This window comes from Seriola lalandi, unplaced genomic scaffold (assembly GCF_002814215.2).
Source record: "Seriola lalandi dorsalis isolate HSWRI2012SDOR001 ecotype SW California unplaced genomic scaffold, Sedor1 jcf7180002049685, whole genome shotgun sequence".
Classification (NCBI taxonomy): domain Eukaryota; kingdom Metazoa; phylum Chordata; class Actinopteri; order Carangiformes; family Carangidae; genus Seriola; species Seriola lalandi.
In genome coordinates, this window is record NW_019520238.1 from 1 (window position 1) to 54,387 (window position 54,387).

General features: G+C 38.7%; 3 protein-coding genes across 3 annotated transcripts in view; 1 reads left to right on the forward strand and 2 right to left on the reverse strand.

Annotated features, from left to right (window-relative positions):
- Positions 1-3,299: 3,299 nt before the first annotated feature.
- Positions 3,300-30,676, reverse strand: pde11a (phosphodiesterase 11a). Its single transcript, XM_023398661.2, has 14 exons — positions 29,558-30,676; positions 28,692-28,850; positions 19,464-19,553; positions 18,673-18,813; positions 18,458-18,522; positions 16,831-16,963; positions 15,673-15,748; positions 11,756-11,823; positions 11,563-11,655; positions 10,509-10,559; positions 7,814-7,960; positions 7,528-7,635; positions 5,463-5,572; positions 3,300-3,432 (listed from the first exon to the last, which is right to left on the reverse strand). Exons 1-14 carry the CDS (start codon positions 30,344-30,346, stop codon positions 3,300-3,302), a joined length of 2,163 nt encoding a protein of 720 aa, XP_023254429.1. The 5' UTR covers positions 30,347-30,676.
- A 992-nt stretch (positions 30,677-31,668) lies between these two features.
- On the reverse strand, positions 31,669-33,861 carry LOC111648908 (cytochrome c-like). Its single transcript, XM_023398662.2, has 3 exons — positions 33,733-33,861; positions 32,893-33,082; positions 31,669-32,790 (listed from the first exon to the last, which is right to left on the reverse strand). The coding sequence occupies exons 2-3, from the start codon at positions 33,062-33,064 to the stop codon at positions 32,645-32,647; spliced, it is 318 nt and encodes a 105-aa protein (XP_023254430.1). The 5' UTR covers positions 33,065-33,082; positions 33,733-33,861; the 3' UTR covers positions 31,669-32,644.
- A 3,363-nt stretch (positions 33,862-37,224) lies between these two features.
- The window catches only part of osbpl6 (oxysterol binding protein-like 6), a 38,389-nt gene continuing 21,226 nt past the window's right edge, over positions 37,225-54,387 (forward strand). The window contains exons 1-3 of the mRNA XM_087171531.1: positions 37,225-37,483; positions 45,728-45,977; positions 47,344-47,489. Of these exons, the coding sequence (XP_087027657.1) occupies positions 45,831-45,977; positions 47,344-47,489 (293 nt within the window). The 5' untranslated portion in view covers positions 37,225-37,483; positions 45,728-45,830. The remainder of the gene's footprint in view (positions 37,484-45,727; positions 45,978-47,343; positions 47,490-54,387) is intronic.

Here is a 54,387-nt window from a genome sequence, read left to right on the forward strand (position 1 = left end):
GTAAGGCATAAAGTGTCATATTATATTAAGGCATATAAACGTGAAAAAAATGTCATAATATAGAAAGGCATAAAAATGTCCAAAAACGTCATAGTATAGTAAGTCATAAAGTGTCATATTATAGTAAGGCATAAAAATGTCAAACAAAACGTCAAAGTATTGTACGGCATGAAAATGTAAAAAAAAAGTCATAGTATAGTAAGGCATAAAAAAGTGATAAAAATCTCATAGTATATTAAGGCATAAAAACGTCCAAAAAAAGTCATAGTGTAGTAATGCATAAAAACTTTTTAAAAATGTCATAATATAGTAAGACGTAAAAATGTTGAAAAACATCATAGTATAGTAAGCCATTAAAACATGAAAAACATCATGTTATGATAAGGCATACAAAGTCATAATGTAGCAAGGCATTAAAAAACATCACAGCATGGCAAAGCCAAAGAAGTCAAAGTATAGTAAGGCATAAAAACTTCAAAAAACAACAAAGTATTGTATGCAAAAAAAAGTCATAGTATAGAAAGGCATAAAAACATGAAAAACGTCATGTTATAATAAGGCATAAAAATGTCAAAAAAAAAGTCATAGTATAGTAAGGTATAAAAATGTCAAGAAACAACATATTATAGTAAGGCATAAAGTGTCATATTATAGTAAGGCATAAAAAAGTGATAAAAATGTAATAGTATATTAAGGCATAAAAACGTGAAAAAAATTCATAGTATAGTAAGGCAAAAAAAAGTGAAAAAATGTCATAGTATATGAAGGCATAAAAATGTCACAAAACGTCGTAGTATAGTAAGGCATAAAGTGTCATATTATAGTAAGGCATAAAAACGTGAAAAAAACATAAAAGTAAAGTAAAGCATAAAAATGTCAAAAAAGCGTCATAGTATAGTAAGGCATAAAGTGTCATATTATAGTACGGCATAAAAACATGAAAAAACATAAAAGTAAATTCAGGCATAAAAATGTCAAAAAACGCCATAGTATAGTAAGGCATAAAAATGTCAAAAAATGTCATAGTATAGTAAGGTATAAAAATGTCAAGAAACGACATAGTGTAGTAAGGCATAAAGTGTCATACCATAGTAAGGCATAAAAATGTCAAAAAATGTCATAGTATAGTAAGGCATAAAAAAGTGAAAAAAATCTCATGGTATATTAAGGCATAAAAACGTCCAAAAAAAGTCATAGTGTAGTAATGCATAAAAACTTTTTAAAAATGTCATAGTATAGTAAGACGTAAAAATGTTGAAAAACATCATAGTATAGCAAGCCATTAAAACATGAAAAACATCATGTTATAATAAGGCATACAAACTTCAAAATACATCATACTATAGTAAGGCATGACCATGTGATAAAACATATATAATATATAAAAAGGTCCAAAAACATCACAGTATAGTGAGGCATAAAAAATGAAAAAATGTCATCATATATTAAGGCTTAAAAATGTCCAAATATGTCATGGTACAATAACGTATAAGAATTTCATAGTATACCAATGCATAAAAACATCTAAGAGCGTCATAGTATAGTGAGGCATAAAATGTCATATTGTCCATATCGCAGGGTGAACATGTAAACTCCACACAGACAGGCCCCAAGCTGGGATTCAAACCAGAAACCTTCTTAGTGTAAAGCTACATTTCTAACCATTTTACTACATTGCCAACAGATTGTTAATGTGCTACCCTATCACAAAGTCATAATGTAGCAAGGCATTAAAAAACATCACAGCATGGCAAAGCCAAAGAAGTCAAAGTATAGTAAGGCATAAAAACTTCAAAAAACATCAAAGTATTGTATGCAAAAAAAAGTCATAGTAAAGAAAGGCATAAAAACATGAAAAACGTCATGTTATAATAAGGCATAAAAACTTCAAAATACATCATACTATAGCAAGGCATGAACAAGTGAAAAAAAGGTCAAAAAATGTCATGTAAGGCATAAAAACTTGAAAAAACCATCAAAGTATATTAGGAAAAAAATGCCCTAGTATAGTAAGTCATAAAAACGTCATGGTATGGTAAGGCATAAAAATGTCAAAAAAACATCCTAGTATAATATGGCATAATTGTCATAGAGTAGTACAGCATAAAAATGTCATAAAAACATTATAATATAGTAAGCCATAAAAACTTCACAGCATACTAAGGAGTAAAAAGTTGAAAAATGTCATAGTATAATAAGGCATTAAAAGCTCAAAAACATCATATTATAGTGAAGCATAAAAACATCATAAAACATCATATTATAGTAAGGCACAAATTGTCTCAGTATAGTAAGGCACAAAGTAAGGCATCGTGGTAACGCTAAAGAAGTCATAGTATAGTATATAACTGTATATAGAATATATAGTATACAGAAATCATAGGCATAAAAACCTCAAAAAACGTCATAGTATAGTGAGGCATAAAAACCTTATGTTATAGTAATAGTCATAGTATAATAATACATAAAAAGGTCATAGTATAGTAAGGCATTAGAGTTGCCAATAATGTTTTTGGACTGCAGGAGTACTCGGAGAGGGCCCACACAGGCACAGGGAGAACATGCAAACTCCGCACAGAAAGGCCACATGACTTCACTCCAAACATAGTGCAAAGAAATTCACCAAGTTATTGGTAGGGACAATTCTGTCCTCCCAAAATATTGGTAGGGATATGTTCCTACCATCTATATGCAAACCTAGGCCCTTGATTCAACATGTTGTTCAACATACTTAGCTCACTGTTTCCCCTGTTTCCAGTCTTTGTGCTAAGCTATGCTAACCTAACCATCTGACATCAGAGTGGTATCAATATACTTATCTAACTCTTGGCAAGAAAGCAAAGTAGTATATTTTCCAAACTGTCACACTATCCTTTTAACTGCAAAACTTTAATTTCGTTCCACTTGCAGAGTAACAGGTGTTTCTCCCACCAGACATGTTGACTAGTAATAGCAGGAAAAGAACAGCAGTTAGTAATAACATTAAATATTACTGCATTTCATTTAAGTGAGCTAGTTCCAGGATCCTGGTACTGAGCATGCTGTCAAGAACACATCTGATGGACCTGAGCCATTATTCACACAATTTGTTTCACTGCTGTTTTTTTCTTTTTAATTGACTTGTTGCAATCATTATTAAAGGAAGTCTGTCAAAAAACTAATTTAAGAACAAACCACAGCAGAGTAAACAACTTCCTCAAGTGGAAGGGTTAAGAACTCGTTTGTAAATGGTATTTGAAATCATAATATGAAATGTATTGCACAAATACAACATGCGGTGGTTGGCATAAGCAGAACCTTCATGGTAACTGCATTGCAGCAGATATTGGAACATAGTGCACCTCGCTCTGCAGGATCATAACAGCATGGTTGAAGTGGTGGTGCTCCAGCGTAGCAGAGGTCCCATAAAGCAGAGCGAGGGCTGAGCCCGTCCTGACACACACACACACACACACACACACACACACACACACACACACACACACACAAGGATGAAGAAGAGGGATAACATAATCAGCATTAAGCACATACTGAGAAACAAAGTCAGCTGTTGAGTGTGTTGTAATTCCCTCACCAATTCACTCTGCATACTGTCGCCAACTTATGGCTCAATAATAAAAGAAGCTGGAGAGTCATAACCTAAACTGCAGAAGAAATTCAGCTGTTCAACATTGAGTATGATCGTCATTCAACGTGGAGAAAAAATACTCACGAGAGCCGCGGCTTGTGTTCTGAGGGTAAGGGATGTGGGCCAGCGTTTTAAAGTTTGGGATATTCCATTAGCTTTTGTAATATTTTAGCGCTGCCTTCAGTTTTTATTTTGGTTACTTGTAAGTGTAGTTAATTTTATTTTTATTTGTCATTTCCACAGTAAACATACAGTTATAATGAACATATGTGGTAGTCCTAGCCTAGTGTGCTAATTTGTTTTTCAAATGTTCAGTTTTTTATCTAGTTTCTGTTCTAGTTTAAGTATTAAAGTGACCATGATCATGCAGCATTAGGACAGTAATATGTTTTTCATTGTGTTAGCTCTGTATGCCAACAAAAATGAAAAAATGACAATTAGATAAAAGTGCTGGCTTTTAGTTTAAATTGTGTTCACATCACATCTTGGGTGAACCCTGTAGGACTCGTTGTCCTTTTAATAAATACATACATTTTTTTGTAGAATGAATCTTAAACAAACAAATTTCTTTTTTGGGGGGCCAAACAGTGAAATATTCTTCATTGTCCAACTCAGTCAGCTGACTTCAGTTCAACTTGCTGAAGACCAAAAAAAAGGCAAATAACCCCTGAAAACATCAAGAAGTAAAGATGGCTGCAGTACAGGTCTGACAGAATATTAGCAGGGAACAAACATTGCAAATAATATGACCACAAATATCAAATATGATTTAATCTAAGCTTATGTTAACTTGTCCAATTATTTTCTTGTACCTAAAACTGGGGGACATGTACAAGAAAAGGATGTAATTCCTATAATTTTCATATGCAATGGGGGTAAACTGCATTTAAATCTCATGGTCATTGAAATTTCTATTTGAAGTCTAATATGCTGGAGTACAGAACCAAATCAAAACATTTTTATTTTTCCCAATACATCCTCAATTACAGTTACAGTACACCCACTGATGAAGACGATATACATCTCTATAGACAATAAACTAAAGGCTCTGAAATTCTGTTTCAGAGAAGATGTGTTCATTGTGAAAATCTGCCTTATTGGCTACATATAGCAATTTTACCTGCTGATCTAAATGTGCTCAGAGTCAGCAGTGTTTACAGTCTCTTCGTTAAGCAGACCCTTATATAAGCCTTATACAACTTGCCACTTGACTTGCTGATCTGGGCTGCTACTGCAGACAGCTGCGGTTGGGAAAACACACTATAAACAGTGTGTAGGAGGGAGCATGTTTGTGTCAGGGAGGGAGAGAGAAAGAGAGCGGGAATTGCTTATCTAGCCCCAGTGTAAAAGTGAGGGATTAGTTCCTAATAAAGTTAGGTGAAAATAATTCAGTAAATCAATTAAACTAAAAGTAATTTAGTTAAAATGGTTAACTGAGAGATTAAGATAATTTAGTCATAAATAAGGTAGGATGTAAATAGTTGAATGAGTAAATTCAGATTTTTAATATTTTTTAGGTCTATAATAGATTTGCTAATTTTGGTAATGTTCATTTTGTTGAATATTATTTTGAAAGTTTTTATATATCATTTTCAAGGGGTTTTGTTTCATTTTAACTTAATAGGTGAACACTCTCCAATATACTCCAAAAATCAGACAGTAAACTTTTGTTCCTTTTCATTCATAAGAGTTGCCTGGGGTCAATTATTTATAATATAGTATAGTTGATGTGAATAAATGCTAAGTTTGACAGTTTCTGTAGTGCTTAATAGAGCATTATACGTTTGATTCAAAAATGTCAGCATGATATAGAGTGTTGGGGTGCTGCACTTACTTGGCCTGAAAAGCGTTGTTGGTGCCCCTGTGGTCCAAGTCATGGCACACACAACCTACAATAAGTGCTAAGATCTCCACCTCTGTCAGAGTCTCCTGGAAGCCCGCCGTCTGATTGGCACAGAGGAGAGGAGACCGATGAGAAAACAAGCAAAACACACAGTCTGCGCCCCCACCGCTGCATCTCTTCTTCTCTTATTCCATGACGCTGTGAGGGCTACGTTGAATAAAAATGGAAAACACTCCAACAGCAGCAGCATCCTAAAAAACAGTATCTCCCTATAATGCCAGTGGGACTGCAGTAACACAATCACACAGGGAGATTTATTGCTTGGATGAATGGGTTCTGGAGGCCATGTCCTGAATGAGTCACTATGGGTCATTGTGAGGATAGTGGCAAAGATAGCACGGGCCTCTCATTAAAACACATGGCAGGAGTGTGGAGGGGCCCAGAACAGCTTACACACTATTATTTCATTTCCCTCTGCCAATAATCAATTCAGATGGGACGCCATGCACTAATGCTGTGCTTGATTAAATGAACTACACTGTGCTGTTTGTATAAGAGCTCGTGTGTGTCTGTGTATATGTTAAGTGTGTGTGAGTGTGTTGCCCCAAGGACCCGATAAAGTGAAGGCGTACTGGAACTATATGAAGTAACTCTCTTGGGGTCTCTATTTAAACAAACATCTCTGGTTCTGGCTCTGCACAGAATAGGCTGTTTGTATAGATAGAAATGCAATGAGTCGTCATTTAACTCTCTGTAATCTGAACACAGGAATGCATCATGAACTATCTAACTTTGACAATATCAGGGCATCAATAAGCACTGAAGTTGTACATCTGACATTTCTCACTTTTACTTTGATGAAACTCCAGTTGCTGCAGCTCCCTCTACCTCCCCAATCCGCAGTGAAATAACAGGTATGAAGCTCTTTTATTTGAATAAAAGGACCAACTAGAATGGCACTCTGCAGAGTGCATATCTCCGCCAAGGCCAAACAATCTTTGACTGTACATCTCAACACCATATACATGTCTGATTTTTTACATGAAGATAGATACATTATTTCCTGAGAAATTGCCTGTGCTGAAAAGTGTTGAAACATGCCCTCAGTTGCAATGTTAAGGAAAGCGATAAAAAATAATTCCTGGATCTGCCCCTTTAACTAGATATGCCCCAAACTTTATTTGGTTCTCCCGTGGTCCATGCTCCATCCTTAACAAAGTTTGGTGCAAATTGGTTCCATACTTTTTGTCTAATCCTGCTGACAAATTGACAAAAAACAAACAAACCAACAAACAGACATGGGTGAAAACATAACCTGCTTGGCAGATGCGAGTTCATCTGGTACAGCTTTTTAAAGCCGGTTGAAGCAGAACTAGTTTTAACTCCTTTATATACCAGGGGGTCCTGAGACAATGTGAGAAGAAAAAAAAATTTTCAGACTTTTATGAACTTTTGGCAAAGTATGGGATAGTTTCACCTTTCTGAGTCTCAAACTGTTATTTCATTGAAACAATCTGAGACGTTTAGAGTGGACACCTCTTGTTAAATGTTAAGTGGCCACAATAGACACTGCTTTTTTGTAAGGGTTGGGAACCACTGGTTTGATCCATAACTATGAATTGTATTATTCAGTGTTTTTTTTTTATGTAAAATCTTAAATCTGGAAGGTAACTAGTAAGTATTGCTGTCAGGTGTCAAGTAAATGTGGTGTAAAAGTACAATATTCCACCTGAAATTTGGTAGCATAGAAATATATTGTAGCATAAGAAAAAAACACTCAGGTAAAGCACAAGTACCTCTAAATTGTACTTAAGGACATAAGTACATGCTTGTTACTTCCCACAGTTGTTGACCACCTCCTCATGTGGCAGACTTTTGGTAATGCTGATTTAACGCTAGGATTTATTCATTAAGGCAAGAAGAATCCTTGGAAATTGTTTGAGAGCTCCATCAAGAGCAAATGGAAGTGTATGAACCTTTGCTACAAATTGTCAGTTCTGTGACGCAAGTGTCTCTGACTCAAAACTTAATGATCTACAGTTAGCATGATCTTTACCGTTAGCATGGCAAACATGCACTGGCAGACGTTGAACGCATGTCTCCAGTTGTGGTAGAGGACCATTCTGTAGTTTTTTCTGACAGTCAGCAGCCATCTGCACAGTGTCTGGAGGGGAAGATGGAAGAGAGAGAGAGAGAGAGAGAGAGAGAGAGAGAGAGAGAGAGAGAGAGAGAGATGAGCACATGGGTCGGCAGTTGTCGTGAGGATATCAAAGGAGCAGGGTTCTGGGTAAATTCAGTCAAGTATTCAAAAGGAAATAGACAAAGAAAGTCAGCGGTCTAACCTCATAGTCGATCTTGAATTTCTGCACCATTCCCAACTCCATAAACATTCTCAAAGCAGCCGTTATCATGGCGTCAACATCCAGAGAGAAATCATCAAAGGACAGCTTATCGATGCCCAGCTCGCAAACCAAGGGAATGTTAGCAGCCTTTTTCATCATGGTCGGATAGATACATCGAGGGTGAAAGAGAAATTGAGAATATGAGTTCAGAGAGCAGAGGAGGATGGAGAGGTCAGAGGATGCTCTGCCATTTTCAGATGATACATGGAAATATGGAGACATGCTAATTAAGACTCTGAGGACTCATTCGGAGACGGCTAAGATTAATGAGGGCGAATTTCACTGTTATTTACTTTCAGAGCTCATTGACAAACATAGTTGTGCAGCAGTGATCATCAACAGCTTTTTCTTCCATTATTAAACAAAGAAAAACACATAACACATGTGTGATTCCAATTAACCATATTCATACTGAAGCATCCATGTCTTCTGTCTTCAGTGTGGTCTAATGAGCACAATGAGCAGATATGTCCTTTCTGGCTCGAGTCAGCATTTGTAACGCAACCGTTTCATGCAGTGTAACCTGCATCTCCTTCCAATGAGTCGAAGCTCTCTTACAAACTGTGTTACAGTTTCAGTACAATGCTGTCTGTCTTCCTCTCATGTCTGACAGCCACCAGAGACCAGTGTTTCCCTCACAAATGTTTGCCTGTCAGGTTGGCAGGTATTCTCCTCTCTCTTAATTCACAGCCCCGGGTAACTAAATGTCAACCAGGTTTGTTTGCCGCTGTTACGGCTCCATATGTAGAGCAGTTACGAAAGAAAGTGGGGGAAAGGCAGGGAGCAGAGCACGATGCTGGATGAGGGGGCTGAAAGATCACACAAGCACATTGGAAAGCAGGGTTCCTACTTCACGGTAATGGCCACAGGGGAAAATCCTACACATGAAAGTGCAGGAAAGTAGGTCATATCTATATTTCAGATGTGTCATGCCAATTAAAAATGTAGATATTTTCATTTTTTCATCTTTATAAATAATGCATTGAGAATGATTGCCTATTGATTGAAGTAATCCATTTCAAATACCACAATTAGTTTATTTTCATTGGGGAATTCTCGGCCCATATTTATGCATCCATGCTTCTGTGGAGGAACTAGAGAATGGAGTCTAGAAGACAGACTACCAATAACTCCCCTGTGTTGCCATAGATTTTTTTTCTTTCCCATTAAAATGAATGAGATATTGTTATTTAATTTAAAAAAAAAAAAAACATCTTAATTAAACGGGCCATGAGCAAAACAAACACTCTGTGGTGTAATTTTCAAAGATTTTACCTTGGTGTACACCACAGTTACATTTTAGGCATCAGAGCACTATTGTCTTGCTTTTATGAAGTGGAGGTTTAATAGAATCATAATGCACCTTTAATACTCTTATTTTCTCATGTCTTAATTGAACTGAATATCAGGCCAAGATATTAAGGAGCATATCTACTGAAGTAGGAGAACAATACAATTATATTATGGCAATTATCTGCACCACCAGAGCAAACCTTATAATCACAAATTGTAATACACAGTGTGCATACACACTGCAAACTACAGGAGACACCATCCTGACCGGATCAGAAAATAATCACATGGTTCCTTTTGGAAGGCACTGACAAACGGTCTATTTTGCCATATGAGGACTTGTTGGAATATTCCACTAGGGTGTAAGAAATGGCTCCATATCATCCATCATCCTCTACTTTGTGGAAAAAGTATCTTCGAACACAGTTATTCAGAGTTGCGATGAGCCTTTTAGCGACATTTGTCTGTTATTAAAGGCAAAGCATACTTCATGGCAGAAACAACATGTGCTCCTATGAAGTTTACAGGTGTAGGTGTGCCTATTCATTCCTACTTAAAGTGATGGTTCAGGTTGTTTGACATGGGGGTTGTATGAGGAGCTTATCCATAGTCAGTGTATTACCTGCAGTAGACTTGAGTTAGAGCGCTCCCAGTTTAGAGAAGCAGCCACTGTAAACAGCCCTTTCCTTTGACACTGGATTTTCTCAACTGTTAAACTTCCATATTCCTACACATAAGTGCACTTACACCACGCACTGTATAGTGCCGCAGATCAGCTGTTGAGTCATAAAGGGCTCTTTGACTGCAACATAAAGCAGTGAAAATATTAAAGATTATTACTTTATTATACTGGTTTTTTAGGTGGCCCGTCCATAGCAGTAGATTGATCAGTTTCTTTGTCGGTACTCCTGCCTGCTTCTCCAAACTGGGAGAACTCCGACCCAGACCTTCTGCAGGTAGTACACTGATACACCTTTAATACACATTTGGTGCTCTAATGAGTTCCTCCTGTATTTATGTGGAATTGACTTAAAATAAGCTACAATTCCCATATTCATGATAATGAAGGAACACGTCACCCAGTGGCTCAGTTATGTGTTTTTAAAAATGTAAGTCTATGGCACAGAGGATATAAGATATAGCAGGTTTTGACTACACAGGCAATGTTACTGCTGTTAAAGGATAAGGCTTTAAGAACAAGCAATGTCTTGAGTTGTGACTTTAATATCTGTGTTGAGCTCAGAGTTAAAAAACTGAATCCCCCAGACTACTGTAACTGTTGAGAGAAACAAATGGGTTCACTGAGACAAATGTAATGAAGGCGACTGTGAATATCTGTTACCTTGAATTTGTCAACTTCAGTCTTGGAGCAAGTGGCATGGTAAGACAGAACCTGCAAAATAATGACATCGTGTCACTCAAGGTATTTTTCAACTCATTAAAATAACCAGTAAGAGCTCCAAGAGAAGCACAACTGTGGCTACGGCTGAAAATACTGCACATTTGTATCGCTGCATTTCAGTGGATCTTCCAGATGAGGAAGTTCACACTCACTTCTGGAACAGTCTACAAGAGCATAAATGTCAGCCCTGATTCCATCGCCATGTTCCCTTCATTTCCTGAGAGAAATACCTCGCACAGACCTGCAGTTGCTTATTTGATCATAAACGCTCATGTTTATTCAGTGCTGCCAGAAGCAATGCATCTACATATTAGTGCATTCTGTGTCTCTCCTTTAACTGCTCTATCTCTCTGTTCCCCACTTCTCATATCTTAAAACACAGCTAACTACTATAATGCACCTGGAAGCTTCCTATTGTAATCTAAGGACATACTGTAAAGGCTGAGTAGTGCTGGATGGCTACATACTGCAGGGCAGATGAGGGATTGCTTTTCACTGCTTCTCATTAATTTTCAATAAAACCTTTGTGAGAAGGTTATCTACAAAGAGAGATAAGCACTTTTTTCATGCGTACATTTTTGTGGAAATATGAGTCTGAAAAAAAAAGGAGCCGAACACAAAGGCCCCTGAAAGCAAATAAGTCAGAAGAGGTTTTATGTTAGCCATGCAGAAGCCATTGTTTCCGGAGTTCTGGGGAAACGTTTCATCATAAAGCATATGTTGACTGGAAAGGAAAATAAAGGTATGCCTAAGGAAACATAAACACAGTGAACATTGACAAAAGGAAACTGAAGTAGAAAGCATGGTCAGCGCAGAGTCAACTGAAGTCAATGCCCTCAAGCAGCATTACAGTTTGCATAGTAATGTTTTTGCAAATTTAAGCAAATAAAAAGATTTCTTGTTCAAAACGTGGAAGAAATTTCATTTTCTTTTTTCTTTTTTTTTTCAAAATGTGATATGAGGCAGGTAATCGAATGAGACGTTGTGTTCTTACATCCAAAGCCACAGATTGCTTAGCCCAAGACTTCTTCACCTGGTCGTACATGATGGTGTTGTTGATGCCCAGTCCACAGAAGATCACAAACGCCTGAGAAATGAGCAAAATGCAAAAAACACTCAGCTACAACAGTTTCCTATGCACCGGCAGGATACTTTATGTAAAAAAGATATAGGTGCAAGTGTAATACCTCAAAGAGACGCTGGTCTGCGTCATCAAATGGTTTCCCGTCAAGCCTGTTGAGCACTTGAGCGACACCTGTTACACAAAGCCAGTTTATCCATACAATAGGAATTTATCAGTAAAGTTTTAAGCTTGAAATTGGCGAGGCTCTAGTGCGTATAACCTGCCTCCAATTAAAAGAGGCTCAAACCCACACACTGCATGTCATTGACTAAAATGCATTATTAATGGAAATTAAGCAGAGACACAACATCCTATCATGTAAAAAGCTGTATAAGTATATGCAGAAATTCTACAATAGTATGTGTTGTGTCAAACTATGTTAAAAATGTCAGTAGACACGATGAAAACACCATGCCACATATATTATACTGACACGTGGTTATACAAAATGACATATGTATTGTATATATACTGTATATATTGTCCACAATGCTGCAAAGCCTTTTTATGTGAGCAGTATTTTCTGTTCAGATGGCTTCTTTCATCATCTAATTAGAAACAGAAAAGGCTTTGTTGATAAGGCACAAATATTTAATTGATGACTTTTATTGTTACTGAAAAATTATGCTAAAAGGTAATCACACAAAACATTATCATTTTTATATATCTCCGGGAGGTCAAACAAACCTGCCATACTGACATTTTAATTTCAGTGTGTACCTGGAAATCCACAGAGGTTAAGGGATTAGTGCTGTAGCTGAGAACAATTTTCACTGTGGTGTCATTAGATCTAAAAATCCAGGTCGTCTCAGATCTATTACTGCTCTCTCTAATGAGCATGTAGTTTGTGATGAGTTGTAGCTCAGGTGGCCCAAAGCATAAGCAAAAGAAATGGCTGCTTAGAGCCCTGCGGCCATCACATAGTCTTTAACTACACCATATTCCCACTGTCACAAGTGTTATTTTCCATTATCATAACAATTACCAAAAACCAATATTCGACAACAATTTACAGCATAATCTTTTACATAGATGACCCCACCGTGTTGTGTGGCTGTACGATGCAGCTTATTCACCGGGTGTCGAATTCTGCTTAGATGGTACATACTAAATTATACCAAACAGCCAGGCTCAGCTCAAAGTAATCTTCATAAAGTTGCTGTTTATCATAATGGGACAAGCAGTTAACATGCTTTTTTATTTTTTATAGAACAACAAATTGCTTTTACCCAAAGTGTCTTTTGTCTCTCAGGCGCAATCTACTGATTTTGCACACAAAGCAGAACCTATGCAGGAATGGCTTAAAAAGCAATGTTAATGTCCTGGAGTGGCCAAGCCAGAGATAAGATGTCAATCCAACTGAGAACAGATTCTTTTTTTTCTTTTTATTTAAAAAAAAAAAATCCATTCACTGAGCATGAGCATTTTCCCAGAGAAGAAGGGGGGAAATGTCACAGACTCAAACCTTTAATTGTTGCTCAGCTTCACATATCTAAAACCTCTTCTAAACACCTTCTAAAACCTTTTTAAAAACTTTTTTTTTTTTTTACAGATTATGATCACTGTGAAGCTCACTGCGATCAGGTTTCTCTCACTCACTCACCATCCATCCATCCATCCATCCGTCCATCCATCCATCCATCCATCCATTCATCCATCCATCATCCGTCATCTACACTCAGTCTTCCAGCTGCACCCCGAGTCTATCAAAGGTCTGTCAATAGACAAACCAGCTGAAACTAAATGTACAGATTCACATGTTTAATATGATCATAATGCTGGTCTGAAACTGTCAGCAAGGGAGAGATCTGAATCCTGACCCCACACATTACACAACGGTGAGCAGACGTTTATCAAACTGTAGTTACAATCCTGCTATTGTGGAGTGTTTCTGACCTAAGGCAATTCAGTTAAATAATTAATTTACTTATTTCAAAGTTACCTAGTTGTGATGTGATGAAATTATGAATAAAAAATTTGGCAGTCTGGCTCTCTCTGAATCACCATCCACATCTCCAATTTTTTTCAGCAGTACAAACAGAATCAGAAACAAAATGGTAATTCAGTCTAATTATCAGACTGGCAAAACCAATACTTTTTATAATCGTTTTAGGTATCTGAACCATCAATCATCCCAAAAAAACACAACACGAAGTGCCAGCTACGTTTATTACAGTGAATTTTCACGGCATACTGCAAAAGGAAGCGTTCGAGTTGATTTTACTCACGGTTAATATTTGACATTAAACCTCATCATTGTGGAATATATAGTCACAACAGTATTTCTTGTGGTTACATTCTGAAGGAGCTGGATGTAACCTTGGCAGATGACACAACGACATTTGTTTTTTAAGTGGATGTATCCTTGACTTGAGAATTTAATCTCCTGCTGCTTTGTTTGTATAATGGTTTTTCACTCCAGATCCTCAGGTGCCTCCCACACATACAAACACACACACACACACACACACACACTACATTTCTTTGCCCCTTCACTGTTTCTGTTCTTCCTCTTCTCTCTCATTTGTCGGGGAGACAAATGCCCTTACACCTACGCAAAAAAAAATGTATATGTGAGCACACACGGACATCACACTCACACATACACACATACAGGTCTTAACCAACTATCTGCAGCAAATATGCTGACCACTTTGCACTCAAATAAGACTAATGACTTCCTGCATGAAATCTCAATGGACCAGGTGGAGTTGCTGTCATTGCTCCTCCTTGCAATATCCAGCACCAAAACCAGGCAAGGGATCAATGATTTTTTTTTTTTTGAGTGTCAGTGTGGTGTCGGCCTGGGCCTGATTCACAAAGCACACAGTCAGAAGAAGGGAACCTCCAGGTGCAGAGTGGTGCTGCAGCACGGATCGAATCACACACATGCAGCCACAGCTGAACGTACGCTCAAGCTTCCCTATTGTCTACTATGCAGCATAAATGGAAGAAGTCAAATCAGAAACCTACGTTATGAGTGCATGTGAGTGCTGTATGATGTTAGTGCTGAATATGTACTGTACACCTCCATTATACGTACAACATGTAGCCAAAAGTATGTGGACAGCTCTCTTTTGGTTTGTGGCTGTTTTTCATGATTTGATCCCAGTTTGAGGAGGGTCCTTCACTGTTTCAACATGCCTGTGCCCATGTGAAGAGAGAAGTGGTTGTCCCAGTTTGGTGTGGAAGAACTGGATTGGCCTGCACAGAGCCCTGACCTCAGCTACATCCAACACCTTTGATGAGAGCTGAAATGCTGACTGCGAGCCAGTCCTTATCACCCAACGTCAGTGACAGCACCACTAATGGCAAATCCCTGCAGCTGCATACTTGTCCTCATACTTTTGGCCATATAGTATATTGCATCTCTCTAAATTTAAAGGTCCCATATTTTACACTTTTACAGTGTTTTTATTTTTTAAGTTTTTGATATCCATAAAATCTTTGTGGTTTTAAGTACCAAAACGATTTCAGTGTAGTTTTACATCTTCTCTCTCAGGCTTCTCTCTGGAGCTCTAGCAACAACAGGTTGGTGAGCCAATCAGAAGAGAGGCTCTGAGCCTCTGAGACTCTGAGTGATTGAATAAAAATGTAGCAGATTACAGGTAAACACTCATAGAAAACAAAAACTGCAAGATTGGATGGTGGGTCCAGGTGGGCTGGGCTTGGGGCATGACTGAGACCAGTGACTGCTTTGTTGTGACATCACAAAGTTACAGAAGTCCGAACGGCTCATTTTAAAGCTCAGTTTCTGAATACAGGCTGTGTGCATTTCTCTGTGGACTGAGCACTTTGATACTTTCACAGTATTAATATAGAACCTAGACCTGCTTTATAATCAGAAAAGACATGGAAATCTCACTTCATACAATATGGAAAATTTAATCTCCTTTTTAACATGTGCAAATGTCATAAATGATTAATGTTACATTTATATATCAAGTAAGTTCAGGGGCAAAGGAAACACTGTTAACTTACCAATGATTTGGTGGTTGCTGTTCCATATAGGAACACAAAGCACAGAGCGGATGTGGAAGTCCGAGAACTGGTCTGCCTAAAAAGAATGAGGGTGCAAATACAGTATGATATGACACCATCCATCCTCATAGAAAAAAAAAAAACACATTCCCATGCACTGTGCTCAGCATTATACTCTGGTTTTAGCTTTAAGTATAAGTGAAAACCTCAACAGAAATTTTCCCACATCACAAACAAGCAATTTTAAAACATCGCCAGCCGGTTGCCTTTCTGGCCAGCCAGGGGCTAATGGTAGTGCCATAAATGAGTACACATTGTCTGTGTTTCTGCCACTGCTACTTAAGGTTGATCATGTCAAACTTTTGCTGCTTGCAGCTGGATGCAGAGCAGACTGCTGTGCTAGCCGCTGTTCTGTTTAGATCTATGCAGCATCAGCACCGTTCCCTGTGGTCGCCTCATCCTATGGAGATCAGTTAACAGCTGACAAAATGCAAAACTGGGTAGTATGTAATTTCTCACCATGTAATGCCAATAAGACATGATTTAATGCTGTTTATTTATTTATTTTTAAAATCAAAAGGCAACTAAGACTTTATGTTTGGTCTTGAAGACATTTCCAAGAGGCTTCATCCGTTCTACTGACTGGTGGCCATTTTAACATGTTTGAGCTCTCCATGAGATCACATGTGGATCATTAAAATCAGACGAGACATCATGTGAGAGTCCAATTAATAAAGGCGCAAATTGTTATAAAACCATCTTGAATGTAATGTCAAGACAGCAACATAAACTGGTAAACAGCTCAGGGACGGATGTTAACAGTTTGACATTGATGTTCCTCAGTTTGAAACCATCTGTCCCCCCAGTGAAATGTACACTTACAATGTCATTCTGACGTTGCTTTTCACAGTAATTAATAAATCCCCTGTCTGACCTCACTCACTTGCATGTGACGTAAATGTGCGAACATCCCACAGTGGTTGAAAGCGCCGCAGCAGCCTGTGGAACTGAAGCGGCCTCTTAAAACGTCTTCAATACCAAGCACTAAGTCTTGTGTTGACATCTTACTTGTAGATATAAATGATACCTGGATGACATCATTTTACTCAAATCACATCCCTGTGACGTCAAATGTGAAAGGAGCATTACTGTGATTACCTCAGCATCAAAGCGAGGATCCTGATAGGCGTCGCTAATGTTCACGGGCAGTCCTGTGGATGCCACCAGCTCTGCGATACTGTTGTTGATCAGCCAGTCTGAGTAAGATGATTTCTCCATACTGTCTTTGAAACTAGGGTCAGAAAATAAGAGGGAAAGATGACGAAAGAAAAAGAATAGGAGAAACAGTGTGGAACCAACACACACTTTAGCTGATAACTTTGTTATCATTTCACTAAAAAAATGCCCTTTTATTGTATTCAAGAAAAAAAATGTTTTATTGTCTTTCACACCTGAACTGCAAGCTTGCAAAAGGCCACTCTTATTTCTCCATGTGGAGCCTCTTTTGACTTGCATTTAATGAACTTCTCATACAGTAGATATCGGTAAGCTTCTCCTGCAGCTTATGAAGTACTGGAAAGTTAATTGTGTGATTGTCTTGCTCATTGCCAGTCGCTCCCACACACTGCCACAGAAGCACTTGCAGCCCTGCTCAGGCTTCCCATTCACATTTATTGCAATGGGCTGTCACTGACTTTTTACCTTTAAACACAACCAGGTAAATGTTCAGCATCGCTCATTTTGTCTTTCAACATTATACTAAAGATGGAGAGACACTGATGTCAGATCTTTTGAATCCCTTTGATCTAGTGATAACGGCTGTGTGTGGATGTGAAACCCACAGTGAGGCATGGAATAAACCTCATAAGTGAGATGGCAAGATACCTCACCTCCTTTTTCTTTCTTTCTTTCCTCTTCATCCCCTCTGTCTCTTTTGTGTGTCGTGTCTGTCATTTAGCTGCCACAGACACACTAGCTCAACATTAGCCTCCCCATGGGGGCGGCAGGGGATTGTAAGTCACATTATAAAACCTACAGTACGCCTCGCCTTTTGACACCAAATTTAGTCACCTAATTACACACATAAATCTTGCACAAGAGCTTTTCTTATTCAGATGTGAACCTATAGGAAGACTAGGGTCATCATGGAGATACTGTACTTTGTGTGGCTTTTTATAGAATTTGTGACACCAGAACCACAGATCAGAAGGGAGCTTGTTTAGTCAGAAACTCTTGGCCAGTCAAGTAAACTTACATTCCCTTGATTACTACTCGACTCTCACTATTGGTATTTCTTGTGTTAGGATTATTGTTGCAGCTATCACTACTGACTTGAATTGACTGCATCAGTTATGGCAAGTGTAAGACTCTGGGGATAATTTGTCTTCCTTTCAGGGTTGGTTTCCATCCATAAACATCCCACACAATATTAAGCCTCTCTTTCGCCACTCAGCCATGCCTAGCAGTGGTGAAAAGCTGCAAAACCCAATTAATTAGGGCTCCTACAGTATGCCTTCTATTCAGATTCAGCATATTACTCCCACAGCACTAAAGAATATTCAATTTTTATACTTCCCTTTTTCTTTTTTTTTGTCCTTGATGGAAGCTTTACAGATTCAAGAAGGTTATGTGCAGTATTTACAGGTGGCGTCGTGCCAGAGGCAATCAAAGGTGGAGATGTGGTTATTTAGTGAAAAGGTTACTGGTGTGAAAAGATAGAAAACTGAAAGAAAAGACATGTTTTTTTTTTTGTTGAGTGGATTTTAACACTAAACATCATACATACCTGTTTTCAGTGTCTGCACTACACTTAGGGGACAGAAGCTCAAACGACTTGGTGAACTTCACCACCTGAGAGATTTGACACAGAAGAAATTAAAAAAGCTGTTGGAGTGTTTACTGGTAAAAGCTAAGACAGACAGAAAGAACAGACATACACATGCACACATGTACAGACTGATAGACATACACACTGCCAGACAGCAGAGAGAAAATCAGTACCGGTGACTCAATGTCCTCCAGCAATTGTACAGAGCAGCGCTCGCACTTCAGCAACGTCTGGGCACGGTGCATGATCTTCCTGACAATCTTCTCCAGGTCAGTCTGTTCTTCAAATAGGTCATTGACTACCTCCAAGAGTGCCTGAACACCAACAAGAGAAAAAGATACCACTGGCATTATTCTCAACAATCTGAACCACACACTGTTGTTAAACCCAATGAATAAGAAATCATGTCAGCAAGTAGTAATGTGGACCCTTTAAATAAAGTTCTGCCTCTCTCAGCTGTTATAGCATGATTATTATTATGATCCTTAAACCATAAACCAAGAGGATGATATAACATGATTATTCCCCCAATAAAAGTAAATTAGGCCCTTTATCTAAGGCAGTGCCGATCCAATTTTAAACACGAGCACATCAAAAACATTTGGTATAAAGGGTGCTCTCCTCATTCCTCTTCTCTGTTCACTGAGTTGTGTTCTCATTATGTTCTCTTCCATCACAGATCAATGTGTGACATGAATTAGTGCATCTCTTAACATCCCCTAGGAGATTTAGATCATGGAACAGGCCCTCATCTGGATACAGGCCCATCCCCCTCTACAGTTCCAGAGAAAATGTCCATGCAGGGCTGCATGCTGCTCCGTGATCCCCACTGCAGCGGCAGCAAGTGCTGATCAATACTCAGCCACAATGTCAGCATCAGGGGGGAGGAAGTAATGCTGATCCCAGGGATGAGGGGCTGGGGGGTTAGGGGGGCTATTATCCTGGTTAGGTCTGTGGCCCTTACCCGACTCCTGTCATACTCCTTCCTTGAGGCAGCAAAGAGCTGGGCATTGGAGATCGCAATACCACAGAATGGCAGGTACATCTGCAGCACCTGTGGACATATTGAACACTGTCAGTATTGAGTTACATACAGAAAAAACAGGGTTAAACAATGTAGGATTTTAAAAAATGGGCTTTTTGCAAATATTTTATGAAGATGTTTTATAAGAAACACTGAATGTAAACATAACTTTTGTTCACAAGAATACTCCACAGGGCACCTTTAAAGAAGCTATTTGTAAGTTCTGCTGCTGCTGAATGTGGTTTCTTACGGAGAACAGGTGGTGGTGATTGTATAATACAAGATGTTATAATATGCTACAGTGAGGCTACAGTGAGTCGCTATCAGAAAATGACAAGACGGGCTGGAAAGGGTTAGCGGGCTAGCTGGTTAGCATGCTAAGGTCAGTAGAAGAAAAGAAGTGATAGAAACAAGAGATAACATTGGCATTGCTTTCCACTATTGGGGGCAATTCTTGGCGAGTAAAGGAATGAAGTTTGTTGCTGAACTCGCATCATTTCTCATTTTCAAACTGCTTAGAACTGGCTATATAATTATAGCTATTTGGAGAAAAAAAAAAAAAACAACAAAAAGTGAGTGAGTAATACTTTCATCCAAGAAAAACTTAGCTTTTGAACTGGAACAAATAAGAAATTGCCTTTCATTGGCATCATTACTTTCTAGGACAAATAAATCAATTCAACTGACATTTTACCATTTGACTGAATAGTCAGACTTACTTGTGCCGTGGGCTGATAATATAAATTCCATATAAATTCACTCATATTTTCTTCACATAAATAATGTAATTACTTGATGTGGCCTAATGACTATAGTTAATATGTATCCTGAAATCGAATCAACATCTCACTTGTTTGGAATTGAACTACATTTCTTTTTTTCTCGCCACTCTTGATTCATAATGAACAGCAATATGCAAGCAACCTCAACACAGAATGTAGGCTGAACTGTATTTGACTAAAGACAGCCAGGGCATTAACACACAGGTTTAATTCTATACAACTACAATTACTGTACAGTTTGGCCTTATCTGAGAGACACTCAGCGCCCATACCATGGAATCAAGTAGAATTTAGGTTGTGTGCTTCCTTACTCTGCCTCTTTGTTTAGTTATCTATCTTTAGCATCTGGCTGCTGTGTAAACAATACAATCAGTACAACAAACCCACTAATATTTACCAGCCTCCAGTGCAACCTTAGGGTAGGGACACTACAACAATACATGAATGGGAAGTTACTCAGCTGTGGCTGCTGATACAGGGATATCTCTCTCACCTTTCAGAGCAGATAATATATCAGTTACTCATCAGCCACAAATAAACATGTAAGGAACACAGTCCTATAGCACTGTGTTGAAAATGTGATGCTTGTACCACTGACCTGCTCAAAAAATATTCACAGCCTTGACTTAGCCCCATGAGGAGTGATGTCATGTACAGTTGCAGTTACAGGAAAATAATTGACTAATATTGGCTATTTTTATTAGTTTGATATGCTTGAGAAGAAAATACACAATGTGTGTTTAAAATATATTAATATTTAAGTATGATACATTTGGAGCTTACTCCACACTTACAATTGAGTAATGCATTCACATGGCAACCTGACAACTCTAATTGCTGGGTTCACGATCATTATAGACCTAAAATGACATCACAGACTGGGAGAAGCTGAGAAAACCTGCTCTAATTGTTATAGTTTCTCTTTACAATCAAACAGATCTCCTGGGTTAGCTTAATTTAATGTATCACTCTGTATTTCAATGGTAGTATGGGGCTATCTGAATTTAAATAGCATGTTGGCTCCAGCAAGAATGCATTGTTTATACTAAAGAAAGACTCAAATGAGTTTTACTTTGAAGGACCGCAATGGAATAAGCCATTTGGCTTTATTGTGTTTTTATCCTCAATGATTGTAACTACTGATAGACAAGATATGGTATCGTACTTATATATTAGTGCATTCTTAAACATCAAATAAATTCAATCAATCAACAACATCAAAAATAGAATTATTCTGCTCTGGCATGTCACACTGATGTGCACATTGTGGTACTGTTCAGAATTATGCTCAGTGCAAATTAAATCACTAAATTAAAATAATTTCTAATCATAACATGATATAAAATATTACTCTGTCATGCTAATGAGTAAATTAACTTAATGCACTTCATTCAGTCATTGTACATAATCAAGTGCCTTATGCAATTGTTTTCAGACACAGAAAACAGATGATGCTGAGCAATAAGCTCATACATAATGTTATTTCAGCTGTCCTTTGGAATTCTCTAATAATGATCTTCCAGAAAGGCAGTGGCCATCAATAGCCCCAGCAGGAGCAGATTCATTAGCGAGCTGGACTTTGGGGATCTGGCTATGGATCTGCCTGTGGAACTAACAGGCAAACCCAAGAAAAGCACTGCTTTCTCTAATTACATTCTGTCAGGCAGGCCATTATACAACGTTGCATTACAAACAAGACGTTTTTGCCTGTGGACTGATCAGTAAAGAGTGGTTTAATAACGAAACTAACTGGCCAAGGCCTCAGGGACAGTCAGTTCCTCTAACCTCAGTGACTTCCTTTCACACAACTGGAATTTCATATTAGGCAAACCAAGATAAATTACATAGCCAACACTTTCCTTCTCCACTTACCCCGTAAATAACAACTACTAGTTGATTTTTAAAAAAAAACTGTGCACACTTTGCACGAGTGGTAAGCTGAAGCCATTGCTGTTTTGCCAAGAATCGCTCTCAGGAAAAAAAAAATAGAAGCTCTCCATTTTCTCCAATCTCATATGGGTCTCCCCAGCTTGTGTCAGCAAAGTGCATAGCAGTTTTACAAATACACTTAGCAATGATTGCTTCTTTTGAAGGTGACATCAAATATCTATGCAACAGTAATCTACACCCCTACAAATTTCAAAAAGAATGTCACCGTTATGTATTCAGAACATGAATTTGTACATAAATAGCAACATGAATAACGTGTAATAAAACATACTTCAAATGAGGTGAAAATGAATGATCCCATTTCCCTCCTTTCTGAAGTATTATGATTTACAAATCATAATTTCATACAAACAAACTTAAGCATTTGATATATACTGAATTGACTGGCTGTAATCTATGGCTATTAATACAACACAGTTAATAAACACTGTACCACACCAGTAGTGCTGTTCAATAGCCATTATCCATAAATAATTAAATTGTTCTTCACATCGCAGGTACATGGAAAAAAGCCAGGCGCAAAAGAGAGGTCACAATAACTAAGCAGCAGGTGTTGCGTCAGTGCAGTAACATCAACACAGATCAAGTTTTGTAAACACTTACTGCTCCTCAAATGAATTTTCTTGTGGCCATTAAGAATGCTGTAAACTTTTCTACTGGATTTATGAAACCTTTCAAACTACAATGACTCTTTTGAGGTTTTCTTGTACTTTGTAAACAAAATCTTAGAAAGAAATATCTCCTTACTCTCAAAAGATAAACCGTGGTATGATTGGTGATTTGGGACACATACAGCAGGGTTAAAAAAAGAAATATATGTTTATATTACTTACTTACTTATGGAAATTACTGAGCAATCTAAGTAAAACTGCCCCTATCTTGTATTAGGACCGGACCAAACAGTTACAGTTGATTTAGTCACTGAATTTATTCGCGAAGACATCAAGGGAACTGTATTGGCACCTCTTCTGGCAGTGATACAAAGTTGTTTACACATGCTTAATTAATCTCTGAGAAAATTAGCATCATCAATTAACTTCAACAATTCTGAATTACGTAATGAAGGAATTTACTAATTAACAGTAGAGTGTAGCTGCACAATGTATATTCTGTGTCTGTGTCAGATATAACCAAGCAACCTATACAGATTGCTTTGAGATGTTCTCTGTGGCAATTGCTAAGAACAATGATTGTACAAAACTGTGACTATAGGAGGTATTTATTAAGGTATTATATATAGAAATGTACTAATCAATTAGCAGATCTACCAACAATGTAATATTTAATCTCATCTTTTTGACTCTTGAGCTATTTTGACTTGGAAGAACTGCAACTAACAATTTATAGTATGTCATTTGTCGACATTAAAATGTCGAAAAATGACTAGACCTGTGTAATATATATTATTTGAGTTGTGTACTTACATTATCCCAAATGTTTCTAGCGATTCTCAAACCTAGAGAAATACGTGATTTTAATCTGTAATGGTACAATTTGGTCGCATGTCAATGGCATCATATCCATGAGCGTGGGTTGGAGTTGTGGTTGCCTGCCAGAAGTTCAAAATTGACTTTTATCTAGTTTTAAGCCACATGCACTTTTTACACCTTGGTCGTTTTCAACTTTACATTTTAACCGGATGAAAGATTTTAGTATGGCTTTCAAAATATCAGAGAAAAAAGCCAGACAAATGTTTGGCATCTCAGCTCCCAGCTGCTGAGACCTGGAGATGAGTGCAAGCGAATTTCTGATTTGAGTGGAACGTGAAACTGCTTCATTTGTTTACCGGTTTTAATCCCCTGGTTTGTTTGTTGTGGATAACTCGGCTGCCGGTAAAAACGTGCTAAATGTCTGGTTCATAACTTATTAAAGACAAAAAGGTAAGCAATCTCAGTTTCCAGCTACTCCAATACGTCATGTGTTCGCTGAAAAGCGTCGCTGCTGGCCTATGCAGTCAGCTAGTCAGAAGGTTTATGGGGGATGTCTTTCAGACACTCAAACCAGATAACTGAGACTCACATGACCCCTGACCTTGCGTTCTACTATATTTTCATACGGCCATCTGAGGAGTTCACCACGTATTTAAAAATGTTTAATTTTAATTTCATTCTTATTCCTATAAAACATATTTCTGCAATTACTTTTTGCACAGTGAAGCTAATATGGACCAATAACATCAGTGAAAAAATGCATCGGCCAGGCCTTCATCCACAGACAAAGGCAAGGACTAAACTTAGTGCTTTCTCCACAAACAATGCCGCTATTCCACCCAGAGAGCTGCCCACTCAGATCTCATAATTTGTTGTAGTAGGGTTCGAAGTCCTACTCTGGCATCCCCCATGGCACATCTTAGGGTCCACCCATTTTTTCCTCTTTTGTTTATTTGCAAATGAAAAACAACTTTGCGTTCCACTGGGTTGCTAGGGCTATAATAAATACAAGATAACAGACAAGGAATCAAACTCGGTACCCACTTGGCCAGCTATAGCTCAGCCCCTTAATCACCTGTATCACCCCCTCTATCTGTTCCACTTTGAGAGGCCAGACAGGTAGGTCTGCCTTTATTGTTTGGGACCCCCTCTGTACAATATCTCATCCACTTTGTTGTTGCCTCAAAGCTTTTCACACAGCAACACTTCATAGGTGCACTTCACCAACGTACATATACAACATATTCTCATGAACATCTACCGCATACTGGGCTCATATTGCAAACGTTCTATTTTTTCAAATCTCTTGATTTAAGTGGATTTTTGTGCCTTTTTGTGGTCATATAAAGAACTCTGCAATGAAACCAGTTTGGTATATTACACTGCATAAATTTGAGTTCTGATCTGATATCCTCCAGGAACGTATTAAAAACATGAAGATTCCAAGAAGAAATTGTCTTCTCTCTTCTTTAACTGTAGATTTACATTGGGAAATTGTGTAAAAGTGGCTATTACAGTATTGCTTCGAGCCAATTTGACAGGAAGTTTGGCAGCCAAAGGGGGCACAGCGGTGAGGGGAGAATGGTATTTGCCAATGAACTCACGCAGATGTTAAACTATTTTGGCAGATGGAACCTACATGGGGGAACTCACATCTTATTAAGAGAAAATTATGAAAATGCCTACCTGTGGATAATACATTTCATGTAAAATGTATTAAAGGGCATGCAAAGTGAAAGTAAAGCTAAATCAAGATAACAATGCAAGATGTAGAGATAGATGATGAGGTCAGCTTATACACTTAAATTAAGGCAATGGGTATATTCCTCTATAGATAATGAGAATGCAATTATACGTGAGTTAAACCATTATCCAAGGTCTCCAAAAGATTCCAGTCCTGCAGGGATCAACAGAACACAATTAAGGCAGCGTGGGATTTAAAACCAGCCATATAATGTGTTTAAATATCTTATAAGGTTTCAGTACGTAGTGAACAACATTTGTTTTAATAAAGGTACACTAAAGTCTCGGATAACATCTCCTACTGCAGTATCATTTAATGCTTTGAATACTGTCATATATTTTCTTATTACAAGGTCTTCCATAAAAGCAGAGCTGCAGCTGTGCTGTGCAGCAAGCTTACTGTGATGCTAGTATTGCATTTCATTACTAATTCAGCTGTAACCATCCCAAGCATTTGTGTGATGTTAATGCAATGTGAAACGTGTACTCAAAACAAGGGAAAGGAAAAAGAATTCCTAATCTCCATCTGTTATAAAGAATGGATCGACTCTAGAGATGTAATTTTGACAGTAGAGATAGATAGAGTAGAGCTTCACTGGAGAAAAACATACTGTAAATAAAAAAACTACACCCATTTGCTACACTGAAACCTAACTCTACAGTAAACGCACAACTAGTTTTGTGCTTTCATGTTTTATCTTTTCTACCCTTCAGGGGCTAGTAGCTGTAATAAGAGAATAAGTCAGTGTATGTGCTTGTCACTGCCTTTCTGCTACATCTATTCAAGTGTGCCGATGGACAAACACATGCTCCCCATGCCTCTCTGATGATGGTAATAAGGCAAATAAACAATCATTCAGAAACAGAGAACTATCTGGATCAGTGCAACATAACACCCCACCTACTGCTTTAACGTACTACAATATATTTGTATAATCAACTTCATCCAATAACATCTGTGGCGTTCTGTTTAGAGGTCAAGCTGATTCATACAATAGTAAATTGTAGTCATCCAAGAGCATCTGTTCACAAATGTGCACCAACTGTTCTCCATTTTTGTCCCATGCAGGTACACACATTCACACCTGGAAGCTGCCTAGCACCAGTCTGATCTGTTGCCTGCCGAGCAGCTCCACTGGAATGGTTGGGGTACCCCACACTCCACCACAACTCCTGCTGTGCCTGGGTTAATTCTTTTTACATAAATGATGAAATCTAAATGGCAACACTCAATTAAAGATGGACATTCACCACATAAGTAAAGCGTTAACCAATTAGAGATTCTGAACAGCATATATAAAGTTGTTATTCTTGGTGACATTACAAAGTCCTGGGCCTTTGGAAGATACTGCCTTGCAAAAGGCGATGTTCTGAGTACTGAAAATTGGATGATGCTGAGAGACAAGCTATGACCCAGCTAAAAACTGTGCACTGAGACATTGTCTAAGGGCAAGTGTGCTTCACGTCTGACAAGTCAGTTGGATGAATTCTTTAAATAATAAATATTAGTTACATTCAGACTGGAAAAAAGGAACAAACAGAGAGAGCGAGCAAACATTATCTGCTGTTTATCAGACACCATGTATGAAGTTAGTGTTGCTTGTGAAATAATGCAAGAGGAAAAAAACAGATGTGAAAGTATAGCATGAGCTACATTTAAACTCTGAGGACAATATGCAATGTGGACAGCATCCCACATAAGAGTGCTTATCCATTTAATGAAGGTATTGCTTTTTCAGTGTTGTCACAGAAAAATATTGTTACTGACACGACACATTAAGTCTGATTTAAATATAAAATGAATAATTAATATTTCTTTTTTTTATTCACTCTCCTACCACTACAATACAGTGCTGTCCTGCCAGTTCCAATTTTCATTGTACCTACATGAAAAATGATTTGAAAATACTGTATTGCTCTCTTATTGTGAAACTACACACATAATATAATTCATATTGATTTGAAATATTTTTTTTAGATTACTGTGAAAAAACAACAATGTAGTTTAGCAAACAGATATGGTAACACTTGCAAGAAGCTGTCATCCATCAGTCATAATTAACAGCAGTGAATGAATGTGCATGTTTGTAGGCCCCAATGCAAATCATAACATACAAAAGGGACAAAATATGAGAAAAATCCCCTTTTTACTTCAGAGAATTCCATCTTTAATATATCTGCTATTGCAAATGTAAGAATATAACAACACTGAGAGCAATGAGAAACGACTGTTCACATCAATACAGCCCCGCTTCAGTTGTGTACCACTAACAAGGCAAAAACAGCATTCGCCCTAAAAAAAAAAAGAAAAAGAGTGCCATCTTTGAAATGCCACACATGAATCATGAAGACAATGAGCATTTACTTCATGCCTACACTTTCCCCTGCACTTCACTTCCTTCGGCTGCAATAATAACAAGCCTACTGTAAGAGTCTAAGGCCACGCCAGCAGCTCAGTAAAGCTGTGTTTGGGCACCACTGTGGCTAAGTGCTAATCTCAGCATGACAACATGCTCACAATGGCATTGCTAACGTACTGATGGTTAGCAGGTGACGTTTACCACGAACATTTGCTATTCATGCGGATGGGAATGTCATTATTTTTGCAGATATTTGCTCATAAACCAAAAAAGTGGACAACTTCAAATTTACCTGATGATTACAGGAAAAGTCATCACCAAAGTTATTACATCTTATCTAGTGAGGAAAATTAATGCCTGTGCCAAATGTAGTGGCAATTCTTTGAAGGGTTGTTGGAACATTTTACTAATTTAAAAAATGAGGTGGTTCTAGATTCAAAGTCAGGGGATCACCAACATTGTTGTTTGTGCCAATTAACAAGGTAGATTTGGAGCTAGAGACATTTGTAGAGACATACAAGCTGAAAAACATCAACATCATGATGGAGCTATAGATTAAATAATATCAGTAGTCATTGTGATTCATCCTCTGGGGAGCCTGAATATATGTACAAAATCTCTTTGCCATGTGAACCAAAGGGGCCGACCAGACAACCGACATTGCTATCCCTAGTGCCATGCCACAAGTGTGTCTAAAAATTGTGAGCAGACTAACAAACTGTCATGGAAGTCTTCCAAATTTAACACACAGATAAGAGAGGAGGGGATAATGACTGTTTGTGAGAAAATACAAAATCAAGAAAAACTAACACAATTTTCTTGATAAATTCTGCAGGCATCAGGATACTGTAGCATGTGATACTCAACCTGCATTTTTACTCACAACCACAATAATGAAATTACCTTTTCATCGTCTTCAGTGAAGAGTTCTCCACTCGAAGTCTTGTTGATGGCCTGAGCAACTCCAATGATCTCTCCGTCACTGTTGCGAATGGGCATGCACAAGAGAGACTTTGTCTTGTACCCTGTCAGCTTGTCAATTTCATCACTGAACCGACGATCCTGCAATACAGGAACAGTATTAAACAAAAGACACGATGTAAGCACTCACTGCAAAAATGCACTTTTCCCTTTTCTTTTCAGATGACAGTGCATTAGTCCACGTCTTACTAACAAAACAAGTCTAAGATAAAGGCAGTATGACAAACATCAGCATGGTTTGAGGTTTTGCTCTATAAAAATGTTGCTTGGACAAGTGTTGGACTTGAAGTGCTGCTGCTGTGATTGGACAGCAAAGCAATGCAACTCTTCAGTAAATGTTTGGTCAGGCAAGAAGAGATCTGCTCAGGCTTCTCTTCTGTTCTGAAAAGCAGCTGTTGACATCGTTTGGTGTCTTTGCTTCTTTAATGTACACTAGTATTACCTTACTTTTTTAAACTCATTGTAAACTACATAGAGGGAATAACGCTGCTCCATTATTGTCCTTTTTGTATTAGTCAGTGATGTTTTGTGTGAACCTGTATCTTGGCACAAGCTGTGTCCAGCTGACTGTTGTTGGTGTTGATTACATACACTCAGCTCTGCCACACAGTTTGATTGATGATCAATTAACTGGGACAGATAAAACGACAGACTGAAAGAAAATGATCTGTCTCTGTCTCTGTCTCTCCCTCTCCCTCCATCTCTCTCTCTCTCTCTCTCTCTCTCTCTCTCTCTCTCTCTCTCTCTCTCTCTCCCATGCAAATACACGCACAAAGAGGAGCAAGCACCTGGTAGGCGTCCGGAATGTTCACTGTCTCTCCATGTTCAGCCACGTACCCGATGATCCCTTTCCCCCACGGAACTTGAACTTCATCTGAATTCATTGAGGGTAAAACTGTGGTTCCTGCATGCACGTCAAAGAATTTGGACACTAGTGTTTTCTTGTTTCCGGTTCCCTCCACTAAAAACAAGGAGCACCGGTCTGCATCCACCATAATGCAAACAAACACCAGGATTTTGTAGCTGAGACTCGTTAGATCCAAGTCGTTAGATATGTCTTTTACAAGCTCCAGGAAAAACTCTCTTTCGTTGTGTTCTTTGAGGTAATATTTAAAATCCACGGCTGTGGACGGGTACTGGGGGATGTTGACTCTGGACTCCAGCAGTGCGCTCAGTATGTGCGCAGTGGTCGGGGGCAGAGAGCTCGCTTTCCTCAGCAGAGCTCTCCTTCTCATGCTCGTCAGCGGCTCCTGGGCCCTTGAGTTAACATGCTCGTCGTATGTCCTGTTGACATTGATGGCCTTTGATCTAGCGAAAGTTTTGCGCAGCTCCTTCTGCGAGGCTCTCCGTTGCAGACCGTCACATTTGCTCGCCCAGCTGTCCTTGCAAGCGTTGCTCTTCTCTTCCCTCGGCTCGGCGGGAGCAGCAGCTGCCGGACTTTTGCTCGCCTGATGATTCTTGAGCCATTTCTCCACCATGCTATAATTCCCCTTTCTGCTCAGGTAGTCCTCGAATAACTCGGGATGCGAGTCCAGAAAACTTTCCACGTCAGAGAACACCATATTTGGCACTGCCATATCTGTTCTTCTGATGGTTCTCAGTGAACCAAATCCATGAAGTCGCGCAGAGAAATACCATCTATGAGGCTTTACTGAGGGTTAATGCAGAGAATCGTGTAAATACCATAACTTCCAAGATGCAGATGCTGGAAACACCCCTGAAGCTCTGGCTACATATCCAGTTCCCACTCTGTGGGGAGAAGGATGGAGACTCCCTTTGCGCACCAGTATAGCCCTCCACAGCATCTCCACACCGTTCACTTAATTTAAGATCATTAAAGCGGATCCAAGCAAAGCAGCGTGGAGGCAAATTCAGGTTCAGGTGTAGACTTCCACAGGCATAGGGAATCTAAGAGAGAGCCACTATACGGAGGCATCACCGTCGTATGAGTCTTCTTGTGTGCAAATGACGCCGGCTGTGGTTGGCTCTGTCCCACTGACGCTCGCTTCGTCACACACACAGGAGCTCAGGGTTGCTTCAGCACCAAGCCCTCTAGCCATTTGAACCGTTTGCCCCCCTTTAGAGGCGCTCTGAGTGTGATGAAGATGGTGATGAGGATGGTGAGAACTAGGGTAAATTCACCTATCGTGTGCTCAGCATGCACAATATCGGACATATGATGCAAAATATACAATATATAAAGATATTAAAACGGTGTAGTAGAATAGTGGATATTTGCCCATTTATGATCATTACACACAGCAATAAATCCCTGTTATTCTAAATGTATAAGGCTGTTAAAGGAAAACACCCTCGTGTGTGTGCATTATAATTTAATGTAATTATGGTTAAGTACCGTCAGACATAATGTTTTCCTATGCATTCCCTGAAAAAGCATCGGTGATGGTGCTGCAAGCTTGACAAGAGTCATCAAAGTGAATGTCGCCTGAAGAAACGTGTTTCATCGCATAAATAACATTTATTTCACATTCGCCAAACTTTGGCACATGTGGAATCTGCAACGGCCTACATCATTTATGTATGTGAGATCGACTTTTATTGGCAGAAGGGCGTCAGAAACATCAAATTCCTTTATACAATATTAGTAGTGAATCTGTTTGCAGTTGTGACATTTTAACGCTAGAGGGAGCAATACTCCACAACTTGAACTAGGAATACAGCTAGACATCCCAGCTCTGATGAATAAGGCAGTCTTTGCTGCCTTGTCCCAACACGGACTTCCCCTGTTATATGATCTGTTTAAAGTGAAATTGTAAGCCTTCAAGGCTGTACAGCTTTTGATATTTACAATGAGCTCATGACACCATATTGTTTTGTTTTTTTTACCAGCTTTTGTCTTCGAGCAGTGATTGAATAAATGGATTCAGAACAGTCAACAGAATTTTCTCTACCTTTAATGGAGGACAAACACCCTTAAAGTATAACCAACATCCTCATAAATATGCAGTATTTACTACACTCATATCAGTCTCCAAATACAAACAGATTCTTAAATGATACAAATATCAAGTTACTTCATTTAGAGGTGAAAGCTACTCTCTGGAAAAGAACAAAGTATACAGTATGCATGTCACATGACGCATCAAACCAGCACCAAGTCACACCTGGCAGGATCCCAGTTTTGAGGCACTAATCTTATGAGTGAATTACAAAATGCAGGCGAGAGATCAAATATTATTTATCCATCTCCCTGGTGGAGAAAATTGGAAAGCTGCACACTCTGGCATATATCAATAGTCTGATATTCTCATATATGCACTTTAATTTGATTCACAAATCTACTACCTTAGTCAAAACTGTTTAAACAAGAAAAAATGATAGCCTGCCTCATCAACCATGCCCTGTATTTAGTCTGACCACATATTCACTTATGGGAATACATATTCAGTCAAACAAATTTCAAAGATAATGTTTAGTGTCAGTTTTATTCAATTTGCAAGTTCAAAAAAAGGCACAATAAAAGACTGTTGAGGTATTGTCAAAATCAGAAGCAGAGAAGTATATTCATTCTTGGCATGGACAGTTATTAAGACAAATTAATTATATGAAATCATGGAGGAACAAAAATGGATGACAGTCAATTAGCAAACATAAAACACAGATTTCAAGTCCCTACATTCAGGATACACAGTATATGGTTAAATAATTTATGTTAGAAAAGGAACCCGTTAAAACCAGGGGGATATCATTTACTCCACCTCAATGGAGGATCATGTCGGATACAGAGGTGCAGCTGCCGACACCACTCAGATTACTTGCTGTTCAGCCTGATTTTGAAAGAATGACAAGTCCTGGCCTCTTGAGCAGTTTGTGAAGACACGGACACTGGCAAAGATGCACTCATGAAGAGTTCCTTATGAAGTTGCAGACTTAAGATATTCTATAAGGTCAGTACGTTCACCCTTCTTTTTGATGCCAGCGAAGATCATCTTTGTTCCGGGAATGTATTTCTTGGGGTTCTCCAAATAAATCATCAGGGTGTCCTCATTCCAGATGATGCCTGGAATTAGAGTGAACAGACACAGTGGAGAATCGTGTTTTAGCCAAACAGCGTGACACCCAGGACTGTTCAAAAACTGACTACACACATACAAGTACTTACCTTTGCTTTTGTTGGCCTCCGTGTAGGAGTAACCTTCTGCCTGGCCTGTTTTGCGTCCGAACAGACCCCAAAGGTTGGGCCCAACCTTATGCTTTCCACCTTTCTCCACAGTATGACACTGGGCACACTTCTGGACAAATGCCTTCTTGCCTTTGTTAATGTCTCCAGGCATGGTTTCTATGAAGAGGAGCTACAAGCACAGGACAGTTGGACTGAATTACTTCATTAGCCTTAGATCATTCTTAATAAGTAATCACTGACTAAAGTTAAATTACCTCAAAATTGCATTTTGTTTCGTGTTTTACCTGCTTTTGTTGAATAATATAAAAATGATTCATTCAGCCACAAGAGGGAGCTCACTTACTGGTTGCGCAACCAATGTGGGCCTGGTATTGTTACCAAACTGTCTTAGATAACTTACCTTGAATAACAATTTATCTTATAAAACAGAAGCATTGCCTCTATACGTTCACTATATTTGTGGTGTTAAGATTTTCAGCAACATAAAGTGGTTATATACGGTATCTCATACGGGAACAGATGTTAAATAATGATGATAGTAGATAGGTAGACTACTATTATTGGACAGAAACTTAACAATGAGCTTTAAAAAGCGTTGAATGCGAGTTAAATGGAGACATTTGTTAGTATACATGTGTCTCAGATTAAAAAAAATCTCGGGTTAAAAAGTCGATTTGTCTCCGGAAACACCGGCATTAGACCCACGTTGCCATGAAAGGAACCGGCAAAGATTGTAGATCACATTTAAGTCGCATAGAAACACACTGTACTGAGCAAAACGATGAGAAAAGCTTTATATTCTGATGATCATCGTCTTACCTTTTCTTGATATCTCTTAAAACCGACTTCTTGAGTCTTTTAACTTCCCGGGTTTTCGTCCTGCGGCCGGCTCTGTCGCTGGTGATTCACAAATGTGCGTCCTCCTCTGGGGGGGGGGGGGAGGTGTCACTCCCGTCAGACGTCATCAGTCATCTGACCTGTTTCATCATGCAATGTACACATGACACATGTAAGACCAGAGACAGTAGAGGATCTTTGGTAAGACCTTCACACCTGCCTCATTAACGGCTTCTCTCTGGTATCGTTACAGCCCACCACTCACTGAACAACACAGAAACAATGAACAAATGCTGGAAGGTTTCCTAAACCACTGGGGAGGGGATCACTATGGCTTCAATGACGCTTAATATCATCCTATTAATTGTCACTGACTTATCCTATTTCTTCTGTTACCAGCATGGCCACAAAATTATTGTAAAGACTGTCATTTGATTCATGTCACAGTGACAATATAAGTGTCGCAGCGTAACATACCTTGTTTTTTCTATTGTCGGATATCAACATAATCATAAAAAATTATATTAAAAATGGGATTTGACTGAAGTAACACTTAATCTCTCTACCAGTGTCAGGACAAGTTTTCACTCGCATTTCCACTGTAATACATAACATCAAATAACAAAGTAGGCTATGTGTCACTTCATACTGCTGGAACAAACAGCCGAAAAGGTAATGACACTAAAAGTTAACTTACGGACTTGTAATTCATAGACTGTCTTTTGCCTTCCCACACACTTTTACCGATTTCTTCCCACACAGGATTCATACAGTTCCTGTGACAGAAAGGCTTAAAATGAAAATGTTCAATCATAACAAGGGCTATTCTGGAAATGACAAGCTGTGAGAGAGGGGAAAGCTTAAATTGGAGCATGTCTGAGTTCACAGTGGGTATGCCAGCCATGAAATTTGATATTCAACCGTTTCTGAGACAGGCACCGACAGATGAGAAGAGTTTATGACTACCTCTCAAGTTACTTTTAAACTTAAAACCTTCCCTATAAACCTCACTGTGTGAAAAACCCCTGGCACTGTACAGGTTTCCAAAATACCCTGCCACCGGAGTACCACATACTAATGAGCAACAAACCATCACATACTTTGGTTATTCAAGCATTCAGTGACTAGTAACTGTCTCCCATATCACTGACCTGCTTGCTTTTCCTTATTCAGTATAACAGGATAAGTATGTGCATCCTGCTTTCACTGACTGTGGTATAATTTTTCTTTCACTTGCTGCTTCTGTATTTGAAAGCAACTGGACACTCAGTTAGAGGTAATCTTATTGCTACACTCAAATATTTACCTCGATGCTGCATTCGCCTCCCCCCTGTTGTCAAGTCTCCACAGCCTGTTAAGTTAACTATGACTACGCAAAGCAGCTAAGTTGGTAGCTGGATCGATTTTATTCCATCTTTCTGTCCATTCAAAAAGTGACTATCTGCAGTTTTGATAATGTGATGGTTATTGACAATTAGTTAGTGTTAACATGGCAGACCTCACAGACGGAAACCAACATGGATATCCCACTCTATTCAAGTGCACCTGCTTAATGTACACTAAGTCCAGTACATTTAGATCTGGTTTGGTCCATCAACTATACAGAAGTAGCAATGCAACAGTGTAAAAGTACTGCATTACAAGTACATTACAAACTATATTGTTATTGATGAATTATGTGCAACTAGTAATTTAATTAATAAACTAATTTTATCTGGTATATATGATGTTGGTTAGTTTAATATATGCATCATAAATTATAAACTAATCCCTTTCAAAAAATGTTTTTAAAGAAGTCCCTTAGGAATACGTTTCAGTTTAGAAGGAGTCCTGTGGGAATTATGCAGATATTGAGCAGGACAATGAATCCCCTTTGGAGGATACAGAGATGTAAGATGTAAGATCTTAAAATGCAAAGCAGGTAGATGTAAAATAAATGTACAGAGGTAAAAAGTAAAAATGTTTCCATCTGAACTGTGGTGGGATAGAAAGTATTAAGTATCCATGCTCAAGTAAAATACCTCAGATTGTACTACATCCTCTTAATTACTTTTTAAATGTATAACTCTTTATTTGCAAAAAAATAGGTACAACAATAGTCATACAAAAACATGTGTGAACTTTGTACAAATCAGAGGAGTCCATTGAAGTCCATTCACTGACATTCACCTTAAAGTTCAAATGAAAATATTTTAATCCAAAATATTGAAAGACTTCTGACCTTCAACAAGGTTCAACAAAAAAAAAAAAAAAATGAAAGCAGGGTTTGTGGATGTGACCAAGGATGATCAGCAACTGAACTATGCAGGGAATATTCATTACCATCCCACTGAGCACAAGATACATCATCACATCAATCTGCGCATCCACATAGTTACATTGCACCACTGGATCTAAGTGCTTGTTTGCTGTTCATTAACTGTTAGGATGGGTTGGTGAAAGCCGTTGCCAGGCAACGATACAGTTATACATGGCCTAAAACAAAAAGGTAAAAGCAGCAAAGAGCAGCTAAAAGCATCTGAGCCGGGTGATGATATTCTTACAGGAAACATTCACATTCACTGAATCAGTTTTCACTGTTAATAACATCAAAAATAGTGTGTCTGCAGAGGCAGCATTGGCCCATATTTCACCCCAAAGGTCCTTATGTAATCTGTGACGTATGGAGCGCTGAATTCATCATCGTCTGTGTCATAATATTCTCTGATAAGGCAACAACAAGTAGGCATAATGCCTTGAGGTAAAGGGAGATCTCCTGGGCTCTTCCAATGGCTATATTAACCTTCTAGTGGACTAAAGGACCAGTGCTCTTGAGCTGAAATAATTATTTGATTAATCAATTAGTCAGCTGACAGAAAATGGATTGGCAGTTTTAATTAATTAATTAATTAGATAAAGTCATTTATTTAAATATAGTGAATTTTCTTTGTTTTTTTTCACAATCTTTATAGTTTAGTCCTACCCATGTCTCTAAGCGGTGTGTTATGATCGACAGTATCATGGAATTATAGGGAGATTTCTATTAATTATAATACGCCAAAAAATGTATTTTTTTATTTATGTATGTTTATTTTATTTGTTTGTTTGTTTGTTTGTTTGAAAGTGTGTTAAAAGTTTTATTGTGAAAATTGGTAAAATGCTATACTTTTATGTATATACAGATGTTACAATTCTTTGTTAGTATATTTGCAATGTCGGTAACGGTATAAAATGTCAATATATTTGAGATACAATAACTTATATTTTTTCCACCAGGGGAGTCGTGGGGGCCACTGGGCAGTTACCCGCTTTGCCCGGTTGGTATGACCCCGTCTTTGCTGTGTGGGATGGACCTAAAGTTTGCTGTTCCGAGTCCGAGGTCTGTGTGACTCCATTACCGTGTTTTGTGATCAGCCACTGTCCGCTCGTGTTTGATCCATTCCGGTGATTTCTTCCCGCTCAAAGCCAATCTTGCTGCAGGGAGGAGCGACCGGAGTGCAGCTGAGCTGAGCCGAGCATCACAGCCCGCATTCAAGGAAACAGGCAAACACAGCACTTTTTCGACTTTCCACAATGTTCTAGCCTCCGTACAGCAAACGTCTGTGATAAGAAGAAATAGATATATTGGATGTGGACCCCTATGGAAGCCGCTTGTCTCTGAGAAGCTGGGAATCTCTGCCCAGTCAAGGGAGACCCCCTCAATTGTTTCCTGCGCCAAGAACTGTAAAGACATGGTCATCACTCCGCAGCTGTGGTAAGGCAATGAGCTCTCCTCTCTCTCTTTAAAGACAACCACAGCGCCAGTTTTGCTTATACAGAGGCAACTACTGTGTCATAACACTGCTACGTTAAACGAACGCGCAGAGCCGCTGCTTTGGTGCTTTAATCAGCCGCTCAGACTGAGACCCCAGCATCTCATCTTTTGTATTTGCATCCTGAGTGAATCACCGAGGACCAGTCAGACATGAGCACATAGCCACCGCTGACTTAGCTAGCTGCTGCTAGGCTGACACAGGGATACATGCATCCAAACATTGCGTGTCCCAACATCACGGGGACATCATCCTGATCTAGGACCCCCCTCCTAAAAAAAACAAAAAAAACATGGATGCTGTAGTGGGGGTATTGAAACAGCCAGGCAGCCAACTCTGTACCTGACTTTGAAGATGGAGACGTAATGCGTCACTGACATTTTCACCTTTTAACTGAGCTTCATGGCTTCTCCCACCGTCCCAATAGATAGCTGTCACCATATATTAGAGGTATATTGATTGACGTGACCTCCACTCATAATCTTCTTTATATCTCACCCATTATGATGACAATGTTGACATACCAACTAATTGAAAGTTAGCCAACTTCTGTCACTTAAAAGATTGCTCCACAATATCACTCTGCCTGGTTTCCAAACTGAAGGTCAGCCAGTGACTTTGCAGTTGTTTAAAATAGCACCGATTCACATAAATTAAAGAGCAGCAGAGGGGACTGGAAAGCTGAATGCATTTGTGGTTTATCACTGGCAATGCTCTCTTGAATGGATATTGCTTTGATCAGCAGTGATGATTGATTTTCTGATATATTTCTTGGCCCGGCCTGAAGAAACCTCCTCCTGAAGGTGTCCCCGTCCCATTTAGACGAAATCTTTGCAGAGCTTCTTTCATAAAGGGAGAGGGGATAAAGCAGAGGCCAGCCTCACTTTGATTCTCAAAATACTGGATTCAGATTGTCTTTTTTTCATCATGTCATGTCATGTCATTCATGTTTCCAGTAAGGAGGAAAGCACATAGTAATAATATAATAATAATAATAATAATAATAATAATTTTTAGGCATTTAATTAGCTGATAGATTCAATAACTAATATATGGTTTTAAGGCACATGACTCATCTATAGCTGTCCCCTTCATTTGCTTAAATGATTGGTTCTCTATAATCACCAGCATGTAATTTGTTCTCTCTCTGTTATAAGTATGATTAGTTTTTGGTTCCTAAGTTTTCTGGTGGTAAAGTACTTGGTGTCATTACAACATTATACACACTAATCTATAACCTGATATCTGGTTTTGAGTTGCAATACCAAAATGATACTTAATGTTATAGCCCACTTTTATGGGCTGAATATAAACAGGCTTTCTTCAAAAATGTCTTTAACCACTTAACATAGTAAGCCAAGCATCAAAAAAAAATTTTGTGTTGTCTTGACACAAAAATAAAGTACAATAAAAAGTTAAGAAATTAGGTTTTACACCGGGCAACAATTGACTGGATCTTCAGCGCCAACTTTCAGGTCCTGACAGTTTCCAATATGGGCACAGGTCAAGCAGTACTTCAAAAGTATTGCAGTGTGATACCCACCTCTACCTAGATGATGTAATGTGTGCAGCGCAGGATAAACTGGCTCTGTCCAGTTGGTGTTGTTGTTTTTTTGTTTTTTTTAAAGAAGAAAAAAGACAGGTCTATTTTAAAGATGCTCGCTGCTTCAAGATGTCGTCCATTTAGCCTGCTATTGTATACCCAGGTAAATGGTAAAAACACTGCTGTGCTGATCGATATGCATTATGAGCCAGTTGTAAATTCAGACAATGGCTGTCCTCAAAGACCCTGTAATATAATCTTGGGACATGAGTCTGCTTTTGTTGGCCCACTTTAATTATGCAACAGAGCGGGGAGATCACATCAGCAAACTTGGTTGGAGTGCTGGTCGATAATGCGATATTGTGGGTGGTTTGGATGTGGTGACAACACAAACGTAAATGTCTTTCCTCTCCTATCAAGAAACAGCTACCATCATTCTTCATCATATTACATGTTTTGTGAGGAGTGATGACATTAACGTTTGTGTGGTATAATGTGCACAAGCAGCAGCAAAGTGATCACTGATTCACCTTCTCTCCTTCTTATTTTTCATCGGTTTGTTTGGCTTGGGGTCCTGCGGTGCTGCTCGACATACTGGGTGTCTAAATCTTAAGTTTATTTTCCTCACCCCTCTCAGATCTCACAGAGCAGGGCACACAGATCGAGGGATTACTTGGGTCCTCTATACCTCTCTCTAGACAGCTCTGCTTCGCTCTTCTTGGCTTGACCCACATCAGGAAAGATGATAGTCACTGCTTTATTTGTGATACTTTATTGATCCCTGAGGGAAAAATTTGACTTTTCACTCACCACCCCCCACCAAAGTCACAGCACATATTCAGCTACAAAAAGCCCCGGAGCCTGTGGGAATTTAGCATCTCGTTCAAAGACATTTCAGTAGAGCAGACTGTCATTATTGCAGGTGAATGAACCTTCATAAAGGTCATCACAAAGTAGGCTAATTCACCTAAATAATTCACATGATCACAGGCACTGTAACTGTATCTGTGATCATATTTCTTGGGCCATGAAATGTACTCACCAATCCTAAATTAAAAGAACTACATATCCCAAAAATTGACCTCAACATCCAGTGTTTTTTGTGTTCAATCGACACAAATATAATGAACTACTAAACCTCAAACACCTAACCAACTCTTTATTACAATACAATACAACCAGTGAAATTTAATCTAAAATACCAGATTACAGTATAATGCCATTAATCTTTTAATTTGCTCAGTTGCTGCTGTGAAACAGAAGGAGATTTGGACACTTTATAATTATTTATTCTACTGTGGAATCAGCCAACAAAAGGAGCAAAGACTAAATAAATGGGTGTCAGTGGATCTACTCCATCAGGTCTCAATGACTACAAACACACACTTTTCAGCGATAAGAACAAACAACAAAAACCCTTTATTTTTCCTTCACAAGACAATAAAAAATATCCTTAATGATGTAATAATAATGACCAATCTGTAAATTGGCTTTATGTCGCAAATATGCTGCTAATATAGACAATAGAAGAGTCACAAATGAAGACCTCATCTCTTGTTAATGCCCAATCATTAGAGCTGTTTACTCAGCTTGTTTTAAGAGTCTCCAGAGTCTAGTTTAATGAAGTTTGTATGAATGTGTGGCCTTGAATGTTAAATTTAACAACAACAAAAAAAAACCAAAAAACATTCCATGGTACATAATCAGATGATGGCACCAGTCAGAGGTCAAATCATTTTCTTTCCAAGACCTCTCTCTGACAGTTTTCATCATTACTTTTGATTCAGAAAACCCCTCTATATAAATCTGGTTGCTTTTCTGGAGCATGAAATTAGACAGACAGAACTTGTTTTATGTGTGTGGTTGAGCTCAGAGTGTGTTTTGGTTTGAAGGAAATGGATGGGAAAGGGAAGTGAAAGTCTTCTTTTGAACATCTAGACCTTTCATGGAAGTGATGCCACACAACTGCTAACTTTAAACTGTTAGGAGGAAATTGGGCAGAGGATCACATTTCCATAAATAATTATTTATAGTGTGTAATTCATCAGCACAAACAAAGAGGCTACATGTTGCAGAAATGCAGTTTTATAAGTATGTGTTAGTGTATGTGATAGTGTGTGTGTGTGTGTATATATATACTGTATGTGGTGTATGTGGTACATATACTGTATGTGGTACATATAAACAAGGAGGGATTTGTGAGAAAATCAGAGGGGGATATTTTTGAAACATATTTATTCATGAAAATAAATCAAAAAGTACAGTGGCCCTATACAAACTAGTCACTCTAGTTTTACAGTATCACACAAATGCTTTTGCAATACCACTCATTTGTACTTAAATACCATGCTTCGCCACACTTTCTCCGTAGCTGTTGCAACCCTAACCCAGGTTGGAACCTAAAACTAGAGCGGTGTTGACAACAATTTCCTTTTTCGTTTCTTTTTGCTGTTTATTTCCAAATTAAGATTTAACCACATTTGTATTGTGGATCAGTTGTGTCTGATGGGTAACCTAAATTTGATAGCGATAGCATGTTAAGACAGCTCAGCCTCATTGTAGCAGTGAATGTGGTGAAGTTGCTCAAGTCTGGTGGCATTTTAGTCCAACTTGAGGCATTATAAGAGTGTCGACAGAAGGCTCCTGTTCCCAGTCTGTTACATACTAGTGTCATTGTTGCTTTTCTTAACTGAAGGCTCCTCTTTGTCCTGTAGTATATGCAGCCACAGTATATCTGAACCGCAGACTTTCAGAAAATGTGCACGTGCATCTCTACATAATATTGGAATATTCTGTTTGATTTGTACAACTAAAATCATTTGAAATATCATCATTGAGGGGAACCACTGTGTAATATATGTGTCATATTGGATATCATGTTTTGAATAATCTGTTCTCTGGATTGGAGCTTGAGGGCTCACATCTCCAGTAGCAGCAGACAAAACAAATTAATAATACTACATTTGTAGAAAAAAAGAGTTACACATCCTATCCAGTAATGTCGAACATTTTTAATTTTTTACAGTACATTTCATCTAACAAGTGTGTGATCCTGAAATCAGCCCATTGTAACGGGGTGGAATCAGACCTTGCTGGACTGACACTGTATGTTTTATTTACACCAAAACACACACATACTCATTTAAAAACCACAATTTTGTAAAGACAGCATAGTGTTTGGTTTCACATGGTCTCGGGGTCTTGGCCAGGTCTTCACAAAGTGTTGTTGTAGCTTCCTCATAGCAGTGCATGCCTTGTTCTCCTGCTTAGAGGACCATAATCATGGTGACTGGATTTAGAAGATTAAGCTCATGGCTAATCAAGTCCTGGGCGGACGTTCCCCAACATGGTGACTGGCTTCATATGGAGCGGCACTGCTGTCTGCCTGAGCAGGAGTCAAACCGACAGCTCTATGTGGCTCTGTCAAATTTTAAGAAACTGGCACTTTCATCCGCTTGTCAACTGAAAGACATTTCGAACTGTTGGTTTACACTACAAAACCTCTGTGTTGCTCACAGCAGTTACTATCTACATGAAGACTTATGGGCTTAGAATAATTGTCCTGTTTAGTCAGATAGGGAAATTGTTTTGATTCAGTTTTAATGTGTGCACAATGAAGAGAAAAAGTAATAATTTTTAATAGTCATAGTTACAAGTTTTCACTTCACTCTTGCTTACAGGAGCTTTATATCATCTGTTTTGGTATCATTCTGTCATTTTCATGTGCTGATTTTTGGCTCTTTATGTCTTTAATGTACAGTGAACATCAACTATACCCTCTACATGCAGAGACTTACTGTGTGTTAAAATAGTCTAGTTTACACTGAAGGTACTCCCCACTTCTGCTTCCTTATTAGGTCAAGGAGAGTGGATCTATTAAATAGGCTAAGAGGCATACACTATCTGAATGGACTTAGCACCTTGTCTTACAGTAGCTTAGATCCTAGTTGGCTTAAGACAGGGCAGGGATGATGACGTTGTCAAAGGATCTGAATTATAGATGATAGTGTGTGTGAGTATACTGCACCATTGCACATGAGAGTGCATACTGCTGAAGTGTGCAGAGCTCCCCCGTGGACTCAGGGAGTTTCCCAGACACATGGGAGAGCCTAACAGACACATCCTGTAGCTAAAACCACAGGGGGCTCTGAAGTTGTATACAATAGCCACAAACAAAAACAGTCTGAGATGTTGAAATCCTGCACCGCTTAACAGTGTTCTGTGTTTCATCTAGTTCCATATTAATAATAAAAATGATAATAAGAACAAATAATAATGACAGTAATGATAAAATGTCAAAACAGCATTTAGAACTTACAATACATGCAATATAATATTGTGACCTGATATGAGACTTGATGTTGTTAGTGAATTTGGTTACCATAAGTAGGGTTACAACTAATGATGATATTATATTTTCACCCATGTCTGTTTATTTCTCAGCAGGATTACTCAAAAATTACTGAACCAATTTGCGCTGAACTATGCAGAGGGATGGGGCATGGGAGAAACCCATTAAATTTTGGGGCACATGAAGATTATTTACTATGAATTTGAATGTTGAAATTAGAATTTTTTTTGACTGAAGTCTGGTGTTTGACACTGGCCTTGCACTCTGAGTGCCCTTCTAGTTTTCTTTTATTTATTTATCGGGTGATTTATTAATATAAATCCTCAGAAAATGTCAAAATGGGCATCAAAACTTCCTAAAGCCCAAGGTAGTGTTATCACACTGCATTTTTTCTGACAAAGTCCAAATTTCAAAGATATTTGGTTTAGTATCCCAAGAGACAAAAAAAATGAGAAGCTGTAAGGGTATGTTTAGAATTTCGTTAAAATATGACTTAAAACAATCAATCGTGGAGTCGATTGATTCATTTTATGTTAATCAACTAACAGATTAATCAATACATTGTTTCAGATTTAACCATATTTTTACATAGTAACCACACAAAGGCTGAAAATACTGCTTTTCCTGCCAGCACTTTACTATTTTGTGATCAAGGTTAATAGACCACATCAGTGCAACAATGCTTTTCCTCATACATGATTTATTGTTGATGAGCTCTATAAACCAGATATTTCACATTATGTGATACAGTTTTCTGTGTTTATCAGACTGTTCTAGCCGAGGGAAATGACCCTCGAACGTCTCTTACTATGTGTTCATTATATCCACTTCCACTTTACTAATTTCTGCCTCTCAACATGTGTTTAAATACTGCATCCTCGGAATCTTATCCCCAAAATATACATGATCAATATTGAGATATTTGATCAGAAATGTTGTTATTTGTCCAGGTGTAAAGGTGCAATAACATTCTCAGTATCTCACCAAGTGTCTCAGTTTCTAAATTGAGCAGGGTTTGTTTTCTACAATCTTGCAATCGATGTATGTTTTATCAGTGGTGAGACCTCCTGAGAGCTCAGACAATTACACAGCGCCACGGCAGGCAGTGTTATAGGTGTCGGCATGGAGCAACACAGTGCCATGACTAATGATGAAAACGAGCACTCCCCGTCGCTATGTGAACGTAAGGTTAACCAGACATTTTAAATCAAGTATTTAATCAAATCGTGGCCCTGCAAGTACAGACTGAATTTTCATATTTAAACCAGAGGATGTTCTTCTTTACTCGTGTTTTAGCTGGTATAAGTTAGTTTTAACTGGTTTGTGACCCAACAAGTAGAGCTGTTGATTCTTTCTAGTATCGATTTGGTATCCTCGCTAATTACCATCATTATCACAGTGGTAAGTGGATGTTTAAGGATTTATGCAGTCCTGTGGGATGATATCAATCTTCTGCAGTGCAGGCAGTGACTACAGTCATAAATTGACATTGTGATCCGCCACATTTCCTAATTGAAAACACAGTTCAATGCCTTGATGTACAAAGATGTACTGTTTTTCCGTTGAACTGCAGTAAGTGGATGGATACGGTTAGAGGCTCAAGGTTAGAGCTGATGCGATTAGTTCATTGATTTTTTGATCAACAGAAAAATAATCCACAACCGTTTTGATTATCATTTAACCATTTCAGTAATCAAGCAAAAATATTGAAAAAATGCCACAATTTCTCGGGTTTCAGCTTCTCAAACGGGAGGATTTCCTGCTTTTCTTTGATGTGGATGAGAGTAAACTGAATATCTCTGGGTTTTGAACCGTTGGTCAGAAGAAAACAACATTTGACGATGTCACCTTGGGCTGTCAAAAAGTAACCAGCAGATTAATCGATAATCAAAATAATTGTTAGTTGCGGCCCTAAAATAGATTCCGTTTGGGTTGGAGATCATTTGGTGCATACCTCTGCTAAATGCAGTGTGTTGAGTAATCCTGAGTGGCACCAGTCTCATAGCAAACATAATGAAAGGTTTATCCGGTAATGCACATGTAATGAAAGAATCTTAAAGACCCCATGCTTCAAAGAACAGCTCAGGGTGTCTCTACTGAGCATCTGTGAGTTAGATGAACATACTGAAATTGATGGAGGACAGTTCTTAAAGCCTGGGAAAAGGCCCAGGCACTCATTTCTAACAGGAATAAACAGGCTAAGTGGTGTTTGATCGGTTGTAGTGTGGCTCAGTGTTTGGTATAAACAACAACAGTATTGCGACGATAAAATTCCTGACTTTTGTTTTTCAGATGAACAGCAAGCAGTGAGCGTGAGGACGTGTCAGAGGATGCTCCTGATCTGCGTGATCCAGTGCTGAGGGAGGTCCACAGAGCCGACTGGTCGGTCCCCACCATGTCTTACCACCAACATTACCAGCGAGGCCCTCACGGCCGCACCATGAGCTCTGAAGACAGGAGCGCCACGCCAATCAACAAGACCTCCACACCGGTCCACAAGAGCGCCTCCTCCTCTTCTTCTTCCCAGCGCGACAGCCGGCAGGTAATTTTCAGGCCACAGGAGGAAAAAATCCATCTTGAGATAGTTTCTAGGGATGGCAGCACTTTGAGTGAAGGTAACTTGAGCAGAGGTAATAAGAGGAGAAGTGAACATTATTTCCAGTTGCTGCAGTCCTCTGTCAGTAGGACAGTTTATACATAAAAAAAGGCAGATTGAAAAATAGTCAAACTATAATTAGGATTTTTGTAAAATCAGCTTCTTTGTTGACTAATGCTCTGGAGAATGCTCTAATCTTGCATGTTTTGTTAACTCACAAAACACATTTTAAATTGGCGTTTCTGCATGGTCACAACATATGGCCACTGGTGAAAGTAGTACTCAAAAGCTTTTCTAAGTAAAAGTACCAATATAGCAATGTAAAAATAAACCAAGTCCTGGAAGTAAAGTAAAAGTATTATCAACAAAAAGGCGATTAAAAGCATTAAAAGTAAAAGTACTTGGCTCCTGTGACTGTTGTCATATATTACATTATTGGATTGCTAACACTGATCCATCAATTCAAGCTGCAATTTAGTGTTATGCCTGGTACAGGTGCAATTTCGTTTTAACAACTTTATATACTGTTTGGTGGTTTAGTCCAGTCTCAGTCAACTATTTAAATCAAACTATCTGGGAAATTTAGATGGGAAATCTTTTGTGGAACCGTTAACCGTCTCAGAGACGTCCGAAACCTGCGGCCTGAGTCCCCAACTAAACGCTGCTTTTTTAAAAAGAGTTTCGTATTATTGTATTGTAAGAAGAAAGAAGGCAAATATTGATATTAATATTTCTAAGCCTACAGCAGCCACACCATGTAGGCAGTTAATCAGGCGTCATGAACCCCCTCAAACCGTGCGTCAAACAACGTCGACAACCACTCTGGCAGAATGCAATGCGAAAATTAGCCGGAAGCAACCAATTCATGGTTATAATTAGACTTAATCACTGAAGTGTCTTCCCATCTTTATATGCGTAGGATTATTTTGACTAAGTGGTTAGTTAAATCTGTCGAATTGTTTCTCTATTTCTGCTTTGCAGATGAATTTAGGCAGACAGAACAATCTCCACTGCTAATGACTAATGATTAATAGTTGATTCCCGGGAAAAGTCCTGGAACAAAAAAAAAAACTAATTGAGTCTAAACCCTAAAAGACCTTATTGACTGATGAGCTGACTAATCAGGTAAAAGAGAGCAGCCCTAATTGCCTGGTTAGTAAATAAAAACCTTGCAGAGACATGGTAAACAATGATATATAATCGTATTTCACAGTTCACAGGACAAGTCTTTAAGTCTAACCTCTGCAGTAAGCCATCTGAAGCCCCGGCCCTCATTACCTCACTGAGCTGCTGTGTCACTGTGGCCACGCAGAAACAGGACACCGAAACTGGAATCTCTGACATCACAGCTTTTCCGTCGGCACTGGTTCATGAATGTTTCATGAGGGACAGGCGGAGGCTTGGTGCTCCACTGAACATGTGGCACGCTCTGGTATGCTGTGTCGGAGCCCAGCTTGTGTCCGCGGGAGATGGCTCTCAGAGGAGAAAAAGGGAACTGGTTTGAGACGGGGCCTGTTTGAAAAGCACAGTGGAAGGGCCACTGCTCGATGAGGCAGACAGTTAACCCCTCCAACCCTTCTGTTCATTGTTCCATTCTTTAATGTCGCCCGCTTGCTTTTGCTAACAAAGCCTTCACGGGTGGAGGGGTTCAGCATTTCATTTCCCTGACGCTTCATAATCTTAAAGCCAAGTTCATCTCAAAGAGAGGTTATCTATGAGCACTTCTTTTCTTATTCATCTCTTTTAATGTGTTTAATGTGTTTTGCCAAAAAGGGTAACTGTAAAGATAGCAACAAATTAAGTCTTTGTCCTGTAGATCCCCTTAATTCTTTACACCTGCCTGATCAAGACCTCAAGATAGTCAGCGGTGTATAGAGGGAATCAGCAGCACGACAAGAATTTAATTGGGAATTAGCTCTTGATCGTTGCAGCTGTTTTGTTTCATGATTTAACAGTGTTCACTAAATGATGCAGTGATGTGCCCGTCTGTGGGTGATCCAGGCTGATGTAACGATCACAGAGGCAGGTGTATCACTCAAAACCACATATAGTCTTACAAATCATCTTCTATTCTCTTGAGCTGTCTCAGGGGTTTAGCTCACAAGCATGATAAAAAATGCACAAGGAAAGGGCTTATGCTACCTGCATATTTCTAAGCTCATTTGAAGAGATGCCGACTTTAAAGTCACGGTGCAACGTAAGTAAAAGTATCCTTAGCTACCATAATGTGACATATTTCTGAGTGAAACTGACTGTGGTGGGGAGTAGTTGCGATTCCTCAGATTTCAGTGGATCGCTCAAAAGTGGATTTTATTTTGGTTGACAAAACAATCTCACTGCAAGGTCCTTTTAGTAGCTGTTCTGGAGCTTTTGATTGCCTGACACCATCTTCCTCATCAGGTGTAGTTTCACCATTTGTCATGAAAAATTTGCAGTTTGAATTTCCATTTTACTTTAGCATTTTAGGGTCCTTTCACACATTTTGTCATAAAAGTTGATATTTTTGACCTTGGAGACAGCAGTTGAAAAAACAGTCTTACTACAAGGTCCATTTAGTAGGTGTTCTAGAGCTTTCAGTTGTATCACAATCTTCCTGATGACTCCATCTGTTGATGAAGATCATGTGATGAGCCTGTGGCTGTTTTTTCAACTGTTGTTTCCAAGGTCAAGAATGAACTTTAATTAAATTATTATTATAGAGGTGATTTTATAAACATGGCTGATGAGTGAGGTCTGCAGCAGAGAGCGTCTCTGGACTTTATTGACATTGTGCAAAGTTATGCATAAACCTTAGTTGTGGACCCTCATGACAGCATTATGCCACATCACTATCTGCTTGGGGTATTTTGTGGAGGGAGTTTTCAGTGATACTATGTAGAGAATACAGTGTAGAGTGCGTCATCTCGAGGGACTTCCTGAGGAAGCACAGCAGACACTGAGAAAAGACCTTAGCTAGCTTGGCTGGGCCTCAGTTTTTGAGGAAAAATGAGAGCGTGGCATTTTGTTTGGGGGGGAAAGGCCTTAATGAGATCCAGCCCCCATTTTCAAATCAATATGTGTCACTTTCTCCTCTGCTGACAACTACTGTTCAGTCTGGAGACCCTCATGAGAGCAATTAGAGGCTTCACCTGCAGTAAGCACAGACACTCACACACTAACCCACACACACACTTAAAGTTTGTGCATTAAGACGTTACACAATGAGTCAAGATGTCGCCACAAATATCCACTTTTCTGTCTTGCTGCTTGTCATTTCCTGGTTAGATAAAAGACATTTTCGGTTTAGAGATAGTAGGAGGGACAGATGGAATCAGATGCAGTGTTTGTGTTAAATATTTAAGAAAGATCCCTTTGATATATGAGAGCGTGGAAGTCAATGATGTGATTATCAGTTGCTATTAGATCAGATAGTGGCTGTTCTCATGGTAATGACCAGAATATACTGATGTTACTGCAGATGAAAAAGGACTCCGTATCTTCTCTCTCCTGTATAGATGTCTTTCTAAGAAAATGTAAATAAGAAAATGTAATTTATTGATTCCGTGACCAGGTTATCATAGTGTATGTATCTGATGTGCTGGTTTGACATATCTGTTAATATAATTTTCTTCAGCACACAGCAGACCAACTCAGAAGCAGAGGAGATGATCTTGACAGAGAACAGAGTGATTTTTATAAGATCATAGACACGTTTGGCACAGTCTCTGCAAGTGGTGCCAACCCTGCCATGAATATTTCTGGTTTCAACTGAAGTTTTGCCATGATCTTCCCCATGACATAAACCAGCTTAACGCCTTTGGGAGAAAGCATGGATAGAACGTGCTGGAGTCAGAGTCAGAATGAGACCCAAGTTATTTTCTATAGGGATTTATTATTGATCCAAAATCTAGATGGGAAAAACACACCCATGAAAAAACAGGATTTGGCCGCTCTCATCACAGCATGTAAACTGTACTTTTTTATAAAGCAGTTTGAGTGTGCTACTATATATAAAAACACAGATGAATCATTTGTCGTTTGTCTTTAGATGATCTTCTCCTGCTTCTCCACTTTTTTTTTGTTGTTGTTAGGTTTGAATATGATTGTTTCCTGTGCCAAACACCTGAGCCCCAACACATCCTTTTCATTCGACAAAAAAATTTAATTCAAGGTCCAAAAGTAAGTAAGTGGACGTTGAATTAATCCTATCTCACCTACAGCACAGCAGGTCACACGTGTGGACTGCACATCTCTAACTGAATGTGTGGTGTTTACACAGTGCATTAGACTGTGCTTAGACGCAGTCTCTCAGAGTGTTAGCTTCTCATCCATGTGGCAGCCCACTCTCCTACTCTAAGCTTTAGTGCTGAGCCAGCCAGACACTGCAGTGAAATCCATCCCCAACAACAGTTCCTCTGTGGTTATTAGCTTCTGAAATATCAGTGCTCACAGGTGATTGTGAAAGAGGATGTGGGAACATGTTACAGTTTTTCTGTCAGGGACTACAGTGTCATACTCGTGCACAGTATCTTCTTGCATTGTGTAACTACAGCAGGAGATACAGCAGCATACTGTGTTCTGCATTTTTAATTATTAATAGTTCAGTGGTGTTTTTGTGGGCAACACATAGTTATGGAGTCATAAGTTTGTACTCCCACTATGTCACACACTGTTACTATTGTAGACAAAAATTTTGGTAATATCTATAATGCGTGCTCGCAGATGCTCTTTACAGAACTGTTGAAAAGGCATCGTGGGCTCTTAAAAGGTTGTAAGCTTTATGTTTGTGTCACATGAAGTTAGGAGTTTATCAATGTTGACCGATGAGTCTCATCTATGGAAGACGAATATGGCCGTAGTAGCAATCATTTTATTTTATCCCTAATCTTGAGATCACAAGTTAATTCCTATTTTAAGATAACACAGTTTCTCAAAGCTAGAGCTGCAGCTAATGATTATTGATTATTTTCTTGATTATCCAATAAATCATTTGTTCTCAAGATAATGGAATAATTAGCTCATTATCACAAATAAAACTTTAAAGTAAAGTGAAGATATTTATCCTGTAATCCCTGTTGTTTTTCTGGGACAAGATAATGAACTCCATGCTACAAGAAAATGAGTTTGTTTTCCCAAGATAACAAGATAGTCAAAATGCGATCTCAAAATTATGGGATAAAGTAAAATGATTGCAAATAGGGCTGTTCTTGGCGTCTGTAGTTGTCCTCTCTAAACTGTGACTGAATGTTGTTCAGTTGAACAATTAAATTTTCTAGCCATTATTTTATTTCATTTTTTTGTGTTTGCTGATCAGTGATTATGTAAGCCCTTTAAAATTTAAAACTCCCATGAAAATGTAAATGATTAAGTTGATTTCATTATTTTATCACTCTTTTTATTACATCATTATGTTTTGTAGGGGCCTGAATACACTAAGGAGGAAATAAACTGAAATAATTAAATTCGAATGTGGTTGGGTTGGGTAGCAGTGTAGACTGTCAGAGTCTATGGGGGAAGCAGGATGTGTAGGAGAAACTTGTCATCAGAAGTGGGCTGTTGTAGTGATATTTATAGTACTGATTTAGCCTAAGGTATCCCCTAGGAGTGTTTGTCCTTTATCCTGCTCAGGAAGACCTTAACTGTAATAGTTTGATTCATTGCAGCATCAAAAGGTCTGTTGTGCTACACTGCTGGGTGTCACTGCAGGTGATGGATCCCGGAAGACTTGGCCTATGAAAGTGACACAGTTAGACTGTAAGATTGATTTAGTTGATGATCAGATTATTCAAGTCCTTTCCCTGTTAATGTACTGGCATCTAACTAGACCTGGAAAAGAAAAGGTGAGAAAAAAAATGATCCAGGACAAAAACCTAAATCAAGTCAATTTTATCCATATCAAACAAACAGGCTCTTGGAACAAATCTTTTTAAATCTTGACACAGAAAAGCAGACGGCTCCACTCTGAGTCTGCCACAAGATCCTTCATTAAAGAGGTAAGATCACCAAGAGGGAGCTTTAAATTATTCCGCAGCGAGATCAATGAATGTGGGCAGAGTGCAGGAAATCACTTTGGTTTAATTCCGCTCTATTTTCAGGGTCAAATAACAAAAGCAAACTCTTTGGCTGTAGCAGTAATTTCCATATAAATCTCTAATTCTGTGTTGTTTACTATATGTAGAGCCAGAGGTTGTGTGGACTGTTCCTCATGGGGAATTTGTTGATTTACATTGTTGATTGGTTTGGATCTTAAAAGGATACGCAGGAAAGTGCATTGAATTGCAATATTTGCAAGCTACAAGCCATTCTTTATTTAGTGTAGTATTGATCTATCAATTTAGAGTCAGTTGAAAGTCTGTTTGTAATGCTTCAGATAACACACAGGAAGTCTTTATTGAGAGTTTCTCATGTGCTGCTGGATGCTTGTCGGAGAGGATGCCCGTCATGTGTGTGTGTGAGGCTGCTGTGTTCTAAAAGAAGAAGCTGTTGATGTTTTGATCATTTCACAGGCAACATTACAGAGTTGAGTTTTTCAGTTGATAATGAGCTAATTGCTTTGAGTCTAACGAGAGGACCGCTGCCTTTTACGATATGATTGCTTTGAACGGTGAGGCACATTTTTGCTAATGAAGTTGATCTCCTCCACTTCCCTAGTAGCACAGGGCCACTGAAAGAACGGGGCTGCCGTCGGTGGAGAAACATGACCTCATTACCGGACAGATCTGTTCGCCTGGCCATTAGATTAAACAAGCTGTTGTCTCCTTTTGTTAAATGTCCTGCAAACCAAGGTCGGGTGTCGTCACGCACACCCAAAGAGCTGTCTTGAAGATAGCAGCATCACACTGTGCGGTGAAGAGACACAGGCTATTACTTGGTTTTCCAGAGAAGCTTGTGCATGTTAAATTGTGGATTTTGCCTTAAAGGCTCTGCCTCTACTGATTCAAGTATGAAATTAAAAATTTGACCTACTTCAAGGATATTACATTTAAATGTGTTCCATTTTGTAAAAAGAAATGACTATGTCATGTTCAGGTCTTTCTACAGAGAGTAGACAATGTTTAAGGCTTTTACAACGACATTTTGCAGACTGTAAGGCAATGCAGTGAGAGGACATGCTCTATTGATGTCACGGTTGCTCTTTACAGCTACACGTTTAGCACACAGGACACGACTAAATACAACTGCAGCAGTTGTTGATAAAGGTTGCTGAATCCTGATTGGTGCACTAAGTACGTGACAAAACCTTTTTCCAGCTGAGTCCCACCCACTTCACACCAATAACAACATAGAGGCAGAAATCTCTCCTGCAAAATAACTCTCACCTTTCTAACTCTGGCAGAAAACATTGTTTATGTAGGTACCCGTCACTCATAGTAAGAAGCTGGTCAAGGACAATATGTTTTTATGGCTATTATAGGCATTCTGGGAAATGTAGAATTACTAACCGAGATACAGGCCTGTTCTTGATTTAAGAAATAACAGTAGTCAGAGGATTTTTTTAAGGTAATCCATCAAAAATCTGTGCATCTCCAGTGTTGTTGTCTGCGGATAAATACAATATTCCAATGGAAATTAATTTTTCATTAAAGATCAAGCTGTATTTGTGAATATTATTCTATCACCAGAGACTCTCATTCTTCATTCACGACTATTTAGTAATGGACCAGAATTCCAAATAAAAAGACCAAACAAAACAAAATACGGTTACCCACGAACACAAAAAAATCTTTTAGTTAACTAAGACTATACAAAACAAATCCTTTGTGAACGAATACCATTTGAAAGAAAATGCCATTACAACTCTTGACTTGATGTAAATAAGCAATATGCAAACATTTGATAGATGGTTTAAAACATGCTATAATGAAGTTGTATGCAGCTAAAAAAGTGTTGTGTTTATTAATGTACAATATTTGTCAGCGATTAGAACTTCTCCTATGAGGACATATTTTACATTGTTAAAACTGTGTTGTACTATATTATCATACATTATCTGTTTATGCACCAGCCTCCACTCATGGGTGTCCGCAGGAGGAGTTATAGTTGTTTACAAATATACAGCTAAATAGGGGAGCTTACAGTAAAGTGTAACCATGTTTGGTAAGCCAAGACCATAAAAAACACATTTATTAAAATACTAACTAATTTTTTTGTTTACCAAGACAATGAGCATGTCAGTAAAAACAATAACGAACTTGCTCACAAAAAATAACTTGCTGAACTGAAAGACAGTGAATGGATCATGTCAGGGCATCAGGAGGGTGATGATCCTTTGCTTGCATCAAAGCTGTGATCCCATGATTCCTGGTGTCACTCACACCCACCCATCGGGGCCGACGGTGTGATGCCTAACCTGTCCCTGCCTGACCCTGCTGTCCCT

Excerpts from the sequence above, each read along its gene's own strand:
- pde11a (XM_023398661.2), bottom strand. The coding sequence starts at position 30,346 with ATGGCAGTGCCAAATATGGTGTTCTCTGACGTGGAAAGTTTTCTGGAC. Across the intron at positions 19,554-28,691 it reads TCACTGAAGACGATGAAAAG|GTGCTGCAGATGTACCTGCC; the intron begins GTAATTTCATTA and ends ATATGTCCACAG. Across the intron at positions 11,656-11,755 it reads CAGACCAGCGTCTCTTTGAG|GCGTTTGTGATCTTCTGTGG; the intron begins GTATTACACTTG and ends CTCATTTCTCAG.
- LOC111648908 (XM_023398662.2), bottom strand. The coding sequence starts at position 33,064 with ATGCCTGGAGACATTAACAAAGGCAAGAAGGCATTTGTCCAGAAGTGT. Across the intron at positions 32,791-32,892 it reads GGAGGCCAACAAAAGCAAAG|GCATCATCTGGAATGAGGAC; the intron begins GTAAGTACTTGT and ends CTCTAATTCCAG.